The sequence below is a fragment of the Arachis hypogaea genome, chromosome 1 (assembly GCF_003086295.3).
Source record: "Arachis hypogaea cultivar Tifrunner chromosome 1, arahy.Tifrunner.gnm2.J5K5, whole genome shotgun sequence".
In the NCBI taxonomy this organism is placed as follows: Eukaryota; Viridiplantae; Streptophyta; class Magnoliopsida; order Fabales; family Fabaceae; genus Arachis; species Arachis hypogaea.
The window spans coordinates 79,973,883-80,045,971 of record NC_092036.1 but is presented as its reverse complement, the minus strand read 5'-3'; the positions used below and the strand labels follow the sequence as shown (position 1 = coordinate 80,045,971).

Sequence of the window (72,089 nt, the reverse complement as noted above, 5' to 3'; positions counted from 1 at the left end):
CTCTGATATGGTGGAGAAATTCCTGGAAGTCTTCATGGATGACTTCTCAGTATATGGAGGCTCATTCAGCTCCTGTCTTAACCACCTAGCACTTGTCTTGAAAAGGTGCCAAGAGACTAACCTGGTTTTAAACTGGGAGAAATGTCACTTTATGGTGACTGAAGGAATTGTCCTTGGGCACAAAATTTCAAGCAAGGGAATAGAGGTGGATAAGGCAAAGGTAGAGGTAATTGAAAAATTACCACCACCTGCCAATGTTAAGGCAATCAGAAGCTTTCTGGGGCATGCAGGATTCTACAGAAGGTTTATAAAGGATTTTTCGAAAATTGCAAAACCTTTGAGCAACCTGCTAGCTGCTGACACACCATTTGTGTTTGACACACAGTGTCTGCAGGCATTTGAGACCCTGAAAGCCAAGCTGGTCACAGCACCAGTCATCTCTGCACCAGACTGGACATTGCCATTCGAACTAATATGTGATGCCAGTGACCATGCCATTAGTGCAGTGTTGGGATAGAGGCATAACAAGCTTCTGCATGTCATTTATTATGCCAGCCATGTTCTAAATGATGCACAGAAGAATTACACAACCACAGAAAAAGAGTTACTTGCAGTGGTCTATGCCATTGACAAGTTTAGATCCTATCTAGTGGGATCAAAGGTGATTGTGTACACTGACCATGCTGCTCTTAAGTACTTACTCACAAAGCAGGATTCAAAACCCAGGCTCATAAGATGGGTGTTGCTTCTGCAAGAGTTTGATATAGAAATAAGAGACAGAAAAGGGACGGAGAACCAAGTAGCTGATCATCTGTCCCGAATAGAACCAGTAGCTGGGGCGTCCATCCAAGAAATAGTTAGATTAGGAATTTCATTTAAATTGTAATTTGTTTTCAATTTCAATTTCATTTTCATTTTGTAAAGCCTATAAAAAGGCATCAGTTTCATTTCATTAGGAAGGCTGGCTCTGCTAGAGAGCAATAGGAGTAGCAGTAGGATAGAATAGAAAGCTCTTTTTGATACACTTTTTATTTTTCTGCACTTTCTACACTTGAGTTACATTGAATTCAGTTTGTGCAAATTTCAATTTCTACAATCCTCTACTCCAATTTCCTTTTCTGCAATTTTACCTTTTTGTTATGTTCATGATTCAATCTGATTTACTCTTTCTGCAATTTAATTTTCTGCAATTGATCTGAGTTGTAATTTACTGCCTTCATTTAATTTTCCAGCACCCAGCCCTCTTTACATTTGCTGCAATCTACATTTCTTGTTCTTTAATATTCTGTCAATTTACTTCCTGCAAGTTAGATCTTCTGCAATTTACTTTTCTTGTTCTTTAAGTTTCTGTCCAATTTACTTTCGGCACTTTAAATTTCTTGTAATTTACTTTCTGCTGTATCAATTATCACTCAATATTATTAGCTTGACTAAACTAATCACTCACTAAAGTTGCTTGATCCATCAATCCATGTGGGATTGACCTCACTTTTGTGAGTTATTACTATTTGATGCGACCCGGTACACTTGCCGGTGAGTTTGTGTGGAAATCTAATTTTCACCCGTCACATATCATTATACATCATGAATTCATCCATTAATCACAACATATATATAACATCATAGCACTTCCTTATTCATCATCGTCCACTTAACCTCTTTTTTCACCAACAAGTTATCTTCTTCAACAGTCCTAATCATACTATGTTACCCGAAATACACCTATTAGGCTTTAAACAAGAATTACAAAGGTTTTGAAAGTTAAAGGAATGGTTTAAAATGCAAAAATTCATGTTTTAGAAAAACAGGGGGTCTACATACGCAGCCCCTGCTTGCGTACGCAGGAAGCAATTTTGGACACTCTCGCGTACGCGTCACTGCTTCGAGTACAAGAGCTCCTCAAACCGAGTGATATTCCTGTGTCGCGTGCCATATGACCGCGCACGCAACCGTGAAAGATCCCCACTTCCGCGTACGCGTTACATTGCCACGTACGTGGGACCTCTGGACAGTGCCTAAGGAAAAATGACATGTCAGCTAAGTTATAACTATATCAGTTGCACAGACAAACAATGCATACAAGAAAAATCATCTCAGTTATGTCCAGAATTCTTGTTTTGCACACCAAACTTCGGACATGCATAACTTTTTCGTTTTAAAACATTTTTCATTTGTTTTTTGAACGGTGTAAACCTTTCAAACCAAATTTTCATTCTAGATAGATTTGAAATAAAATCTAAGGTTCGGAGGCCAAGTTATGGCTCGTCGAAGTTGGTCAAAAATCAAAGATTTCATTAAAATGTCAAACCTCAACTTTCGAAACATTTAAATCCCAACCCCTTTAAAACTTAGCAAATCTTACCATAATGGCTCCAAACCAACCTCAATTATATCACAACACTTCTCAATATGCTAATTCACTATCTCCATCAAGTTTTCAATCCAATATTTCAAGTTCAAAACAACATTCGAATATACACCATTATCATTATTTATCAATCTCATATACAAGATTAAACATCACAAACATCATAGTATCAACCGCAACCTCAAATTGCCAACCCTTATACATAGCCACCAATCTCAATCATCAACATCATAAATAATTAATCTTATCCTACGGTTAACTAACCTAAGTTTTCACGACACATTATATTTTAATTACAAGAAATTGAAACCATACCTTGGCTGATTCCTCGTTAATGCCTGGAACACCTCACAATTTAGCATTTTTCAAGCTTCCAAGACTCAAAAACCACACAAAATAGCCCTCTAGCCCCCAAAGTTCAATCCAAGCTCCACATTCTTAATCTTGACTCCAACCAACAATAAATGTTCAATCTAACATCACAATTATCACCACAATCAATATAAAGTTCACTAATTTCACATTCCACAAAGGGTTTGAAGGTTTTTACCTGACCCACAGCTTAAGTGAGCTAGACCCGACAATTCTCGCAAGTTAATTCGAATCTAAAACACCAAACCAACAAAATCTCAACATATACTCTCATAATTCCGAAAATTAAGGGCTAGAGCAGCTGGGTCAAAAATGAGGCTTACCTATGAAATTGTTTTGATGGATTCATAGAACCTGACGCAGTGGTCGCGTAGCCGCAAACAATGCAGCGATCGGAGCTCCGGATTGAAAGTTATCTTGATTTGAAATCAAGCTTAGGTTTTGATAATCTCCTTCCTCCTCCCCTTTTCTTTGTGCAACGTGAATAGCTTATGAGGGAGGAAGAGGATGCTGAGTTCATTTTGTTTAATGAAGCTTGGGTTGGGTCATGGGCTCGGTTCGGGCCCAGTTCAATCTATTCAGCGTGTATGGTCTAATTTTAGGCCGAATTCTTTAAAATTAGTATCAAAATTCATGTTTTACTTAATTCTACCACATGAAATTATAAAATTCTATTTTCTAATTTTTTGGATTAATATTAATTTATTGACTAATTATTTGTTAATTATGCGGGGTTTACAACAAGAACACTAAATTTTGTGCCTCTGTCTTTTATGTCTTTTATGTCTTGTTTTTAGTGTCTTTTCTTATCTTGTTTTCATAAATAAACGCAGCATAGAGACGAAGAAGCTAGACCTGGTGAAGAAGATAAACAACGCATCGCGAAGAACGATAGGACGACGGTGGTAAAAATGGTTGCGACAATAAAAGCTAGGATTTGTCACCTCTTTTCTTTCTTTGCAAAAGAGAAGAGCACTTGGTTCTAATTTTTTACGTGAGTAAAGAATTTAAAAAAATTTTTAGAGGAATATTTTTAAATTTTCATTTTTTTAAAAATGCCAAAACAATACCGTTTTGAAATAATTTGTTAGATTTCGATTCGGTTTAAAGAATTCGAACAATTTATTTATTTTTTATTGGTTTTTATAATTGGCAAATCTTTTACCAAATCAAATAAAAAATATCATTGGTTTTTAATTGGACCAGCCTTTTAAAACATTAGTAGATATTATAACAAATTCGAAATAAATTAGTATTTTTTTTAATTTTTAGTATAATTATCACGGATAATTGTCTAATCTATTAATTATGTAACATTTTAAAAATAAATGAAAATAAAAATTAAACAATTTAAATTATTTATTTATTTTTTATTTTTTCTTTCCTCCTCGTACACATATTTTCATTTCCATCGCAGCTAACGCCTAGCGCACTGATAACTCTAAATAATGAAACGAGTAAAAACGAAAAATGTTTATAAAATTATTTTATTTTATTTTATTTTCGTTCGTTGGATATTCTACAAATGGATAATTTGGTAACCTCACGTTTTGTTTGTGGTGCTAATTTGGCATCTTAAGCTTCAATTCAACTCAACAGTGTGAGAGAACACATTAACCATAGTAGCACCAATGCAGTAACGCTGCACAGAAAAACCAAAGTGCGGTGAAGATTCTTATGCTAAGTTTCCAATCATCAATGGCTGCATGTTCAAGCCATCACTCTCACTAGCGTAGCTTAGCTTAGGTTACTTTTGCAACCGAAAGAGAAAGAAGAAGAAAAATAGGGGGGGAATGCAATTGTTAAGCATAAAGAGTTTAGGGGATTTACGGTTATTGAGCTCGACCACGACGAATCGGAAGAGGGAATGGGCGAATTGCAGCATGAGAAGGAGAGTGGCGATCTTGGCGTGTGCTTCGGAGAGAAACGGTTATGGAAGTGGCAGAGAAGACAGCACCACAAGCTCCTTTCAGTCTCGGAGCCACACTTACGCACTCTTAAAGCAGCAGATGGAGGTAGCTGCTAAATCTGAGGTGATGATCTTTTTGGAAATTGCCAAAATGTTTATTGTACCAGCAGGTTTTCTTTGTTTATTTTCTGTTCAGTTTTTTATGATTAATTAAGCTTTTTTTTCCCCCGAAAAATTCATTGGCGTATGTAGGATTACAAAGAAGCCGCTAGGATTCGAGACTCACTCAAGCTGTTTGAGGAGGAGGAGCCTGTTTTGCGTTTAAGGAGATTGCTCAAGGAAGCCATTGCTGATGAGAGATTCAAGGTCTTTATTCTTATTTTTCTTCTTTCAATCATTTCATTTATTGTGCCTAACTAACTTTTCGTACTAAGCTAGTTAACTACTCTTCAAGCTGTACATATATTCACGGTTAGTTGCTGACTGACTAACCACTAGGGAGGAAAATAACTAACTTCCTGTGTGAAGCTAACTAACTGAACTGACAAGAGGTTTTGGGGGCATTTTCTGTTCTGTGATTTCGATAGGTAAAGCTCTCAGGTAACAGTTGGTCTTGGAGTGGAGTACTTGACTGTAGGATCCTTGTTTAGGTTGGTTAAATTTCTGGTTCAACTGGAAAATGTTTAAATAGGAAGCTTGCCCATTTCATAGTTTGAATTAGAGACATTAATGGGATATAACTGCATATCAATGTTTCGACATACATTCTGAGACTGAGACTGAGAGACAGAGATTAGGAGATAGAGACTGAAGGACAAACTAAATTAAGTCTCTGTATTGTGTTTGATATAAAATGTACTGGATTGAGTTATGTCTAACTATCATATTTGGCTTAAGATAAATATAAAGATTGAGGGGTAGATTTAGAATTTGAGAAGTTAAATGAGAGTCTTTTTTTTTTAATATTATTAAAGTTTAGTCTCCAGTTCCAGAAATTTTGGTCCCCTCTGTTCCCCACTTTCTGGAGGTACTAAAGAGACTGAACTTTTGTGTCTGGGACTCAGGTTTTAGTTCAAGTCTCTAACTACCAAATATAATATTGAGTCCCAGTTCCTCAGTTTCATTCCAATCTCTGGAAATAAACACTACCTAATAGTTTCTCGTTGTTTTGGTTTGATTTACTGTTGGTATAATTAGTTGTATACTATTACTGATCATGGGCCGCACATTATTATTAGAATTCAGCTTTTTAAGTAGTATGGTATATGAGTAGGCTTGATAATCTTGCAGAAGAAAGCTTGATTGCATGCATGTATGCTTGAGTTCTGCTTGGTTATTCCATGAATACTGTCTTCAAAATCAGTAACTATTTGTTATAAAGCCAGCCAGTAAGCAAACAAAATTTCGAGCAGTTATGCTTCTATGCTCAAGCTGATAGTAGCTCACTAGCACCATCTGACTTGAAATTTAATTGTCCTATTCTTCTCAAGTTGAATTTTCTTTCAAAGTTTGTTGGACTATAAGATTGGTACCCTTATCCTTCATCTTCTATTGTGAATTGACAAAACTTGGCCTCTTTCAAGTGTTTGTGCTGTTACGCATATTTTCTTAAAAATATGCATTCTGACGGACTCTCCCTTTTTCACAGGATGCAGCCAAATACCGTGATGAACTAAAAAGCATTGCCCCACATTCATTTTTAAAATGTTCAAGTGATGCTACAACATTGGTATGACCGCTACATTCAGTTAAATACTAATCTTCATATTTTAAATTATTCGATCTTGACGTAATCTTATATCTAAACCGAGTTAAATGTGACTTCCCTTTTTAAAACAGTGTTTAGATTTGATAGCCTTGGTTAAACTATTAGTTTAATATAATTTCAAACATGGAAATGTCGATTCAGCTCTTGCAAAAATGTTCCAAATTTCTTTTTCTTTTTCTTTTTCTTTTTCTTCTTCTTTTCTTCTCTTGTAGAAACTGTTAAACTTGTAATTTCTGGGAGTAAATGCCTTTAGCGCTTTATCTAATCTGGGACATCACTTACTAGGACACAAGGGAATTCTGAACACTTGACATATATTTCAACTTGTTCAGGGAATCAGGGTTCAAGTTAGGAGTATATATATAGAGGGAAGAAGTCAACCTTCGAAGGGGCTATACTTCTTTGCATATAGAATAAGAATCTCCAATAACTCAGACCAACCTGTTCAACTTCTTAGAAGGCATTGGATTATAACAGATGGTAATGGGAAAATGGAAAATGTCTGGTGAGCTTATTATCTTTTGCTTTTCTATTTTGTTGTATTATGCTTTCTAGGTGTTTCTTTTTCCTTTTGAATCCATGGTGTTTCCAGTTCAACATAACTTCTATGCTTTGTTTTTTAAATATCACAGGGGGAGTGGTGTTGTAGGTGAACAGCCAACAATACTTCCCGGGACTAGTTTTGAATACTCTTCAGCATGCCCATTGAACACACCAAATGGTAGAATGGTAAGAAATGCTTTTCTTTCAATTTTATTTATTTCATTAGTTTGGGCAATTCTTTGTTCTCTAATGATGCAATAACTAGTAACTACCACTCTTTGGAATATCTATAATTTTATAGAAACACTATCATTTAGAAATTGAGGAAGTAGTAGTAATATAACCACAGTCCACAACGAAGGATAGAAGCATAAAATTTCTTCCCTTTATTTATATATTCCTGGAAAATTATTAATCATTTTGCTTCAATAAAATAAATTGTCTACTCGAAGTATATACATGACATAGTTTTTCTGCTAATTCCCCATTGTTTTAAACTCATTGTTATAGTTGTTTATTTGATTCAAGATTGATTCTGAATTTCAAGCATTTGCATATATGCCTCCGCATCAGTCCCACATAATAAAACCATATTATACCTTAAATCTTGTCATTTTGGATTTTTATAATGCAGGAAGGTGACTTTGAGATGATACACATTGATAAAGTAGGCTCAAGATCGTTTAACGTGGCCATTGCCCCTTTTTCTCTGTCACTCCTTGGAGATGATGAAGGCAATTCTGTTTGAGACAGAATTGCAATACCACTTTCTGAGGTTTTTGTGTCGAATTAGCGCCGAAATGTGATCAAGGATTAAAAGCAGTCAAAATTCATATTTGCATTATTATTTAAGAGTAAATTTTTGCCACTGTTGCGAAACTGACGATCAACAAATATTTTTCCATGCATATGTACATAATGATGTGAAGAATTTGGGGATTTATACTATAGATAGTTCAAAGTTCCAACTCTGCTATTTCCAATCACTATTTCATTTTATCTCAATGTATGCAGAGGGCGGCGAAATTACACTATATTCTGTGTTATTTGTTGACCGAGGTTTGCATTTTTCTTCTCGACAATTATTTGAAGTGGTTGTAATGAAAATGGAGAAAAGCAAACAATGTTATCACCTTTTGAGGGATCATCTCACTATATGGATATGTTTTGGATGTGAGCAACCATGGGCCAATATCTATCCACTTTCAGCATTGTATCTGCGCGCCAGGAGTGGATAATTTCTGATCGATAGTGTGTATGTTGGGAAGGTAATAAGATTTATAGCACAGAGAAATATTGAGTGTGAAAGACTATTTTTTATTTTCAAATGTTCAAATGATTGAATGGTTACATATATATACTACACAGAGGGCACAACTCATCAAATCTTTATAGAGCTTATTTGGAATGTTAGGAATTAGAATTCACTCAAGAGTCGAATTCTTTTTCTTGTTTTAAAAAAATAAAAAATGAATGATTTGAATTCTTTCGAGAATTCCAATTTTCATTTTTTCTTCGTTTATAAATCAGACTAAAAGGGGCTCTATTAATATATTATAGTCATTCCAAATCATGGAATTAAGTTTTAAATAGAAATGAATTCATTTTTTAATAGAAATAGAATTCTTTTTTATGTTAAATGATTTCCAAACAAACTCATAAAGATATTTATAGATCCTAAAAGAATGAAAGTAACTAACAAATTGATGAGTCATCATCTTCTAAAAGCATATTAGTACTAAGGAGAAAGACAAAAATAACAAAATGAAAGATGAATGAGTAATTATATTGATTGGCCTTTTATGTTCTCTCATCTCTAAGTGATGGACTTTTTTTTCATTGTGCTCCAATATGTCCTCGCAAGCTGGAGGATGATATATTTTGAAAATACCTAGCTTGAACAAGTTTTTCCGGAATGACTGAGAAGAGAGAGGTTTAGTGAAAATATCGGTAAGTTGATTAGATGAAGAGACGGGAAGAAGTTTCATGCCATCAGCTTGAGCCTTTTGATGGACTGGGTGACAATCAAATTCATAGTGATTGGTTTGTTCATGGAAAACGAGAATTACAGCAATGTGGAGTGCACTTTGATTGTCACAATATAGCACGGGGTTTGGCCGCATGATACATTCAAAACCTTAAGTAGATTTAAGATCCATTAGAGTTCACAAGTTGTGTTGGCGAGTGCACGATATTCGACATCAGTTGATGAATGAGCTACTGTTGATTGCATTTTAGTTTTTCAGAAAATTAAGAAATCACTCAAAAAAAAAAAAAGAAACTAGTTAATGAGCTTCTTGTGTTTGGGCAACCAGCTCAATTGGAGTCTGATGAGAGAACTTTTGCGTGGTCTAGAATTCAGAATAAATTTCCGTTGCAAGTATAACTTCTAAACCAACAAAAGTCCTTTCATACAAACGTTTTGGTTATCACAAGTAACAAACCCCTAAATAAATTGATAACCGAAGTATTTAAACCTCAGGTCGTCTTCTCAAGGAATTGCAGGGAGGTATGTTCTTATTATTGGTTATGAGTTTGTAATTTGGGGGTTTTGAGAATGAGGAACAAATAAAATAAATGACAAGTAAAATAAATAAATGACTATAAAATAAACTCTTGGCAAGGTGTGAGAAATTGGAAGGCCTATCCTAGTTATCCTTATCAATGATGACGAAAATTGAATCTTGACTCCACTTAGTTAACCTCTGCTGTTGCAAAGGAAGGTCAAGTGGCTAATTAGTTTGATCTTCAAATCCTAGTTAATTCCTAGGAAAAGATTGGGATTATAGAAGTTCAAGCTAATTAGTAAAGATAGCGGTTATCGATCACGTTGAGTTTGATAACTCAAGAGTTACTGATTTCCTAACCAAAGCCAAGAATGTGGAAAGCTGAATTGAAATCATAAATATGAAAACATTTCAATAATGTATAATCCTAACATGAAAAGTTCATAAGCCAATTGGGCAACATAAATCAAATACCAATAAAAGCATTAAAGTATCTGAAAATAAGAGATAAATATAAAGTAAAGGAAATATTGAACCTGATGAAGAGTTGAAATAAATCCAAATTTCTAAAAATCCTAATTTCTAAATCCTAAGAGAGAGGAGAGAGCCTCTCTCTCTAAAAACTACATCTAAACTACCAATGATGAATTATGAAAAGCATGATTATGAATGAATGGATTCCCCACTTTATAGCCTCTAATATGTGTTTTCTGGGCTGCAAACTGGGTCGAAAACAGCCTAGAAATCGCTGGAGAAGAAATCTGCCACGCTGATTTTCATAACTGCGACGCGTCCGCGTGGATGACGCGTTCGCGTCGCCTAGTGTCAGGGCAACTATGGCATATTATATATCAAATCGAAGCCCCGGACGTTAGCTTTCCAACGCAACTAAAACCGCGTCGTTTGGACCTCTGTAGCTCAAGTTATGACCGTTTTAGTGCGAGAGGGTCAGGCTGACAGCTTTGCAGTTCCTTCAATTTCTTGTATTCCTTCCGCTTTTGCATGCTTCCTTTCCATCCTCCAAGCCATTCCTGCCCTATAATCCCTGAAATCACTAAACACACATATCACGGCATCTAATGGCAATAAGAGAGGATTAATATTAGCAAATATAAGACCAAAGAAGCATGTTTCAATCATAGCACAAATTCCGGAAGGAAAACGTAAAACATGCGATTAGTATGAATAAATGGGTAAAGAGTTGATAAAAACCACTCAATTGAGCACAAGATGAACCATGAAATAGTGGTTTATCAACCTCCCCACACTTAAACATTAGCATGTCCTCATGCTAAGCTCAAGAGAACTAAAAGAGTGAAGGGGAATGGTAGAATGTTTGAAATGCAACCTATCTATATGAATGCAACTACATGCAAAAATGATTCTACCTTCTTGGTTAAAAGTAAATAAGTTCTCCAAGACAAAAATAATTCAAATCCCACTAATTCAAATCATATAAAATAAAGACAAGTAAACTTGTAAGAAGATAGCTCATGAAAGCAGGGAACATAGAATTAAGCACTGAACCCTCACTGGTAGTGTATATCACTCTAGTCTCTCTAGTGTATAGGGTAATCACTCTACTCTTCCCTAGTCATGCTTTCTAAATATTGTTCTTCATCTAACCAATCAACAAATAATTAATGTACCAATGCACACATCATGAGGTCTTTTCAAGGTTATAATGGGGCCAAAGCAAGGGTGAGGATATATGTATGGCTAAGTGATCTATAAATTGAATCTTTGAGTAACCTGAGCTATCACCTAACATACATACATTCTATATAACTTCTAAAATCATGCCTAGCTACCCATAATTCCCACTTTTGTATAATTCTCATACTCATGTACCAATTTTTTTTTTTATATTTCTTTACTTTTATCACATGTGCATTGATCTTTATTAAAGCTTAACATTGGGGTAATTTTATCCCCTTATTCACTTACTTATTTATTGAATTTTTTTTTTCTGAAACATAACTTATCAATGCACATGGATTTTCCATTATATATATATATATATATATATATATATATATATATATATATATATATATATATATTTATTTTGGTTTTTCATGAGTAGGTTCCCAAATTCCCAATATTCAAATAAATTAGAAACATGATACATTCCCTTATTAACCCATGTTCTCACAGTTTTCCCACACTTAGTTGATACATAATCTCTATCTTAAGCTAACCAAAGATTCAATTTGGGATTTTTACTTTTGTTTTTCTACTTAAGGCTAGTGATGTGGTTATAGAACAGAAGGGGGTTAAAAGGCTCAAGGTGGCTAACAAGGGTGATGTAAAGGGTAGGCTTATTTGGGATAAGTGAGCTAAAATCAAATAATGGCCTCAATCATATGCAAACATGTAAATACACTAAATATTGGACATATAGAATGGAACAAAGCAGAGATTGCAATTATAGAGAAGAAAACACACAAGAATAAAAATTTATGGTTAAATAATGTAACCATATAAATAAGCTCAAAATCTCACAGGTTGTGTGTTCTTTGGCTCAAAAACTATGTTCCAAATACAACTTCAAACAAGTGTAACAAAAAATTTTATTCAAATTAGTGAAATGCTATAAAAAGTTTCTTGCAAAAGAAATTATTACTTTAACCAAGTGGTAAAATATGCAAAAATCAAACAAATATGCAAATACAACAATGAACTATCAAATAAAATAAAACATTGGTGTTGAAATAGGAAATAACTAACCCATGGAGATCGGTATCGACCTCCCCACACTTAAAGATTGCACCGTCCTCGGTGCATGCTAAGATGTGCAGGTGGACGGGTTGTTCCAACTGATGTTTTTCTCCAAAGATTGTGCAGATGGACTTGTCTTCTCTCCCCATGTAAACGTCTTCCGCTTCCCTTCCGGGTGGCCATCCTGAAAGAAAATAGGGAAGAAAAGTAACCCAGAAATAAAGATAAGAAAATAAATGAAGTATTGTTGGGTTAATGCCAAATGATAAGGGTTTCATTTACATGGAAGCTTCAACATGTACGTGAGAAAACAATAGAAGCCATAGCATGCCAGTGGGACAAAATGTACAACAATGGGGAAGAGAGTGGGTAATGAAAGACAATGTAAGTTTATGCCAATGTAAAAGGAATACAGGTATAAAAGATTGACATCGACAGAAAATGAACATTACCCAACATTGTAAAACAAGTCACTAAGCATCAAAATGACACCAGAAAAGATGTAACAGTTAAATAAGAAAATCAACACCAAAGGAAAAAGAAAAGAAAAATATGCACTAAATTAAAATGCAATGAATGAAATATGCAAATAAATTAAGTAAAATAAAATGAAAGATAAGAAGAATGAGAGGGGAAAGAAGTGAGTAAGAAAGGAGGGAGGGAAAAATTAGGATTGGGAAGAAAGGATAAGATATTTGGCAAATTAGGATAAGCTGTGCGGCGCAAGCGACGCGGACGCGTGGGGCACGCGGTCGCGTGACTTACGCTTTAAGTTAATCGACGCGGTCGCGTCGGTCATGCGGTCGCGTGACACATGTTATGCTTCTGGCGCGAGTGCAGCCTCGCGCCTGCACAACTCTGTTCGAATTATTTTATTTGCCAAATTTGGGGTGACGCGATCGCGTGGGGCATGCGATCGCGTGAGTGGGCTTTAGAAGGGAATGATGCGGACGCGTGAGCCATGCGTCCGCGTAGGTAGAATTGTGCGTTCAGCACCAATCCAGCACCACTCTCGCACAATAATTCGTTGTGCACCCTTTTTACGTCGAAAATCAGGGCATGCGGCCGCGTGGGTCACGCGGTCGCGTGGGAGGCCAATATTCCCATGTGACGCGGAAGCGTCGGCGACGCGGTCGCGTGGGTCGATTTGTGCCACTGGCACGCCTCCAGCCACGGTCCAGCGTGACTTTCTGTTCAATTCTTTTCTTCCTAACGCACTAGTGACGTGGACGCGTCAGCGACGCTGCCACGTTGCGTGCGTGTTTTCCCTTTTTTTATGCAGTATGCAGAGTGCAATGCTTAATATGAATGCTATGCATGATTCCAGGTTCAATAAAAACTCAAAAGCAGACTAAAATTTAACTGAAAAAAGAACGGTCATACCATGGTGGGTTGTCTCCTACCTAGCACTTTTAGTTAAAGTCCTTAAGTTGGACATTTGGTGAGCTCCTTGTCATGGTGGTTTATGCTTGTACTGATCCAGGAATCTCCACCAATGTTTGCAAATCCAATATCCTCCGGGATCCCAAATCTTGTTTCTACACCCGTCTTCAAGTTGATTATCATGATTCCATCCAGGTGGTTCAGCTTTAGAATTCTCACTGAAGCGTCCAAACAACTTCCTAGACCCATTCAATTGAGCTCTATACCAACCTTTGCATTTAAATTTTGAGCTTCCAACCATAATGAACCTTGCAGGACAGATCTTACCACTGACCATCTTTTTCTTACTCTTAATGCCACAAAGAGTTCTAAGTTGGCCATCCGTCTCCAGTAGCCCGTGTTCAAGTGGAATTAGAAAGCTAAGGGATATGAATTTTACCCACTTGAATGTTGTGAAGGATGATGGCAACTTAGGGGGAGGTGTTTCTAATGAACGTGCAAGCTCCACTCCCTTGTGCTCTTCTTCGACATCTTCCACCTCTTTGTAATTTTCAATATCAACCTCTTCCTTTTGGTGAATTTCTTCCAATTTAATCTCTTCTTCATTGTTCACCAAGGGCATGGGAGGTTGTGCCTCTTCTTCTTGAATCTCCATCTCTTGATTAACCTCTTCCAAGTCTTCTATTATGACATGCCTTGGAGGTTGTACACCCTCCTTAATAACAAATTCAAACTCCTTAGAAGAGGGTTCTGTGACTCGAGGTTCCAGTAGAGGTTCTGCAACTCCTAAATCTTCAACCACGTCGTCCTCTGTAACTATTATGGGTTTCTCCACTTGTTCCAGTACAAAGTCATGCTCCTTATTGTCCACTATAGTCTCTAGTGTCTCCTTCATGCTACGTTCTTCATTAGATTCTCCACATGAAGCCATGGGGGTTCCTTGAGTGTTCAAACGTCTGGAAGGTAATTGATTTATTGCTTGCTCCAATTGATGAAGGGTTGCATGAAATTGATCTACTGTTTCCTTGAAATGACCCCTTGACTCTTGTTCCTCTTTGATGATTACCTTTCCATGACAACTCCCTTCAAATACTCCTTCATCTTCAAGGGTCTCTCCTACCTTCACCTTTAGTGCCTCCTCTAGCTCCTTATGAAGTATGGGTTCGCGAAGACGATCTTCTCTCTCTTGTTCCATATCAATAGCATCGTTGGGATCATCTTGCTCTTGGATTGATGGATGTGGGTGCTCTTCCATGGATGGTGGTGATGGAATGGGTGGATCATTATGTGGTTGAAAAGAAAGTGCACTAGAGCTTGAGGGTTGATTGTTGAAGGTATTTGGTGGTCCGATTCGGGCGGTGAGAGCTTGTATAGTAGAGTTTAGATCGGTAAATGCTTTCTCCATGGAGGTTTGGGGTGGATAGGAAGGTTCATTTGTTGGGAGAAGGGGTTCATGGTAGGAAGGTGGTTCATCTTGATAATAATAAGGAGATGGTGTATATTGAGGTGGTGGTTCTGTGTATGGTTCATTTGGCTTATAAGGTTGTTGGTATGGTGGGTACGGGTTAGGATCGTATGAGGGTGTTTGGTGGTAAGGGGCTCGTGAGTATGGTGGTCCAAAGCTATGTTGAGGAGGGGGTTCATAGGCGTATGGAGGTGGTTGTTGCCATGAGGGTTGATTAAATCCTTTTGGCTCTGTCCATCTTTGATTGTTCCAACCTTGATGCCTGTTCTCATTGTAATTTCTTCTTCCTGCAACATAATTGTAACCAGACTCATAGCCAAATGGGTGAGAGTTCATAGTAGTGAGAGAAAATAAAAATAGAAACTAACAAAAAGAAAGTATTTTGAAAAAGATATAATTTTTGAATTTTTTTTTGAAAAAATATTTACAATAACCAATAATAAGGCACACGTTTGCAATTTCCCAACAACGGCGCCATTTTGATGAGAGAACTTTTGCGTGGTCTTGAATTCAGAATAAATTTCCGTTGCAAGTATAGCTTCTAAACCAACAAAAGTCCTTTCATACAAACATTTTGATTGTCACAAGTAACAAACCCCTAAATAAATTGATAACCGAAGTATTTAAACCTCGGGTCATCTTCTCAAGGAATTGCAGGGAGGTATGTTCTTACTATTGGTTATGAGTTTGTAATTTGGGGGTTTTGAGAATGAGGAACAAATAAAATAAATGACAAGTAAAATAAACTCTTGGCAAGGTGTGAGAAATTGGAAGGCCTATCCTAGTTATCCTTATCAATGATGACAAAAATTGAATCTTGACTCCACTTAGTTTACCTCTGCTGTTGCAAAGGAAGGTCAAGTGGCTAATTAGTTTGATCTTCAAATCCTAGTTAATTCCTAGGAAAAGATTGGGATTATAGAAGTTCAAGCTAATTAGTAAAGATAGCGATTATCGATCACGTTGAGTTTGATAACTCAAGAGTTACTGATTTTCTAACCAAAGCCAAGAATGTGGAAAACTGAATTGAAATCATAAATCTGAAAACATCTCAATAATGTATAATCCTAACATGAAAAGTTCATAAGCCAATTGGGCAACATAAATCAAATACCAATAAAAGCATTAAAGTATCTGAAAATAAGAGATAAATATAAAGTAAAGGAAATATTCAACCTGATGAAGAGTTGAAATAAATCCAAATTTCTAAAAATCCTAATTTCTAAATCCTAAGAGAGAGGAGAGAGCCTCCCTCTCTAAAAACTACATCTAAACTACCAATTATGAATTATGAAAAGCATGATTATGAATAAATGGATTCTCCCACTTTATAGCCTCTAATCTGTGTTTTCTGGGCCACAAACTGGGTCGAAAACAGCCCAGAAGTTGCTGGAGAAGAAATCTGCCACGCTGATTTTCGTAACTGCGACGCGTCCGCGTGGATGACGCGTTCGCGTTGGCTAGCGTCAGGGCAACTACGGCATATTATATATTAAATCGAAGCCCCGGACGTTAGCTTTCAAACGCAACTGGAACCGCATCGTTTGGACCTCTGTGGCTCAAGTTATGACCGTTTTAGTGCGAGAGGGTCAGGCTGACAGCTTTGCAGTTCCTTCAATTTCTTGTATTCCTTCCACTTTTGCATGCTTCCTTTCCATCCTCCAAGCCATTCCTATCCTATAATCCCTGAAATCACTGAACACACATATCACGGCATCTAATGGCAATAAGAGAGGATTAATATTAGCAAATATAATACCAAAGAAGCATGTTTTCAATCATAGCACAAATTCCGGAAGGAAAACGTAAAACATGCGATTAATATGAATAAATGGGTAAAGAGTTGATAAAAATCACTCAATTGAGCACAAGATGAACCATGAAATAGTGGTTTATCAGAGTCGCTAAAAACCAGATAACTGTAGAGCAAAAGTTCTAAGAAAGAAAATACAATGTCCTGGGCTGTTCTTTAAGTAACGAAGCACCCTGATGGTAGCACAATAGTGAGTGTGAGTTGGAGAGGCTGTAAAATGACTTAATTGTTGGGTTGCATAAGTGATGTCAAGCCGAGCTGTTGTAAGATAAAGAAGATGACCAACAAGACAACGGTATACAGTAGGATCAGGAAGCAAAGGACCACTATCTTGGGATACTCTGGTGGCATTATCCATGAGTGATGGAGCAGGCTTAGCCCCTAGTAAGCCTCAATCAGTCAATAAATCCAAGCAATAATTGTATTGAGAAAGGGATATCCCTTAGGCAGAATGGGCAACTTATTCCCAAAACATATTTCAAGATGCCCAAGCCTTTAATTTTGAAGTGATTATCCAAAATTCTTTTAATGGAGGGCATATCATAAACAGAGTTACCAGTTAATACAATGTCATCAACATAAACTAGCAAAATCCAAATCTCAGAACCAACTATCTTAACGAACAAGCTATAATAAAAAATTGCCTGTTGATACCCACAAGATGAAAGAAGATTAAACATTGTCATGGTCAAGAAGAAGAGAGACTCGATGGTAAAGCCATATACACGTCTTCGGATAATTCACCGTGCAAAAAGGCGTTGTTCACATCCATTTATTGAATTGGCCAGCTCTGATTGAGGCAAGTGCCGAACTATTCGCATAGTTGCTGGCTTAACCACTGGTGAAAAAGGCTCAAGGAAATTGACACCCTCTATTTGTGTAAAGCCTTTTGCCACCAAATGGGCTTTATACCATTCGACAGATCCGTCATGGCGCCGTTTAATCTGGTAGACACATTTACAACCAATTGAATTTACCTTACGAGGACAGTCCACCGAATTACAGGTTCGATTCAACTGTAATGCTTTAATCTCAGCCCTCATGGCGTTATGCCAATGTGAAAATGTATTAGCCTTTGAAAAGGACTTGGGCTAAAAAGAATGCAAAGACAGAATAAATTTGCGACGGCACTCAGAGAGAGATGAACGGGAAATACAGATTGAAGGGGATACCGACATCGAGAAGTGCTTGATGTGGGTGAAATGAGAGAAACATTGCAAAGGTAATTAGCCAATTGAGTTGGGATCAGATTTGCCGTACAGTGTGACAGGATTTTAAGGAAGAGGAAAATTGGTGGATGATGCGTGAGCATCTTATCTATCTTTTCCTAGTGAATTTGCATCTAAATTGTTGAGTTTAATTTAGAATTAATTATATTTTAGCCACTATGGATGCTATTTTGAGTTTTGTGCAATTTTATTTATTTTAGGCAGCATTCGGAGGGATTTGATGAAGTTTCTGCGGAGAAAAAGAAGAAACCAAAGAGATGACCAGCGAAGACCGACACGGAGGCATGGCTCACGCGACCGCACGGAATGGAGAAATCGCAACAACGCGATCGCGTGCCTGACGCAAACGCGTGGACTGGAATCTGCACAAATGACGCGAACGCATGGACGACGCGGACGCGTCACATGCACAATTTGCAAAAATACAAATGACGCTGGGGTGATTTCTGGGCTATCTTGACCCACTTTCTAGCCCAGAAAACACAGATTAGAAGCTGTAGAATGGACAAAGCAAGTGGTCCCCACCCATCAACTGAAATTCTGTTAATTAATTCGAATTTAAATTCAAATCTTATCTTTTAGGAAAAGATATTATTTTTATTTTTAGATAATTAGATTTTAAATTAATTAGGATTAGTTATAAAAAGTGGAGACTTCTCTTCTATTAGGGAGAGGACATTACATTATTGGGATTCCATTAGGGAATTCTATACAAATTTACATTCTACATTCCATGAGCAACTAAACCTCCACTGTTAAGGTTAGGAGCTCTGTCTATTTGTATGGATTGATTTTATTACTTTTTCTATTTTAATTTATGTTTTGGATTTATATTTAAGAATTGTTTTCGTTCTTTATCTTATGAATTTGGGTGGAATGGAAGTATGACCTTCTTTCTATTTGAGTTCTTCTATAACTTGGAAAAGCTCTATAATTGAACAACAGCTTGAAAACATATTCTCCTAAATTCTAATTAACTGGATTTAACGGGATACGTGACATATAATCCTTTTATTTTTGGGTAATTAGTGTTTTTGTGGCATGAAAACTGAAAATTGATTTTTACCCTCTAATTGGAATTAATTGACCAAGGAATTGGCAGTCGATGAATTTTAGAGGAGACTAGAAAGGTCTAAGGAATTAGGGTCTAGTCACATTTAGTTTGCCATCAATTAAATCCTACCTAATTAAAATAGTTAGTAAGAAAAGTTAATCCGGAAAAATAGATAACTCTAAAGCCTTAACTGTTTATCCATATTTTATTCCCAATTTATTTAATTGTCTATACTTTTGATATTTTGAATTCGAACTTAAACCTTTTGAAGATCTCAAAACCCTTTTCTGCTTGCCCAACTAAGCCAATCAATCAATTATTGTTGCTTGATCCATCAATCCTCGTGGGATCGACCCTTACTCACGTAAGGTATTACTTGGTACGACCCAGTGCACTTGCCGGTTAGTAAGTGTGGGTTACAAAATTCCGCACCAAGTTTTTTGCGCCGTTGCCGGGGATTGATAGTGATTAACAACTATTAATTGTTTGATTGTTTAGATTAGGCATTTAATTTTAAATTTTATTTAAATAGTATTTTTCAAAAAAAAAATTAAAAAGTTTTCCTTGTTTTCCGTTTTTTTCGTTTGAAAACCCCCGCCCCGTTTTATTTAGTTATTTTCTTCTGTTAAATTTTTTTAAAAAACAAAAACCTCGTCAATTTTTTTTATTTTATTTCTCTTTTTATTTTCATTTTTTTTGTTGTTTTGTTTTACCCTATTCGTTTTCTTTCATTTTTTCCTTTTATAATTTAAAACAAAATTTAAATAAATAAATAGCACTAATATTTTTTCTTTTTTTCTTTTTTTTTTTAATTTCTGAAATTAAGTTTGGTGTTTTCTAATTAGTTTTATTTTAAATTTTCTTATTTTAATTTTTAGAATTCTGTTCTTTCTTCTTTGCTTCCATGTTTACCACATGGTGCGTTTAATCTTGTTTGGTGTTTTGTGCTAAGGAAAAATAATAGAGAGAGATCGAATGGATTACTACTCACACCCAAGTAGTGATTCATATTATGGTGGATGGAGGAACTAACAAAATTTTGGTTGGCAAAGCCAAAACCAAAGAAACTTCAGTGCTCCATGTTTCAACTACCAAGAACCATCATCTTTCTACCCATTTCAAGAGCCACCATCAGATATTGAGACTTCTCAGAAAAAGAGTGTTATGGAAGTAGAAACTCTTAATGCTATTTTTGCCCAGAACAAGCTTATGAGTCAGCAATTAAGTTTACTTACTCAACAGATGAGTGGCATGCAAGTCCCAACTATCAACACCCAACACCCAAATTTTGAGTGGGGAGAGCAACCTCAGAGGCCACAAAATTTTAATCATAGTTTTCAGGGTGTTTTTCAACAGAAAAATTCTAATAACCACCAGTTTTAGTCTTCTCAGTCCCAACAGAACAATGATTTGGAAGCAATCTTGAAAAGTTTTATGCAGGAAACCAGAGCCTCAATAAGAAACTTGGAAGTGCAAATGAGCCAAATAAGCAAGCAATTAGAAGAAGAGGAAGATGCACAACCTCCAATGTCCTTGGTAAGTAATGAAGAAGAGATTGCATTAGAAGAAAGCTACCAAGAGGAAGAAGTTGAAATTGAGGAAGCTTGCAAAGAGGTGGAAGAATTCAAAAAAGAACACAAGGGAATGGAGCTTGCAAGACCTCTTCCAAAGCCATCACCATCCAATACAACATTCAAGTGGGTAAAATTCCTACCCTTAACCTTTACTTTCTCACTTGAATATGGGCTACTGGAAATGGATGGTCAACTTAGAGCTCTTTGTGGCATTAAGAGTAAGAGGAAGATGGTTAGTGGTAAGAGTTGTCAAGAAAGGTTCAGTATGGTTGCATGCTCCAAATTAAAGTACAAAGATTGGTGTAGAGCTCACTTAAATGGGTCTAGAAGGTTGTTTGGATGTCTCTGTGAGAATTCAGATTACTTGCCACCAGGTGGAAATAATGGTGATCCACAAGAAGACGGACGTAAAAGCAAGATTTGGGACCCTGGAATTCATTTCCACAATCAACTCTCTTGGGGCCTTGTCACTTGCTTCAATTTGCTCAAAGGCATTATACGCCTGGTTTGGGATCCCGGTAGCCATTGGGATTACAAACATTGGTGAGGATTCTTGGATCAGTACAAGCATAAGCCACCATGATAAAGAAATCACCACATGTCCAACTTAAGGACTTTAACTAAAAGTGCTTGGTGGGAGACAACCCACCGTGGTATGATCATTTCTTTTCATTCTTAGTTGTTTTTCTTAGTAGTAGTTTTCGCATGTATTTTATTTTTATTGAGTTCTTACTAATTTTCTGATCATGCAGCTATTTTAACACAGGAACCGAACCCCTCAAGCCCTAAAAAAAAAGGAAGCGCATACGACGCAGACGCGTCACTGACGCGAACGCGTCGAGCATGTGTGAGTAAAAAATATAAATTTAACAGAGAGTTACGCGGGAGTGGCGCAAGAATGGAGCCTTTCGCATAAACAAGCCCACGCGATCGCATACCCCACGCGTTCGCATCGTTTGTGATTTTCGTCATTCACGCGGACGCGTCACTGACGCGGACGCGTGACCTGCAAATTCGACGTAAAAGAGTGTTTGGATAAAGAGTTGTGCTGGCTTGGGGCAGGAAGTGTGCTAGAAGCACAAATTTGGTCACGCGGACGCGTCCTTGACGCGGCTGCGTCAATCACTCATATGGCCATCCACGCGAGCGCGTGCATGACGCGAACGCGTCGTATGAATAATTGGCTCCCAAGCCATGTGAACAGAGAGTCGCGTGAGCACGCGGCTGGCTTCGCGCGAATCGCTTAAGACCCAGGGCACGCGGACGCGTGCCTGACGCTAACGCGTCATTAAGAACATTTGCGACCCACGCGTACGCGTGCTGCACGCGTCTGCGTCGCTTGCGCCGCCCAGTTTTCTTTCTCTCTCTCTCCCAATCCTAATCTCTCTTATTCTTTTCTCTTCTTATTTTTCTCTCCTCTTAATAATTGTTTCTTCTATTTTCAGTTCTTCTTTGCTTGAGGACAAGCAAACCTTTAAGTTTGGTGTTGATGCTGCGCTTATTGGTTTTCTGGCACAAAAGGGAGGCGAATCATCTTAATTGAGGAACACAACCTGAAGAATAAAGCGACCGCTAGGATAACTAAGGTGGTTGAGTTCCTTTCATTTTTATTCCTCCTTTCTTTTTCTATGTTATGTTTCGGTTTTCTGCTATTTTACTTTGTCTGTTGCATGATCTTTTATTAGTTAGAATCCTAGGATTAGTTTTCTTTTAATTGCTTTAATTCTGAAAAGATGTTTCATGTACCACTCACTGAACTTGAATCTAAAAAGAAAAGAAAAAGAAGTGATGTATTGCATGAGAAATTGAGTTTAATTCTAAGAATAGTCTTATTTACTTAAATGTGGTGGTATTTTCTGTGATTTTTGAATGCATGATATGAACAGTGGATATTTGAATTTGAATCAAGTGATGTTGATGTATAAGGAACAGGAATTTAGAGAATTATTATGACTTCTCTGAAATAAATAAAATTTTAATTCTTGAAGCAAAAGAAACAGCAAAAAAAAATATAAAATAAAATAAAAGCAAGGTCCAAGGCTCTGAGCATCAATGACTAGGGAGGTCGGACATGATTAAAAGCTCAAAGAGTTGTTTCCCTAGTCATATGCTTTTGGTGTGACTGTGTCAAGTAATCCTTGAGACAGAACACTTAGAGTCGAGACCAAGTGCGTTTAACAGAGTATGCCAAAGGCTTTGAGCACCACTGTCTGGGAGTAACTAAAAGAAAAATCAGAACTCAAAGAGAGTTCCCCAGTTAAGTGCTTGTGGTGTTTCTGTGTCAAGTAACTCTTGAGACAAAACATTTAAAGTCACAGCTAGGCTCAAGGTGCAAAGCCCCAAAGAAAAATAAATTAAAGTAAATGTTGCTGTGTTCAAGGATTAAACTGAAATGTAAAGATCAAAGAATTCATAATATCATCCGGATTCTAAATCCGAATGACATTAACATTCTTGATTCAAAGGAGAGTGAGATGCCAAACCTATTCAGGATTACAGTTATAAACCCCACTATAAAAAGAGACATGAGCTTAATCGAACTCTCATTCTCATGCAAATTCACATCATAAGCTTATATTAGTTTTGGTTGCTTGAGGACAAGCAACAGTTTAAGTTTGGTGTTGTGATGCGTGAGTATCTTATCTATCTTTTCCTAGTGAATTTGCATCTAAATTGTTGAGTTTAATTTAGAATTAATTATATTTTAGCCACTATGGATGCTATTTTGAGTTTTGTGCAATTTTATTTATTTTAGGTAGCATTCGGAGGGATTTGATGAAGTTTCTGCAGAGAAAAAGAAGAAACCAAAGAGATGACCAGCGAAGACCGACGCGGACACATGGCTCACGCGACCGCACGGAATGGAGAAATCGTAATGACGCGATTGCGTGCCTGACACGAACGCGTGGACTGGAATCTGCACAAATGACACGAACGCGTGGACGACGCGGACGCGTCACATGCGCAATTTGCAAAAATACAAATGACGCTGGGGGTGATTTCTGGGCTATCTTGACCCACTTTCTAGCCCAGAAAACACAGATTAGAAGCTGTAGAATGGACAAAGCAAGTGGTCCCCACCCATCAACTGAAATTCTGTTAATTAATTCAAATTTAAATTCAAATCTTATCTTTTAGGAAAAGATATTATTTTTATTTTTAGATAATTAGATTTTAAATTAATTAGGATTAGTTATAAAAAGTGGAGACTTCTCTTCTATTAGGGAAAGGACATTACATTAGGGGGATTCCATTAGGGAATTCTATACAAATTTACATTCTACATTCCATGAGCAACTAAACCTCCACTGTTAACGTTAGGAGCTCTGTCTATTTGTATGGATTGATTTTATTACTTTTTCTATTTTAATTTATGTTTTGGATTTATATTTAAGAATTGTTTTCGTTCTTTATCTTATGAATTTGGGTGGAATGGAAGTATGACCCTCTTTCTATTTGAGTTCTTGTATAACTTGGAAAAGCTCTTTACTTGAACAACATCTTGAAAACATATTCTCCTAAATTCTAATTAACTGGATTTAACGGGATACGTGACATATAATCCTTTTATTTTTGGGTAATTAGAGTTTTTGTGGCATGAAAACTGAAAATTAATTTTTACCCTCTAATTGGAATTAATTGACCAAGGAATTGGTAGTTGATGAATTTTAGAAGAGACTAGAAAGGTCTAAGGAATTAGGGTCTAGTCACATTTAGTTTGCCATCAATTAAATCCTACCTAATTAAAATAGTTAGTAAGAAAAGTTAATCCGGAAAAATAGATAACTCTAAAGCCTTAACTGTTTATCCATATTTTATTCCCAATTTATTTAATTGTCTATACTTTTGATATTTTGAATTCGAACTTAAACCTTTTGAACATCTCAAAACCCTTTTCTGCTTGCCCAACTAAGCCAATCAATCAATTATTGTTGCTTGATCCATCAATCCTCATGGGATCGAACCTTACTCACGTTACTTGGTACGACCCAGTTCACTTGGCGGTTAGTAAGTGTGGGTTACAAAATTCCGCACCAGTGGAGTTTGGGGGAAATGGTGGTAACGTCAAAAGGTGGTGATGATGGATCTGATGGTATTGAAGGTGAAGATTGGGGAGAAGAAAGATTGATATGGATGGTTTAGGAAGGTCAAATATTAGTAGAGGGAGAAGAAATTGAAATAGGCTTAGTAGACGCACGAATGGAATGGACTGGAGTTGAGTTTGGATAATTAGGGATTAGTATCTGATGAGAGGTGTGAAGTGTGGGATTAGTGGATGGGTCAATAATTTTTTTTGTGGTCAAGTGGATTGGACATCCTCTAGTCCTAGACTTTACACTCATACACCACATATCCACATAACACACTCACACACACTATAAGAGTACACATTATGGTTTTTAGACAAAATCCAGCCTTAGCTGGGACTTGAACTTGGGTGTAGCTTGCAAGAGGTATATAGATATGTCATCTGTGCTAGGCCTCTGCTGTGATGGGTCAATGGGTTTGGGGTGAGGCTCAATAGGGAGAGGTACATGGAAAGTGGACTGAATTATGTAAAAAAGGTGGATGATTTGGTGGATCAATTTGTGAAGTATTGGGCTTATGAAGAACGGGTTAGAGGTCATGGTTAGAATTAAATAGGCTTGGACTAGATGAAGATGGATGACAATGATTGAATTTGGGAGGAATTGGATTTGTGCTAAGGGAAAGGGGGTGGGAGTAATTTTTATAAAAGGAAAAGTGTAACTCATGAAAGGTGACATGTCTGGACATTTTGTTTGTCGTCAAGAGAGTAGACAATGTATCCTTTGTAACTAAGTTGGAAACCAAGAAAAATCCCTTTGTATGCTCTTTTATCAAATGTTGAATGTTAGGTAGTGAATGTGGAAATGTATCAAAGACAACCAAAAACTTTGAGATTGTCAAAATTTGGTAGTTTGTTGAAGAGAATTTTATATGGTGTTTTAAATTTGACACCAGAAAAAGGGACTCTATTAATGAGATAAACGACATGGTTTAGAAATAGAGGATGTAAGTTTAGAAATAGAAATTAGATTGAAATGAAATTGTGATAAATAAAGAATATTTGTAAGGATTAAAGATTTTAAAAATTTCACAATTTCAATAAATTGAGCTATGGCTTGGGAACCATTTGGCATATGAACCAAGATGGGATTAATTGGACAATAGAAAACAAATTGAGAAGAATCAAAAGTGATGTGGTCGATTGCTCTAGAATAAAAAATATAAGCATTAGAAAATTTGTTGTGTGAAGAAACATTATACAAAATGGAATAAGTATAAGAAAAGCAAAAAAAATGGGTATCCAAACTTGGGCTTGGGAGAAGCCCAATTTGAATTTGGTTGGTATGTGCATTGTTATTTTTGCATTCATGAGTTTGGGCTTCTATACGTTTTAGAAGTGCTAATCGAGCATTATGTTGGGCTGAAATGAAACCCAAAGGATGAGGTTGTTGTGCTGGCCTAGAAGATGAATCTGCTATGCTGTCTCGAGGTGGTCATCAAGAGAAATCCAATCAGCCTTGGTGCCATTTTGAAATTATGTATATAAAATCATATCAAAGGTGATGGTGGCTAGGCTTCGAGACATCTTAGAGAAGATTGTATCTCCTATCCAGAGTGCATTCGTGAGTGGAAGAATGATCCAAGATAATATTATCATTATTTAAGAGGCTTTCCACAAGATTACCAACAAAGGGAATCATGCATCACAAGACCTAGCTATCAAGTTGGACATGAATAAAGCTTATGACAGAATGGAATGGAATTTCATGGAAGAAGTGCTCAAGGCTTTTGGATTCCATCAGAAGTGGGTAAAGCTTATTATGGAGTGCATTAGGAGCGTGACATACAAGTTCAAAATAAATAGAACTCTTACCAAAGAGATTACGCCTCAGAGAGGGTTAAGACAGGGAGATCCACTTTCACCCTACCTTTTTATTATTGCATCGGAAGTGTTTTCTATTCTAATGTATAATGCACTAAATAAAAATCTTATTACTAGGGTTAAGTTAGCTCCTTCAGCACCAGTGATTACCCACTTGTTATATGCTGACGACTGTATTATTTTTTCAGGAGCAAAGGAAGAAGAAATATACCAACTTGTTCAAATTCTAAACCAGTACACCTCAGCATCTGGCCAAGTTATCAATCTAGAGAAATCCGAGATAATTTATGATAACCACATTCCAATCCAAGTTAGAGTCAACATAGAGGAAATCCTTAACATTCCGGCTTGGGACAAACCGGGGAAATACTTAGGCTTACCAGCGCAATGGGGTAGATCAAAGAGTAGATCATTAGACTGGATAATGGAAAAGGTGGATGGCAAGATAGAAGGGTGGAAGGAAAGTCTGTTAAATCAAGTAGGAGAAGAGGTCCTCATCAAATCAATCATTCAAGCAATTCCAGCTTATGCCATAAGTATCTTAAAATTTCCTAAGTCCTTTTGCAACAAGTTAAGCGCAAAAGTGGCCAAATTTTGGTGGAAGGCTCAGCGAAAGGAACGGGGTATCCATTGGAAGGCCTGGACAAAGCTTTGCACAAGCAAAAAAGAAGGAGGACTATGATTCAAGAAGTTTCACTACCAAAACACTGTGCATCTAGCAAAGCAAGCCTGGAGGATCATTAAGCATCCTAATGCTATATGGTTCAGATACTTAAAGCTCTATATTTTCTGAATTGTGACTTTCGGGATGCAAAAAAAAAATCGAGGTGGATCTTAGATTTGGGGTAGTATATTACAAGGGAGGGAGCTTTTGAAGAACAAACCAAAAAGGATCATAGGTCAAGGAAGGAACGTCAGTGTATGGGAGGACAACTGGATACATGGCATCAACCACCCACTAAATAAGATATTAATGAAGACCAAAGAGTGGAAGAGTTGATCCTACCATCAAGAGAGTGGGACAAACCTAAGATAGAAACAGTTTTTCCTCCGGTCTTAGCAGAAAAGATCATCCGAACACCAATCAGCAAAATAGTGGAGCAGGACGAACTGATTTGGCCATATAGACAGGATGGAAACTACACAGTCAAGACCAGGTATCACGTTGCAAAGAAAGAAGAAGAGGGAAAAAGCACAACAGACAACCTATCAACATGCTCCTCATTAGAAGATATTTGGATAGGAATATAGAACATGAAAACTCCCAAAAAAATCAAGATATTTATGTGGAGAGCTACTCATAATATTTTGCCGGGTAAAGCCAATTTAATAAAAAAGAAGATAACTAATTGTAATCTATGTCCTGTTTGTTTGCAGGAGGAAGAGACAATTGAGCATGCATTATTATTATGCGACTGGACGAGAGCTATGTGGTTTGGCTCACAAATACAGTGCACACCAAATAAAGAGAACGTCAAATCAATAGGATTATGGTTACAAGAGATGCTCAGAAAATGCAATCAAGGAAACAAATCAGAAGCAATCCAGAATTGGAGCAAAATAGGCATCATATTGTGGGTAATTTGGAAAGTAAGGAACGAGAAAGTCTATCAAAACCCAGAATCAAATCCAGAGTCAACCATCAACTACGCTAGAGTTCTTGAACTAGAATACCTCAAGTCAGTAGAAGAGAGCAACAATGAACCTAAAGAACAAATCAGGAAAAGCTCAGTACCTGTCAAATAGAGAGCACCTCCTACTAACTGGCTCAAATTAAACACGTATGCAACCTTCCTTAAATCAAATTCTGCAGCTATAGCAACGGTCATCAGGGACTGTAATGGATCTCTCAGGAAAGGGACTACAGCTGAGATCCATACAAACTCTAGTCTCACTGCAGAAGCAATTGCAATTAGAGAAGTAATCATTCTGGCAGAAAATCTCAATATTGAAAATGCAATAATTGAATCAGACTGCTGCCAGTTAGTTCAACTTCTCAAATCAGAAAAAAATTTGTGGGAAGTGGATCCAATTATTCAAGATATAAGAACAATTCAAAAGAGGCTCCCGAACTGTGGATTTACCTGGATTCCTCGACAGGGGAATGAGCTAGCTCACAATTTCGCCATCCTAAAGTCAAAGAACCAGCTAGGCAGCAATTGGCCAACATGCCCACCCAGCCAAATTGCACAAATTATCAAAAAAGAAAAATTGGGCATACCGCTCCATCTTTACAATTAGCTACAGTGGTTCTGTCGAAAGCCAAAATCGCATCCTTCACTGGCGGCATATCCGTCTTCGTCCTATCTGCCATCGCCAAGAAAGGAAGGGTCTGGCTTCAACTTGCAGCGTCATCAGCCCGGTGGAGCAGCAGTTCCTTTCATAGTCCGAGTTTAGCTACCGGAAAAACTCCTTCCAAGAGTTTTCCCTAACTCATATTCCCATTAACTCTTCACTTGTCCTTGTGCTATAGTGTTAATAGGTTTTAATTTAAATTGGCAGTTACAGGGAGGGAACACGCTTTGGGGTAGTCATATTGGGTAGCAATAGGAATTGGTGTATTAGTGTCGGGTTGGGTATTGGTTCGGGTGGTTCTAGGCCCGAACCCCATCCAAAAAAAAGTGAAGGAGGAGAGAGTAGCAACGGGTGTAAGACCCGAATTTTAAAAAGTTATTAATAAATTATTTATGATCAATTATATTTATTTAATATTATATTTTTAGAAAATTTTATATATAAGTTGAGTAAATTCCTATTTATTATTTAGTATTCTTATACTTGAAAAATAGTGAATATTTTATATACCTTAATTTTAAATATTTAGATTTTTAACCTTATTTTATAAATAAAGGAGAATTAATTTACTTATCTCCAATTTTTATAAAATTAGCATTTGAATGAAAATAATTTACAAATTGTAATTAAAAGGTATTTTTAAGATGGATACTCTATATTTAATTTGGTTTTTAATTATTATTCTATTTTTAATTATTTTATTAAAAATTACCCTATTGCCCCTATTTTTAAAAAAATACCTAAACTAACCCACATCACCCTAAATCCTAACAATATACTCATCTCACTCACACTCACACTCACCCTCACCAACACACACACACGGTTTAGAAAGAAAGAAATAACAGAAAAAAGAAAGGAAAGAAGAAAATGAAAGAAAGAAGGAAAGGCGAGGAAGGAAAGGGGGGATCCGAGAAAGAGGAAGAGAGCACCGGGGAGGAGGAGCTATCGCACCACCGCCGCATTGCTCTAGACTGCTGCCTCACCACAGCCACGTTGTTGTCTTTCGTGCGTGTAGGGGAGAAGCCGCCACTGACCTCGCGTTCGTCACCCACGACCACGAGCCAATGAGAGAGGAAGACGTCGCCACCATTCATGCAAGCTTCTGTCGCCATGGAGTGCATCACCGGGAAGGGGAGTCTAACGTGAGAAGAGCAGCGTGTAAAGGAGGTAGAAAGAGAGGTCCGAGACTGAGCTAGTTCCTCTCACCACTGATCTGCCTAGTTGCCGTCGCATTCTCCGCCGCCGCCGTTGTTGATGGATGGCCGAGCCTTCACCGCCGAGAAATGCCGTCGCCGTCACCAACGACCATTGCCGGTAAGGTTTTGAGTATTGGGTTTCATTTCTTTTGAGTGTCTGGAAAAGTCACAATCCCTGCATGTTGGTTTCAGTTCCCGTTGCCAGAGTCTGGTTGCTGCTGCCGCCAAACTAGTTCAGAGACCACCGTTGCTTCATTTTGTTACTATAATAAGTATTTCTATTTCGGATACCCTGCATTAGTGTTCTATTACGTGTATTAAAGTCTTTGCGATATTAGTGGTGTTAGGAGTTAGTAAATGAGGTTGCATGTTATGTTTTAAAGTTGTTACGCTATGGTGAAAGTGCACTGGGTCGTCCAAGTAATACCTTACTTGAGTAAGGGTCGATCCCACGGAAATTGTTGGTATGAAGCAAGCTATGGTCATCTTGTAAATCTCAGTTAGGTGGATAGTAAATGTTATGGAATTTTTGAATAATAAATAAAACAGAAAATAAAGATAGAGTTACTCATGTAATTCAATGGTAGGAATTTCAGATAAGTATGTGGAGGTGCTTGTCCCTGTTGGATCTCTGCTTTCCTACTGTCTTCCTTCAATCCTTCTTATTCCTTTCCATGGCAAGCTGTATGTAGGGCATCACCATTGTCAATGACTACATCCCATCCTCTCAGTGAAAAAGGTCCAAATGCTCTATCACGGCACGACTAATCATCTGTCGGTTCTCGATCATGTTGGAATAGAATCCCTTGATTCTTTTGCGTTTGTCATCACACCCAACAATCGCGAGTATGAAGCTCGTCACAGTCATTCAATCCCTGAATCCTACTCGAAATACCACAGACAAGGTTTAGACTTTCCGGATTCTCATGAATGCCGGCTTCAATCTAACTTATACCACGAATATTCTGATTAAGGAATCCAAGAGATATGCACCCGGTCTAAGGTAGAATGGAAGTGGTTGTCAGTCACGCGTTCATAGGTGAGAACGATGATGAGTGTCATGGATCATCACATTCATCATGTTGAAGTGCAACAAATATCTTAGAATAAGAACAAGCGGAATTGAATAGAAAATAGTAGTAATTGCATTGAAACTCGAGGTACAGCAGAGCTCCACACCCTTAATCTATGGTGTGTAGAAACTCCACCGTTGAAAATACATAACTGATGAAGGTTCAGGCATGGCCGAATGGCCAGCCCCCAAACGTGATCAAAAGATCAAAAAATACAATCAAAGACCAATCCAAAGACCTCTAATACACTAGTAAAAAGTTCTATTTATACTAAACTAGCTATTAGGGTTTACAGAAGTAAGTAATTGATGCATAAATCCACTTCCGAGGCCCACTTGGTGTATGTTTGGGCTGAACTTGATCTTTACATGAGCTGAGGCTTCTATTGGAGTTGAACGCCAAGTTGTAACGTGTTTTTGGTGTTCAACTCTGGTTCGTGACGTGTTTCTGGCATTTGGCTCCATAATGCAGCATGGAACTGGCGTTGAGCGCCAGTTTACGTCATTTAATCACGAATAAAGTATGAACTATTATATATTGATAGAAAGCTCTGGATGCCTACTTTCCAATGCTGTTAAGAGCGCGCCATTTGGAGTTCTTTAGCTCCAGAAAATCCATTTCGAGTGCAGGGAGGTCAGAATCCAACAGCATCAGCAGTCCTTTGTCAGCCTTTTATCAGATTTTGCTCAGGTCCCTCAATTTCAGCCAGAAATTAACTGAAATCACAAAAAAATACACAAACTCATAGTAAAGTCCAGAAATGTGAATTTATCATAAAAACTAATGAAAACATCTCAAAAAGTAGCTAGATCCTACTAAAAACTACCTAAAAACAATGCTAAAAAGCGTATAAATTATCCGCTCATCACAACACCAAACTTAAATTGTTTCTTGTCCCCAAGCAACTGAAAATCAATTAGGATAAAAAGAAGAGAATATACTGTAAATTCCAGAATATCAATGAATATTAGTCCTAATTAGATGAGCGGGACTTGTAGCTTTTTGCCTCTGAACAGTTTTGGCATCTCACTTTTTTCCTTTGAAGTTTAGAATGATTGGCATCTATAGGAACTTAGAATTTCAGATAGTGTTATTGATTCTCTTAGTTAAGTATGTTGATTCTTGAACACAGCTACTTTTATGAGTGTTGGCCGTGGCCCTAAGCACTTTGTTTTCCAGTATTACCACCGGATACATAAATGACACAGACACATAACTGGGTAAACCTTTTCAAATTGTGACTCAGCTTTGCTAGAGTCCCTAGTTAGAGGTGTCCAGAGCTCTTAAGCACACTCTTTTTGCTTTGGATCACGACTTTAACCACTTAGTCTCAAGCTTTTCACTTGGACCTGCATGCCACAAGCACATGGTTAGGGACAGCTTGATTTAGCCGCTTAGGCCTGGATTTTATTTCCTTGGGCCCTCCTATCCATTGATGCTCAAAGCCTTAGATCCTTTTTACCCTTTCCTTTTGGTTTTAAGGACTATTGGCTTTTTCTGCTTGCTTTTTCTTTTTCTTTCTATTTTTATTTTTTTCGCAAGCTTTTGCTTTTTCACTGCTTTTTCTTGCTTAAAGGATCAATTTTTGTGATTTTTCAGATTGTCAATAACATTCTCTTTGTTCATCATTCTTTTAAGAGCCAGCAATTTTAACATTCATAAACAACAAGATCAAAATTATGCACTGTTCAAGCATTCATTCAGAAGACAAAAAGTATTGTCACCACATCAATATAATTAAACTAAATTCAAGGATAATTTTGAAATTCATCTACTTCTTGTTCTTTTGATTTTAGAAACATTTTTCATTTAAGAGAGGTGAAGGATTCATGGAATTATTTATAGCCTTAAGACATAGTTACTAAATACTAATGATCATGTAACAGAGACACAAATATAGATGACATAATAAGCATAAAAACCGGAAAAAAAACAGAAAAATAAGAACAAGGAATGAATCCACCTTAGTGATGGTGGCGCTTTCTTCTTGAAGAACCAATGATGTCCTTGAGTTCTTCTATGTCTCTTCCTTGCCTTTGTTGCTCCTCCCTCATTGCTCTTTGATCTTCTCTAATTTCATGGAGAATGATGGAGTGCTCTTGATGTTCCACCCTTAATTGATCCATATTGTAACTCAAATCTTCAAGAGAAGTGTTGAGTTGTTCCCAATAGTTGTTGGGAGGAAAGTGCATCCCTTGAGGCATCTCCGGGATTTCTTGGTGATGAGCTTCCTCATGCGTCTCTTGGGTTCCATGAGTGGGCTCTCTTGTTTGCTCCATCCTTTTCTTAGTGATGGGCTTGTCCTCCTCGATGGGGATGTCTCCTTCTATGATGACTCCAGCTGAGTAACATAGATGGCAAATAAGATGAAGAAAAGCTAGCCTTGCCAAAGTAGAGGGCTTATCGGCTATTTTGTAAAATTCAAGGGAGATAACTTCATGAATTTCTACTTCCTCTCCAATCATGATGCTATGGATCATGATGGCCCGATCCACAGTAACTTCATATCAGTTGCTAGTGGGGATGATGGAGTGTTGGATGAACTCCAACCATCCTCTAGCCACAGGCTTGAGGTCCAGTCTTCTTAATTGAGCAGGCTTGCCTTTGGAGTCTCTTTTCCATTTAGCTCCTTCAACACATATATCCCTAAGGACTTGGTCCAACCTTTGATCAAAGTTGACCCTTCTTTTGTAGGGGTGTGCATCTCCTTGCATCATGGGCAAGTTGAATGCCAACCTCACATTTTTCGGACTAAAATCTAAGTATTTCCCCCGAACCATTGTAAGATAGTTCTTTGGATTCGAGTTCATACTTTGATCATGGTTCCTAGTGATCCATGCATTGGCATAGAACTCTTGAACCATCAAGATTCTGACTTGTTGAATGGGGTTGGTCAGAACTTCCCAATTTCTTCTTTGAATCTCATGTCGGATCTCCGGAAACTCATTTTTCTTGAGCTTGAAAGGGACCTCAGGGATCACCTTCTTCTTAGCCACAACATCATAGAAGTGGTCTTGATGGGCTTTGGAGATGAATCTCTCCATCTCCCATGAGTCGGAGGTGGAAGCTTTTGTCTTCCCTTTCCCTTTTCTAGAGGTTTCTCCGGCCTTAGGTGCCATCAATGGTAATGGAAAAACACAAAGCTTATGCTTTTACCACACCAAACTTAGAATATTGCTCGCCCTCGAGCAATAGAAGAAAGAAAAGAAAAGAAGAAGAGAAAATATGGAGGAGAGTGGAGAAAGGTGTATTCGGCCAAGGTATAGGAGAGGGATTTATGTTGTGTGAAAATTAAAGGAGAATAGAGGGGTTTATATAGTGAAGGGAGAGGGAGTAGGTTCAACTATTTAGGGTGGGTTTGGGTGGGAAAGAAATTTTGAATTTTGAAGGTAGGTGGGGTTTATGGGAAAGAGTGGATGGATGTGAGTGGTGAAGGGGGTAATTGGGAAGAGAGATTGAGGTGATTGGTGAAGGGTTTTGGGGAAGAGTATTTATTGGAAAGAGAGGATGAATGTTGAGAAGAGGGGAGAATATGGTAGGTGGGGATCCTGTGGGGTCCACAGATCCTGAGATGATCCTGTGGGGTCCACAGATCTTGAGGTGTCAAGGATTTACATCCCTACACCAATTAGGCATGTAAAATGCCTTTGCATGCAATTCTGGCATTTAAACACCGAGGTGATGCATGTTTTGGGCATTCAACGCCCAACTGCAGCATGTTTTTGGCGTTGAACGCCAGTTCCATATTTGTTTCTGGCGTTCAGCGCTAGCTCTCCTCAGGGTGCATTCATGGCGTTTAAACGCTAGGATGTTGCTTGTTTCTGGTGTTCAATGCCAGATCCATGCTCTGTTCTGGCGTTGAACGCCAGCCAGATGCTCCTTATTGGCGTTTAAATGCCAGTAAGTCCTTCCTCTAGGGTGTGATCTTTCTTCTGCTGTTTTTGATTTTGTTTTTAATTTTAATATTTTTTCGTGACTTCACATGATCATGTACCTAATAAAACATAAAAGAACGATAAAATAAAATTAGATAAATAAAAATTGGGTTGCCTCCCGAATAAGCGCTTCTTTAATGTCAATAGCTTGACAGTGTGCTCTCATGGAGCCTCACAGGTGATCAGGTCAATGGTGTATAGTCCCAACACCAAACTTAGAGTTTGGTTGTGGGGATTCAACACCAAACTTAGAGTTTGGTTGTGGCCTCCCAACACACAACTTAGAGTTTAACTGTGGTGGCTCTGTTTGACTCTGTACTGAGAGAAGCTCTGCATGCTTACTCTCCCTTGTTACATAGGGATAGCCATGTGCCTTAAACACAAGATAGTCCCCATTCAATTGAAGGACTAATTCTCCTCTGTTGACATCTATCACAGCTTCTGCTGTGGATAGGAAAGGTCTTCCAAGGATAATGCATTCATCCTCCTCCTTCCTAGTGTCTAAGATTATGAAATCAGCAGGAATGTAAAGGCCTTTAACCTTTACTAACACGTCCTCTACTAATCCATAAGCTTGTCTTACTGACTTGTCTGCCAATTGTAATGAGAATAAGGCAGGCTGTACCTCAATGATCCCCAGTTTCTCCATTACAGAGAGTGGCATAAGATTTATGCCTGACCTTAGGTCACACAAAGCGTTGTCAAAGGTCATGGTGCCTATGGTACAGGGTATTAAGAATTTGCCAGGATCTTGTCTCTTTTGAGGTAAAGTTTGCTGAACCCATGTATCTAGTTCACTAATGAGCAAGGGAGGTTCACCTTCCCAAGTCTCATTACCAAACAACTTGGCATTCAGCTTCATGATGGCTCCTAGATTTTGAGCAACTTGCTCTCCAGTTACATCTTCATCCTCTTCAGAGGAAGAATAGTCTTCAGAGCTCATGAATGGCAGAAAGAGGTTTAATGGGATCTCTATGGTCTCTATATGAGCCTCAGATTCCTTTAGGTCCTCAATAGGGAACTCCTTCTTGCTTGAGAGACGTCCCTTCCTCATTGGGATTCACGTCCTCTCCCTCCTTCTTGCATTCGGCCATGTTGAGTATATCAATGGCCTTGCACTCTCTCTTTGGATTCTCTTTTGTATTGCTTGGAAGAGTACTAGGAGGGGTTTCAGTAACTTTCTTACTCAGCTGGCCCACTTGTGCCTCCAAATTTCTAATGGAGGATCATGTTTCACTCATGAAACTTAAAGTGGCCTTAGACAGATCAGAGACTAGATTAGCTAAATTAGAAGTACTTTGCTCAGGATTCTCTGTCTGTTGCTGAGAAGATGATGGAAAAGGCTTGCTATTGCTGAGCCTAGTTCGTCCACCATTATTAAAGCCTTGTTGAGGCTTTTGTTGATCCTTCCATGAGAAATTTGGATGATTTCTCCATAATGAATTGTAGGTGTTTCCATAAGGTTCACCTAAGTAATTTACCTCTGCTATTGCAGGGTTATCAGGATCATAAGCTTCTTCTTCAGAAGATGCCTCTTTAGTACTGTTGGATGCATTTTGCCATCCATTCAGACTTTGGGAAATCATGTTGACTTGCTGAGTCAACATTTTGTTCTGATCCAATATGGCATTCAAAGCATCAATTTCAAGAATTCCCTTCCTCTGAGGCATCCCATTATTCACGGAATTCCTCTCAGAAGTGTACATGAACTGGTTATTTGCAACCATGTCAATAAGTTCTTGAGCTTCTGCAGGCGTTTCTTTAGGTGAATGGATCCACCTGCAAAATGGTCCAGTGACATCTTAGAGAACTCAGACAGACCATAATAGAATATATCCAGAATGATCCATTCTGAAAGCATGTCAGAAGGACACCTTTTGGTCATCTGCTTGTATCTTTCCCAAGCTTCATAGAGGGATTCACCATCTTTTTGTTTGAATGTCTGAACATCCAATCTAAGCTTGCTCAGCTTTTGAGGAGGAAAGAATTTAGCCAAGAAGGCCGTGACCAGCTTATCCCAGGAGTCCAGGCTATCCTTAGGTTGTGAATCCAACCATGTTCTAGCTTTGTCTCTTACAGCAAAAGGGAAAAGCATGAGCCTGTAGACTTCAGGATCTACTCCATTCGTCTTTACAGTCTCGCAGATCTGCAAGAACTCAGTTAAAAACTGACAGGAATCTTCTGATGGAAGTCCATGAAACTTGTAGTTTTATTGCATTAGAGCAACTAGTTGAGGTTTCAGCTCAAAATTGTTTGCCCCAATGGTAGGGATTGAGATGCTTCTTTCATCAAACTTGGAAGTAGGTGTAGTGTAATCACCAAGCATCCTCCTTGCATTATTGTTGTCAGGTTCGGCTGCCATCTCCTTCTATTGTTTGAAAATTTCAGTAAGGTTGTCTCTGGATTGTTGTAATTTAGCTTCTCTTAGTTTCCTCTTCAGAGTCCTTTCAGGTTCTGGATCAGCTTCAACAAGAATGTCTTTCTCCTTGTTCCTACTCATATGAAAAAGAAGAGAACAGAAAAAGGAGGAGGAATCCTCTATGTCACAGTAAAGAGGTTCCTTATTATTAGTAGAAGAAGAAAGGGAATAAAAAGAATGGAGAATCCAAACACAAGGGTAAGGATAGAGGTAGTGATTTGAGATGAAGAGAAGTGTTAGTGAATAAATAAATAAATAGAGGAAGATGAGAGAGAGAGAGAACTCGAAAATTAATTTTGAAAAGCAGTTAATGATTTTCGAAAATTAAACGTGAGATAGAATTAAAATTAAAATTTAAAACAATTAGTTAATTAAAAAGAATTTTGAAAAAGGGATGAGATATTTTCGAAAAGTAGAGAGGAAAAAGTAGTTAGGTGGTTTTGAAAAAGATAAGAAACAAACAAAAAGTTAATTAGTTAGTTGAAAAAGATATTAAAATCAAATTTCAAAAAGATAAGAAGATAAGAAGTTAGAAAAGATATTTTAAAATCAAATTTTTGAAAATAAGATAAAACTTGAAAAAGATATGATAAAAAGATATGATTAAAAAGATATGGTTCGAAAATTTTTAATTTTTAAAATTAAAATTAATTACTTAACTAACAAGAAACTAAAAGATAAGATTCTAGAATTTAAAGATTGAACCTTTCTTAACAAGAAAGTAACAAACTTCAAATTTTTGAATCAATCATATTAATTGTTAGCATAATTTTTGAAAATAAAGATAAAATTAAGAAAAAGATTTTTGAAAAATATTTTAAAGAATTTTCGAAAATTAATAAGAAAAATGAAAAAGATTTAATTTTTGAAAAAATTTTGAAAAGATAAGATTTTTAAAATTGAAATTTTGACTTGACTAACAAGTAAACAACTTATTTTAAAAATTTTTGACCAAGTCAACCCAAAATTTCGAATTTTTTGAGAGAAATAAGGAAAAGATATATTTTTTTATTTTTGAATTTTTAATGATGAGAGAGAAAAACATAAATATGACCCAAAACATGAAAATTTTGGATCAAAACCAATGATGCATGCAAGAACACTATGAATGTCAAGATGAACACCAAGAACACTTTGAAGATCATGATGAACATCAAGAACATATTTTTTGAAAAATTTTTGATGCAAAGAAAACATGCAAGACACCAAACTTATAACTTGACTCAAGACTCAAACAAGAAACACAAAATATTTTTGGTTTTTATGATTTTATGAATTTTTTGTATTTTCTTTTATATTTTTTTTAGAAAAACATATAAAAAAAGAAAATAAGAAATCCAAAATTTTTTTAGTAAGAATTCCAGGAACTTTCAATACTAGCCTAAAGCTCCAATCCAAGGATTGGGCATGGCTTAATAGCCAGCCAGGTTTAGAAGATATAAATCAGGCATGTAACAACTGATATTCCAATTAACTTGCCTCTATGCCGATAGTTTTGAAGCCTCAATCCAATTGAGTTAGACATGGCTTTACAGCCAGCCAAGCTTCAACATACTTTATGAAACACTAGAATTCATTCTTAAAAATTTTGAATAATTTTTCAAAAACAAAGAAAAATTTTGAAAAATATTTTTGAAAACTTTTTGAAAAGAAAAATAAAAAGAAAATTACCTAATCTGAGCAACAAGACGAACCGTCAGTTGTCCATACTCGAACAATCCTCGGCAACGGCGCCAAAAACTTGGTGCACGAAATTGTGATCATCAACAATGGCGCCAAAAACTTGGTAGCGCTCTCAAATGTGAATCACACTTAGTCACAACTCCACACAACTAACCAACAAGTGCACTGGGTCGTCCAAGTAATACCTTACGTGAGTAAGGGTCGATCCCACGGAGATTGTTGGTATGAAGCAAGCTATGGTCATCTTGTAAATCTCAGTTAGGCAGATAGTAAATGTTATGGAGTTTTCGAATAATAAATAAAATAGAAAATAAAGATAGAGTTACTCATGTAATTCAATGGTGGGAATTTCAGATAAGTGTGTGGAGGTGCTTGTCCCTGTTGGATCTCTGCTTTCCTACTGTCTTCCTTCAATCCTTCTTATTCCTTTCCATGGCAAGCTGTATGTAGGGCATCACCGTTGTCAATGGCTACATCCCATCCTCTCAGTGAAAAAGGTCCAAATGCTCTATCACGGCACGGCTAATCATCTGTCGGTTCTCGATCATGTTGGAATAGAATCCCTTGATTCTTTTGCGTTTGTCATCACGCCCAACAATCGCGAGTGTGAAGCTCGTCACAGTCATTCAATCCCTGAATCCTACTCGAAATACCACATACAAGGTTTAGACTTTCCGGATTCTCATGAATGCCGCCATCAATCTAGCTTATACCACGAAGATTCTGATTAAGGAATCCAATAGATATGCGCCCGGTCTAAGGTAGAACGGAAGTGGTTGTCAGTCACGCGTTCATAGGTGAGAACGATGATGAGTGTCACAGATCATCACACTCATCATGTTGAAGTGCAACAAATATCTTAGAATAAGAACAAGCGGAATTGAATAGAAAATAGTAGTAATTGCATTGAAACTCGAGGTACAGCAGAGCTCCACGCTCTTAATCTATGATGTGTAGAAACTCCACCGTTGAAAATACATAAGTGATGAAGGTTCAGGCATGGCCGAATGGCCAGCCTCCAAACGTGATCAAAAGATCAAAAAATACAATCAAAGACCAATCCAAAGACCTCTAATACACTAGTAAAAAGTACTATTTATACTAAACTAGCTACTAGGGTTTACAGAAATAAGTAATTGATGCATAAATCCACTTCCGGGGCCCACTTGGTGCATGTTTGGGCTGAGATTGATCTTTACACGAGCTGAGGCTTCTATTGGAGTTGACCGCCAAGTTGTAACGTGTTTTTGGCGTTCAACTCTGGTTCGTGACGTGTTTCTGGCGTTTGACTCCAGAATACAGCATGGAACTGGCGTAGAGCGCCAGTTTACATCGTCTAATCACGAATAAAGTATGGACTATTATATATTGCTGGAAAGCTCTGGATGTCTACTTTCCAAAGCCGTTGAGAGAGCGCCATTTGAAGTTCTGTAGCTCCAGAAAATTCATTTCGAGTGCAGGGAGGTCAGAATTCAACAGCATCAGCAGTCCTTTGTCAGCCTTTTATCAGAGTTTTGCTCAGGTCCCTCAATTTCAGCCAGAAATTACCTGAAATCACAGAAAAATACACAAACTCATAATAAAGTCCAGAAATATTAATTTAGCATAAAAACTAATGAAAACATCCCAAAAAGTAGCTTGATCCTACTAAAAACTACCTAAAAACAATGCTAAAAAGCGTATAAATTATCTGCTCATCACGGTCCCAACTTATCGAGGTAGGGGCTATTTCAAAGAAATTAATTTTATAATTTCTAATTGTTATAAATGGATATTAATGTGATGAATGTACCTTTAGTGATTGTATAAGTCTTATGTATCGTCGGACTATTTTAAGATGAATATGATTGTTGTTTGATTGGATTGTGGTTTGATTTTGTTAAATGGATGATTGCTACATTATTTCTTTGAAGTTTTGGAAACGAGTTTGGTTCATTGAAAATGAATTGAGTTTGAATGTGTTTTCTTGAAATATGGGAATGATATGAATTTTCGGAATTTGTCTGATTTTGAACTGATTTGATTTTGAACCCGTGGAAGGGGTTGCGAAATGGTTTGGTTGGGACTCGAAAAGGGTGGAAAAGTCCAAGTTTTAAGGGAGATGCTGCTAAATATTTATGAGATTTAAGATTCTATTTTAAAATGTGATTTAGAAAGGGATTGGATTTGAAAGGTCCTATTATTTGGTTCTTGATTTATTAAGAAATATGTGTTTCGAGTTTAATCTGTTTAAGAAAATTTTATGTTTTAAGATTGATTTAAATATGAAAAGATCTATGTTTTGAAGTTTGATTAAAGAAGTACCTTTGGAGGCATTTTAGTTGATTTTAAAAGAAAATGAACTTTGATTAATTAAATTCGTTTTGCTTTTGAAGTATTCTTTAAATTTTGACTTAGCAAGACTAAACAATTCCGAGCCTTTAGGAAGGTTTCCGACTTAAGAATGAAATGAAATTGGTTTTTGGGCTTAAATAATTTTGGTTTTGAAATTAGTTTGGAAATTTTTCCTTACATACCTTGGTTTGGGTTTTAAATCATTATTTTAATCAATTTCAATTCAAGTAGCTATAATTTTGAAGATTTCAAAAGAATTTAAGAAATGAGGTAGGTTATTCTTCCCTATAGTCTTGAGTCTTTGCCAAGGTTGTTATTTGATAACTCTTATTTAAAATAGTTAAACGGATGATTTAAAAGTAAAGGATTTGACTCTTTTCAAAGAGAAATGATTTTGAGAAAAAAGTGGATTATGAGCTTGAAATACTTTGAGATATGAGGATTTTGAATTTTGAGACAAAGATGAATTTGATTTTTGGTTTTAAAGTAAAGAAATTTTGAGCAAAAAAGGATATATGGCATGAATAATGATTTGACTTGGTATGGATTGTTAATGAAGTGCGAAAATGATGATGAATGAATAATTATGAATGAATATGTGGCTTATGCACTTCTTTTATCTGAGATACGAGTTTTCTTAGGTAAAGTACTGTGGCTTGCCACCACGTGTTCCAAGTCGAGACTCGATACTCTGTTTACCCTATGTCGTAAGGGTGACCGGGCAGTTATAAATTCCCAAGAAGGTACCCCAATTGAGCAAATTTTATATATGAGAAAAAGCTATGCATGGACTCTTGGGGATGCGCGACGAAGGATAGCCCAGGGTTTAGCAGCCGGACTTGTCGGGTTGGCTTGATAACCGACATATGAGACTCATCGGCCATAGGACAGGCATTCATCATATGCATCTATGTGACATTGTTTGGGTGTGCATATTGTAATTGGTTTTGCTTATGTGAATAATTATGTTTAATTGCTAATTGTTCTACTTGATATAACTGCTTAATTGTGTTTGAACCTTCTTACTTGTGTTTGTGACTGAAAATTGGTTAGATTGTGGTGGATTGACTGTTGATTGAGTTGCTTGCGCCTAGGGCCATGGTTGATTATGAGATGGGTCGAAGGCCGTGTTTGGTTTGTGTTTTGGTTTAGAAAAGTATGAAAAACTAAACTGGTTCAGCGTAGACTTAATGAACTTATGCTTGGAACAACTTGGTCATTCATGTTGTCTAAGAAAAACTTTTAAAAAGGTTTAGGATTTTTGAATAATTAACGCTTTCTCTTTTAAAAAGGATTTCGGATTTTGAATATTAAATCTTTGGTTTTTAAAAGATACAAAAGGCGGCTATTAATCACGGTACTTTAGAAACAGCTTTATTTTCACGTATCCTATTGGTGCACGAAATTGCAATCACACTTTTGCAATCCGCACAACTAACAAGTGCACTGGGTCGTCCAAGTAATACCTTACGTGAGTAAGGGTCGAATCCCACGGAGATTGCTGGCTTGAAGCAAGCTATGGTTATCTTATTATTCTTAGTCAGGATATAATATCAATAATAATTTTTAGTTTTAATTGTAAAAAGTAAAAGAGCATGAAATAAATACTTATTATGCAGTAATGGAGAATATGTTGGAGTCTTGGAGATGCTTTGTCCTCTGAATTCCTGCAACATAATGCTTTCTCACTTTCATAAATGCAAGGCTCCTTCCATGGCAAGCTGTATGTATGGCATCACCGTTGTCAATGGCTACTTCCCATCCCCTCAGTGAAAATGGTCCAAATGCTCTATCACAGCACGGCTAATCATCTGTCGGTTCTCGATCATGTCGGAATAAGATCCATTGATCCTTTTGCGTCTGTCACTACGCCCAACACTCGTGAGTTTTAAGCTTGTCACAGTCATCCAATCCCAGAATCCTACTCGGAATACCATAGACAAGGTTTAGACTTTTCGGAATCTCTAGGATGCTGCCAATGGATTCTAGCTTATACCACAAAGAATCTGATTAAGGAATCTAAGAGATACTCATTCAATCTAATGTAGAATGGAGGTGGTTGTCAGGCACACGTTCATGGATTGAGGAAGGTGATGAGTGTCACGGATCATCACCTTCTTCATAGTGAAGCGCGAATGAACATCTTAGATAGAAACAAGCGTGTTTGAATGGAAAACAGAAATCATTGCATTAATTCATCGAGACGCTGCAGAGCTCCTCACCCCCAACAATGGAGTTTAGAGACTCATGCCGTCAAAAAGTACAAAATTCAGATCTAAAATGTCATGAGATACAAAATAAGTCTCTAAAAGTTGTTTAAATACTAAGCTAGTAACCTAGGTTTACAGAAATGAGTAAACTAAGATGGATAATGCAGAAATCCACTTCTGGGGTCCACTTGGTGTGTGCTGGGACTGAGACATAAGCTTCTCACATGCTTGAGCTGTTTCTGGAGTTGAACGCCAGGTTGTAACCTGTTTTTGGCGTTGAACTCTAACTTGCAACCTGTTTCTGGCACTGAACGCCAGACTGCCGCATGGAACTGACGTTAAACGCCAGTTTACGTCATCTATCTTCGTGCAAAGTATAAATTATTATATATTTTTGGAAAGCCCTGGATGTCTACTTTCTAACCCAATTGAGAGCGCGTCAATTGGACTCCTGTAGATCCAAAAAATCCATTCCGAGTGCAGGGAGGTCAGAATCCAACAGCATCAGCAGTCCTTTTTCAGCCTAAATCAGATTTTTGTTCAGTTCCCTCAATTTCAGCCAGAAAATACCTGAAATTATAGAAAAATACACAAAATCACAGTAAAGTCCAGAAATATGAATTTTTCCTAGAAACTAATAAAATTATACTAAAAACTAACTAAAACATACTAAAATCTACATGAAATTACCCCCAAAAAGCGTATAAAATATCTACTCATCACAACACCAAACTTAAACTGTTGCTTGTCCCCAAGCAACTAGATAAATAAAATAGGATAAAAAGAAATTAAGAAGAAATAATATCTCAAAGTTTTAAGTGAAGCTCAGATTCCAATTAGATGAGCGGGACTAGTAGCTTTTTGCTTCTGAACAGTTTTGGCATCTCACTTTATCCTTTGAAATTCAGAATGATTGGCATCCATAGGAACTCAGAGTTCAGATAGTATTATTGATTCTCCTAGTTTAGTATGTTGATTCATGAACACAGTTACTTTATGAGTTTTGGCCGTGGCCCTAAGCACTTTGTTTTTCCGTATTACCATAGGATACATAAATGCCACAGACACATAACTGGGTGAACCTTTTCAGATTGTGACTTAGCTTTGCTAGAGTCCCCAATTAGAGGTGTCCAGAGTTCTCAAGCACAATCTTTTGCTTTGGATCACGACTTTAACCACTCAGTCTCAAGCCTTTCACTTGGACCTGCATGATACAAGCACATGGTTAGGGGCAGCTTGATTTAGCCGCTTAGGCCTGGATTTATTTCCTTGGGCCCTCCTATCCATTGATGCTCAAAGCCTTGGATCCTTTTCACCCTTGCCTTTTGGTTTAAAGGGCTATTGGCTTTTTCTACCTCTTTTGCTTTTTTTATTATAATTTTTTTCTCTCTTTTTTTTCTACTGTTTTTTCTTGCTTCAAGAATCAATTTTATGATTTTTCAGATCAGCAATAATATTTCTCTTGTTCATCATTATTTAAGGAGCCAACAATTTTAACATTCATAAAATTCAATATAAAAAATATGCACTGTTCAAGTATTCATTCAGAAGACAAAAAGTATTGCCACCACATATAAATAATTAGAATTTTTCTTATTAAGAACTCGTAAAAAAATGTTGCCTCTTTATTCTAAAAATCTACTATTTTATTCATGTTTGATGATGATGAGAAAAATAACTTATAGCTTAATTGGAAATAAAATCAAAATAGATATACTAGATACTACTACTCCTATATAACTTCTAAGGTAAATTCCTATAAGAACAACTATCACAAAAGTAAAGCTAAGATTAGGACTCAACAACCTTTATTTTGGGAAGTGGATGTTCCTCTAGTCTGTGGGGTGCTTGGTCCTTCAAGAGATAATTTCTGACGCTTCAGTTCCTTCAAGTCATGCCTTTGCTCTTCTTGTTCCCCAAGCAATTTGCAAAGCATACTATTTTGATTATTCTGTTCTTCCTTTATTTGGTCCATATCTTCTTGCAACTTGGTAACAGATGCTTCAAGATGCTCCCAGTATTCAATTTGAGGGATTTTTGGGAGGAATTCCTGTGCTCTTCTCTTGATGGGGTCATCCTGCACTTGTTGTTTTTCCATTGATATTTTGGTAATTGGTCGCTCAACTGAGATATACTCAGTGATTCCCATCTTCACTCCAGCATCTTTACATAGCATAGATATTAAGCTAGGATAAGCCAATTTGACATCTTTGGAGTTCTTGTTTGCAATTATGTAAAGTTCACACGAAATTAGCTGATGAACTTCCACTTCTCTTCCCAACATAATGCAGTGGATCATCACTGCTCTTTTAATGGTGACTTCAGAGCGGTTGCTAGCGGGCAGTATAGAACGCCAATGAAGTCCAGCCAGCCTCTGGCGACTGGTTTGAGATCTTCTCTCTTGAGTTGATTTGGGACGCCCTTGGTGCTGGTGGTCCACCTGGTTCCAGGGATGCATATGTCCTCTAGAATCTTGTCCAGGCCCTTATTTGTTCTCATCATTCTCCTATTAAAGGAGTCTGGGTTATCTTTTAGCTGAGATAGCTTAAAGATCTCCCTGATTTTGTCAGGGTGGATGTGAATAATCTTTCCTCTGACCAAGGTTCGATAGTCATAGAGGGCAGTTCCAGATATTCTCTGCATGTCTGTTTGTCACAGATTAGCGTAAAATTCCTGAACCATGTTTCTTTCCACCTTTGTTTCAGGATTAGCTAGGATTTCCCAGCTCCTGTTTTGAATTTGCTCTTGGATCTCCGGATATTCATCTTCTTTCAGATCGAATTTGACTTCCGGGATCGCTGAACTTAGACCCATTATTTTGTAGTAATGGTCTGAATGTTCTTTGGTTAAGAACTTCCCTTGATTCCAAAGTGGTTTTGGAATACTCTCTTTCTTGCCTCTTGGAGTGGGTTGTTTTCCTTTAGGAGCCATGATCTTAGTGGGTATGGTTTAGTGATCACGGATAAACACACCAAACTTAGAGGTTTGCTTGTCCTCAAGCAAAAGAAGAGAAAGGAGAGGGATAGAAGGAGAGCTAGTTTTCGAATTGTGGAGGAGAGGAGAGAGGCCGAATGTGGATTTAAAGGGAGGGGGTGGGTTTTCAAAAATTTTGAAGAAAAATAAGATAGAAGATATAATTTGTAAAAGATAAATATGATAGGAAAAAGATATATTTAAAAATTGAAAAGATATAGAAGATATTTGAAAAAGATAAATCTGAATTTTAGAAAAAAAGATTTGGGATTAATTTGAAAGGATAATTGAGTTTTGAAAAAAAATTGAAAAGAAGTTGGATGGGGTTTGAAAAAGGATTTGTGTTTATGAATTAAGATACATTTGATATTTTTGAAAAAGGGATTTTAGAAATTAAGATTAAAATTTTTGGAATTGAAGGATGAGGGTTTGTAGCATGTTTATGCAAGAAATCATGAACTGAAATATGAAAATTGAAAAAAATGTAAAGAAAAAATGAATTTACCTCCTCCCCATAATCCTGGCGTTAAACGCCCAAACGCTGCATGTTTTGGGCGTTTAACGCCCATTTGCAGCTTCTCTTGGGCGTTCAACGCCCAACTGTTACTTCTAGCTGGCGTTGAACGCCAGGAACTCCTTTGTCATTGGGCATTTTTCTGAACGCCCAGGACGCCGTAAATCTGGCGTTAAACGCCCAGAAGGTGCTTCTTTCTGGCATTCAACGCCCAGAAGATGCTTCTTTCTGGCGTTTAACGCCCAGATGGCTATCCTTACTGGCGTTGAACGCCCAGTAGATGCTTCTTTTGGGCGTTCATGATCTTTACCCACTTATTCATATAATTAGCATGCATTTATATTTCCTTCCTAAAATTATTACATGATTGAAAACTTACTTCCTAGAGACTTTTAATTAGGTATTTTAATTCTCCTTTATTCCATTCGATGCCGTGATCTGTGTGTTAAGTGTTTCAGGATTTAATGAGTTGGAGATTGGAAAGGAAGCTTGCAAAAATGGAAGGAACACAAGAAATTGAGGAGATGACCAGCGAGAAGTGGCGCGGCCGCATGGCTCACGCGACCGCGCGAAAGAGAGGAAATCGCAGTGACGCGGCCGCATGGCTTACGCAACCGCGCGGATTGGAAAAGCATAAGTGACGCGGAGGCATGGACGACGCGCCCGCATGGAAAAGCAAAACCTGGAATGACGCGTCTACATGAATGACGCGATCGCATGACGTACGCGATCTGCAGAATTTCAGAAGTCGTTGGCAGAGTTTCTGGGCCGGATTTTAACCCAGTTTTCGGCCCAGAAACACAGATTAGAGCCAGAGAACATGCAGAAACAGAGAACATTCATTCTATACAGTTTTTTTGTTTTTAGATCTAGTTTTTACTCCTCCTCTAGGTTTTCTCTCTACACATTCATAGTTCTTAGGATTTTATTTCTATTGCTTTTTTGCATTGGGATATTGAGAAGAGTTATTACCTCACCAAGACTTCGTCATTCTAGTTCGTTTTCTTTACTTGGCTTTACTCTTCCATGCCCTTTAATTTAATTAAGTTTATTATTGGATTATTTTAGAATTTATTAATATAAGAATTACCTTTATTTTTAATTGATTCCTTTGAGTTTTATTTATCATGTCTTTCTTTAATTCCTTTTCCTATGTTATGAGTTTTACATTCACAATGAGCGAGTAGTTCCCTAACTTGATGGGGAGTTGATTGAAAGGAACCCTTGAGTTGGGATGCTTAAAGGAAAAATTGTAATTGGGTTCATTGTTGGAATGCCCTCTAATCACTGACACTAATCCTTTTCAAATGAGCGGATTGGAACTTGTGAATAGAAACCGCATTCCAACTTGTTTGACTCTCCCTTACCTAGTAAGGGATAACTAAACAGAACAACCTTCAATTAACAATTAATCTTGAGAGTACTTCAACAAGAATTGGGCTTCCAACTAATCTACTCCCAGTCAAGGCTTTTATTTAAATTACTTAATTTCTCCAATTTAATTTCCTGTTTATTCAACTCAACTCCTTTGAAAACATCTGATTAATAAAATAGCACACCTTTCTGCAACTCGTTAGGAGACGACCTGGGATTCATACTCCCAGTATTTTAATTTTAATCTTTGTGACAACCCTTTTAAATTGATTAGCGGATTTCTGGTTGGTTAAGAACTATACTTGCAACGCATATCTTATAACAATTCTTAATTCGCCAATTTTCGCCACGTCAATTTTTGGCGCCATTGCCGGGGAGTTGCAACAGTGTGCTAATTTATTGATTGGCATTTATTTAATTGCAATTTTTCTTTTTATTTTGTCACTATGAGCTATACGTTTCTTTCGTTAAATGACGCGTTCACTTCCTGATCCAAGCTTGCCAGTATTTGACCTTGAGATTGAAAGAACTCTTTCACGTATAAGGAAAGCTCGGCGTCGGTGAGTCCTCTCTGAGGACGAACCTGAAATGTCATTTAAGGAAGAGGAAAGCTCCCTCTCTACTGATCCAGTTGATTTACGTGCAGGCGACATGGCAGCACCCAAGAGAGTCACTATCCAGGAGGAAGGAGCCCCTGATTTTACAATACAACCATTCCAGGCACACCACCTAACAGTGGCTGTGGATTTCGAAATAAAGTCTTCACTACTCAACTTGATGCCCAAGTTTCATGGCTTACCTGCTCAAGAGCCTATCAAGCACCTTAGGAATTTTCAAACTGCCTATTCTACTGTTAAGCATGATGGCACTGATGAAATCTCCATTCTGTTAAAAGCCTTTTCATTCTCTCTTGAGGGAAAGGCAAGAGAGTGGTACTACACTCAACCCGGAACAACTGTTTCCAACTGGGATGTGCTTGGAAGAAAATTTTTGGAGAAATTCTTCCCAGCTGAGGTTGCCGATAAACTGTGGAAAGACATGTCCATGATCGTTCAGGATGAATCTGAAACTCTCTATGAATACTTGGAACGCTTTAATAATCTTCTAGAAGCATGTCCCCACCACATGATTGACAAGATAATATTGCTCGGCTACTTTACACAGGGCATGAAATCTCAAGATAGGACCACATTGGAAGGTGCTAGCAATGGGTCTATGAAAAAGTACAAGACTACAGAAGAAGCATGGCAATTGATTAGCGACTTAGCTAAATCTACCAGGAATCACAGGCAAAAACAAGGTCGGTCAAGAGCTGTTGTAGAGGTATCCACTAGCAAAGAGACCGCTGCTATAGCTCAGAGCTTATGTGAAATGACTAACTTGCTGAAGCAGATGCAGCAAAGTCAACAACAGCCTCAGCAAGTTCAGCCTTCTCCACCACAGCATAGCCAGTAGTTGGTTCCATAAAGAGTATGTGGAATCTGTGCGGATTACAATCATTACATTGATGAGTGTCCGCAACTTCAACCAGAAGACCACATTGTAGCAGCCACTCATAACTTCTATGACCGCCCCAATCAAAGGTACAATCAAGGTGGCAGCTATAACCATGGATGGCAGGATAATTCTAACCAAGGTTGGAGGCACAATCATAACAGAGGAGGCAGAGATAACAATGGAAATCAGAGGTGGAATAACAATAACAACTTCAGGCAACAGAATCAGAATCAGGCCTACAGAGCACCTTATTTAAGACAGCCTCAAGCATCTTAGCAGACCTCTCAGATCACTTATCCCTCTTCATCTCCTAACGATGAGTTACTACAATTTATTGATTGGAGACAACAGGCAATGGAAAACAACCTCACTTCTACTCTGAATGGTCTGAATCCTACTTTTCAAGCCCTTGTCTCACAGATTGGATCACTGAACAACTCCAACAACCAGTCCTCAAGCTCTGGTGGACTCCCCTCTCAACCATTACCCAATCCAAAGGGTAGCATTAATGCCATCATCCTAAGGTCCGGAACCACATTGCAAGAGAGAAATCAAGAAAAGCCAAACCCACCAAAACACACCTCAGCTGAAGAGGTAGTGGAAATAGAAGATGTTGAGGAAGAAACAGGTATACAGGACATGGCTGAGGAAGAAAATGCTAGATCACAGGAAGAAGCACCAAAGGACGCAGACACTGTAGAAAACGCCATTCCTATTCCATTTTCACAACTTGCAAGGAAGCCTAGGAAGCAGCTGGAACCTGATCCCAAAATGGTAGAAATATTCAAAAAGGTTGAGGTAACTGTTCCGCTTTATTATGTTATTCAACAGGTACCTAAATACGCAAAGTTTCTAAAAGATTTATGCATACATAAAGACAAAATTAATGAATTAGAAACTATTCCTTTAGGTAGTTCTATATCTTCCTTAATGGGAAATATACCTGAAAAATGTAGTGACCAGGCCCATGCATGGTTAACTGTACCATTGGAGGTGTGATATTTTCTGACTGCATGTGTGATTTAGGAGCATGTGTGAGTATAATGCCTTTGTCTATATATGATATTTTGAGGCTCCCTCCCTTAAAAAGGTCGGCAGCTCGTTTTATGTTAGCAGATAAAAGTATTATTACAGTGGCTGGAGTTGCTGAAGATGTATTAGTGGGAATTAAAGGTCTCACTTTTCCCATTGATTTTTATATCCTGTAGATGCCCCAAACTGACTCAGAGAAGCCATCATCAATCCTACTCGGAAGACCTTTCTTGAAGACCTCGAAGTTCAAATTAGATGCTTTTTCAGGAACATATTCTTTTGAAATAGACGGCCGAGTAGTAAGCTTCAATCTGAATGGAGTTATGAAGCACCCTCCAGAAGATCATTCTATCCTCCAGTGTGACATCATAGATGAAACCGTGGCTGAAGTTCACCAGGAGGAGTTTGAAGAGAAATACATAGGACAAGGTCCGAGTGTGGGGAATTCTGAGGATAATGAAAGTACTCTACCACTGCCACCAGCTCCAGACAATCCAGAGCCTAACCATGAACAGACGTCAGACTTAAAACCCCTCCCTCCGCACTTCAAATATGCTTACCTCGAGGACAAGCAAAAGTTTCCAGTTATCATTGCATGGGACCTCACTTCTCAACAGGAAGAGCAATTACTTAGTGTGCTGAAAAAGCACAAGAAAGCAATTGGGTGGAGTTTGGCAGACATAGTAGGCATCGACCCTCAAGTTTGTGAGCACAGAATCTTTTTAGAAGAAGGAGCAAGACCCGTTCGTCAACCCCAAAGAAGACTGAACCCCACTATCTTAGACGTTGTCAAGAAGGAAGTGACCAGACTATTAGAGGCAGATATCATCTATCCCATTTCAGACAGCGAATGGGTGAGTCTAGTACAAGTGGTGCCCAAGAAGTCTGGAGTCACTACAGTGAAGAATGAGCATGGAGAGCTCATAGCAACCAGAGTACAGAACGCTTAGAGGGTCTGCATCGATTACAGGTGTCTCAACCAAGCTACTCGTAAGGATCACTATCCTCTTCCATTCATTGATCAAATGCTGGATCGCCTGTCAGGTAAATCACATTATTGCTTTTTAGATGGTTATACAGGATATTTCCAGATTCATATAGCTCCTGAGGATCAGGAAAAGACTACTTTTACATGTCCTTTTGGGACTTATGCTTACAAGAGAATGCCCTTTGGCTTGTGCAATGCACCAGCTACTTTCCAAAGGTGCATGATGAGTCTTTTCTCTGATTTTATTGAGGACTGTATGGAAGTTTTTATGGACGATTTTAGCGTTTATGGTGATTCTTTTAGCCTTTGCTTGGATAGTCTATCTAGAGTATTAGATAGATGTGTCAGTACAAACCTTGTATTAAATTTTGAAAAATGTCATTTTATGGTTAAACAAGGTATTGTGCTAGGACATGTTGGGTTTAATACTGATATTTCTATAGATCCAGCAAAGGTGGATGTTATTTCTAATTTACCTTACCCCTCCTCTGTGAGGAAAGTCCGCTCGTTCCTTGGACATGCAGGTTTTTACAGGAGATTCATTAAGGACTTCAGTAAGGTTGCACTTCTCTTATCCAGACTACTGCAGAAGGATATTGAGTTCGAGTTCAGTGAGGATTGCAAACAAGCGTTTGATAAGCTGAAAATCGCCCTGACTCAAGCTCCAATTGTGAGAGGACCAGATTGGAGCCAGCCATTTGAAATAATGTGCGACGCCTCCAACCATGCAGTAGGAGCAGTGCTGGCTCAACGAGAAGGTAAAGATCCTTTTGTTATTGCTTATGCGTCTAAAACTTTAGACGCCGCTCAGTCCAATTACACTACCACTGAGAAAGAGCTTCTTGCTATTGTTTTTGATCTGGATAAATTCCGAGCCTATTTACTTGGTACGAAGGTAGTAGTGTACTCAGACCACGCAGCTCTAAAGTATTTATTAGCTAAAAAGGAATCAAAACCAAGGCTGATACGTTAGATACTGCTATTACAAGAATTTGGTTTGGAAATTAAGGATAGGAGTAGTAACCAGAATCTAGTGGCAGACCACTTGAGTCACCTTGAGCACACTAAGGATGATTCTACTCCTATAGATGATAATTTTCCATTTGATAACCTGCACGCAGTATCTGAGGTACTCCCTTGGTATGCACCTGTAGCTAATTATCTCGTTAGCCGCACCTTTCCTCCAAACTTTTCTAAGCATCAAAGAGACAAGCTGAAAAGCGAGTCTAAATATTATATATGGGATGACCCATATTTATGGAGATGTGGCGCTGACCAGGTAATTAGACGATGTGTGCCTCAATCAGAATTCCAGTCCATCTTAGAGGCCTGTCACTCATCTGAGAGTGGAGGACATTTTGGCCCTCAAAGAACAGCTAGAAAAATCTTAGACTGTGGATTCTGGTGGCCTACTCTTTTTAAAGACGCTACTAAATTTTGTAAATCTTGTTTCCCATGCCAAAAATGTGGTAATATATCCAAAAGGGACGAGATGCCTCAACAAATTATGCTTTTCTGTGAAGTTTTTGATGTTTGGGGCATTGACTTCATAGGTCCATTTCCAAATTCTAATGGCCACCTTTATATACTGTTAACTGTAGATTACGTTTCCAAATGGGTGGAAGCAATTCCTACCCGCACTGATGATGCTAACACTGTTGTTTCCTTTGTGAGAAACCACATTATTTGTCGCTTTGGATCACCACGAGCAATCATGAGCGATCAAGGCACCCATTTTTGTAACAGGAGACTAACAGGATTACTGAAGAAGCATGGGATCATTCATAACGTAGCAACAGCCTACTATCCTCAGACTAATGGGCAAGCCAAGGTGTCTAATAGAGAGATAAAGTGCATATTGCAGAAGATAGTCAAACCTCACAGAAGAGACTGGAGCACCAGGCTACAAGATGCACTCTGGGCATATAGAACAGCATACAAGACACCCATTGGGATGAGTTCTTTCCGCTTAGTTTATGGAAAAGCTTGTCATCCCCCTGTTGAAGTAGAGCACAAAGCCTTTTGGGCAGTAAAGGAGTGCAACATGGGAATTGAGAAAGCCGGAGCTGAAAGGAAGTTGAAACTGCAAGAACTGGAAAGCCTTCGCCTAGAAGCTTATGAGAACTCAAGACTATACAAGGAGAAGATGAAGGCTGTACATGATCAGCACATCAAGAGAAAAGAATTCCAACCTGGAGATTTAGTCCTCCTTTACAAATCTCGGCTGAGGCTCATGTCAGGCAAGCTGTGATCAAGATGGGAAGGTCCATACAGAGTAGAGAAGGCCAAACCATACGGAGTTTATCACCTAAGCCATCTGATGAGCGGATAATTTGTACGCTTTTTGGCATTGTTTTTAGTATGTTTTTAGTATGATCTAGTTAGTTTTTAGTATATTTTTATTAGTTTTTAGTTAAAATTCACTTTTTTGGACTTTACTATGAGTTTGTGTGTTTTTATGTGATTTCAGGTATTTTCTGGCTGAATTTGAGGGACCTGAGCAAAAATATGATTCAGAGACTAAAAAGGACTGCAGATGCTGTTGGATTCTGACCTCCCTGCACTCGAAGCGGATTTTCTGGAGCTACCGAAGCCCAATTGGCGCGCTCTCAATGGCGTTGGAAAGTAGACATCCTGGGCTTTCCAGCAATATATGATAGTCCATACTTTTCTCAAGATTTGATGGCCCAAACCGGCGTTCAAAGTCACCCTCAGAATTCCCAGCGTTAAACGCCGGAACTGGCACAAGAATGGGAGTTAAACGCCCAAACTGGCACCAAAGCTGGCGTTTAACTCCAAGAGGAGTCTCTACACGAAAATGCTTCAATGCTCAGCCCAAGCACACACCAAGTGGGCCCGGAAGTGGATTTTTATGTCATTTACTCATCTCTGTACACCCTAGGCTACTAGTTCTCTATATATAGGACCTTTTACTATTGTATTTTCATCTTTGGATCTTTGGATTATTTTTAGATCCTTTGATCATCTTTGGACATCTAGTTCTTAGATCATTGGGAGGCTGGCCATTCAGCCATGCCTAGACCTTGTTCTTATGTATTTTCAACGGTGGAGTTTCTACACACCATAGATTAAGGTGTGGAGCTCTGCTGTACCTCGAGTATTAATGCAATTACTATTGTTCTTCTATTCAATTCCGCTTGTTCTTGTTCTAAGATATCACTTGTTCTTCAACTTGATGAATGTGATGATCCGTGACACTCATCATCATTCTCACCTATGAACGTGTGACTGACAACCACCTCCGTTCTACCTTCGATTGGGTGAATATCTCTTGGATTCCTGATACACGATGCATGGTTGATCGCCTGACAAACGAGCGCTCGCCTGACAACCGAGCCAGCCATTCCGTGAGATCAGAGTCTTCGTGGTATAGGCTAGAACTGATGGCGGCATTCAAGAGAATCCGGAAGGTCTAACCTTGTCTGTGGTATTCTGAGTAGGATTCAATGACTGAATGACTGTGACGTGCTTCAAACTCCTGAGGGCGGGGCGTTAGTGACAGACGCAAAAGAATCACTGGATTCTATTCCGGCCTGATCGAGAACCGACAGATGGATAGCCGTGCCGTGACAGGGTGCGTTGAACATTTCCACTGAGAGGATGGGAGGTAGCCACTGACAACGGTGAAACCCTTGCTTAAGCTTGCCATGGAAAGGAGTAGGAAGGATTGGATGAAGACAGTAGGAAAGCAGAGAGACGGAAGGGACAAGCATCTTCATACGCTTATCTGAAATTCCTACCAATGAATTACATAAGTATCTCTATCTTTATCTTTATGTTTTATTCGTATATCACCATACCCATTTGAGTTTGCCTGACTGAGATTTACAAGGTGACCAAAGCTTGCTTCATACCAACAATCTCTGTGGGATCGACCCTTACTCGCGTAAGGTTTATTACTTGGACGACCCAGTACACTTGCTGGTTAGTTGTGTGAAGTTGTAGTGATCACAATTTCGTCCACCAAGTTTTTGGCGCCGTTGCCGGGGATTGTTGAGTTTGGACAACTGACGGTTCATCTTGTTGCTTAGATTAGGTATTTTTTTTCTTCAGAGTTCTTAAGAATGAATTCTAGAGTTTCATGATGATTTGTTGAAGTCTGGCTGGCTGTGAAGCCATGTCTAATTTCATTGGACCGAGGTTTCAACTTATCATCACAAGAGCTTGTTGATTTCTATCAATCTTGCTGTTGGAGCAGTGATCTGCTAAGGCTTGGCTGGCCATTGGCCATGTCTAGTGTTTTGGACCGAAGCTTTCTTTGAAAGCTTGGCTGGCTGTGAAGCCATGTCTAATTCCTGGACCGGAGTCTTAGACTAGCATTGCACTGATTCCTGGAATTCTCATTAAGAACTTTGATATCTTTTTCCACTTAATTTTCGAAAAAGCACAAAAAAATTTACAAAATCATAAAAAAAAATATTCTATGTTTCTTGTTGAGACACTAGTCTCATTTTAAGTTGGTGTCAATTGCATGCATTCATTCATGTGTCTTAAGGATCTTCAAGTGCTTATTGATGATTTCTTACTCTGATCTTCAAGTGCTTATTGATGATTTGGTGTCCTGCATGCATTGATATTTGATTTTAGTTGCATTTTGATTTTTCCTTATTATTAAAAATCCAAAAATATTTTTAATTTGTGTCTTCTCAAGTCAATAATACAGAGAATTGAAGACTCAGAACATACAGCAGAGGAATTACACAGAAAAAGCTGGGCGTTCAAAACGCCCAGTGAAGAAGGACAGACTGGCGTTTAAACGCCAGCCAGGGTACCTGGTTGAGCGTTTAACGCCCAAAAGGGTATAGTTTTGGGCGTTAAATGCCAGAATGTGCACCATTCTGGGCGTTTAACGCCAGGATGGCACAAGAGGGAAGATTTTGTTTTTAATGCAGATTTTTTTTTTCAGTTTTCAAACTTTTTCAAAATCAAATCTTTTTCAAATCATATCTTTTCAATCATATGTTTTCAAAATCAATTTCTTTCTATTTTTAAAAATACTTGCTATCAATCAATGATTTGATTCAACATTTCAAGGATGTTGCCTTTTCTGTTGAGAAAGGTTTAATGTTTGAATCATATCTTTTCTTGTTAGCCAAGTCATTAATTTTCAAAATCAAATCTTTTTAAAAATGTTTTTCAAATCATATCTTCTCAATCACACCTTTTTAAAACTAATCATATCTTCTTAACCACATCTTTTTTCAAAATAGTTTTCAATCAAATCTTTTTGATTTCTAATTTCAAAATCTTTTTCAAAAATTACTTGATTTCTTTTCCACTTTTATTTTCGAAAATCAATTAGTGTTTTTCAAAATATTTTCAAAATCTTTTACTTGATTTTCGAAAATTACTTCCCTTCTTCTCACATCCTTCTATTTATGGACTAACACTATTCCTTAATGCAAAATTTGAACTTCATCTTCTTTGATAAGTTCGAATTTTCTACTTCTGCCTTCTATTTTTCTTTTCCTCTGACACCTTAAGGAATCTCTATACTGTGACATAGAGGATTCCACATTTTCTTGTTCTCTTCTCTTTCTTATGAGCAGGAGCAAGGACAAAAGCATTCTTGTTGAGGCTGATCCTGAACCTGAAAGGACCTTGAAGCGAAAGCTAAGAGAAGCTAAGGCACAATTCTCTGTAGAGGACCTAACAGAAATCTTCAAAGAAGAAGAACACATGGCAGCCGAAAACAACAACAATGCCAACAATGCAAGGAAGGTGCTGGGTGACTTTACTGCACCTACTCCCAACCTCTATTGGAGAAGCATCTCTATCCCTGCCATTGGAGCAAACAACTTTGAGCTTAAGCCTCAATTAGTTTCTCTAATGCAACAGAATTGCAAGTTCCATGGACTTCCATTGGAAGATCCTCATCAGTTCTTAGCTGAATTCTTGCAAATCTGTGACACTGTCAAGACTAATGGGGTTGACCCTGAGGTCTACAGACTTATGCTATTCCCTTTTGCTGTAAGAGACAGAGCTAGGACATGGTTGGACTCTCAACCTAAAGAAAGCCTGGACTCTTGGGAAAAGCTAGTCAATGCCTTCTTGGCAAAGTTCTTTCCACCTCAAAAATTGAGTAAGCTTAGAGTGGAAGTCCAAACCTTCAGACAGAAGGAAGGAGAATCCCTCTATGAAGCTTGGGAAAGATACAAACAATTAATCAGAAAGTGTCCCACTGATATGCTTTCTGAATGGAGCATCATTGGAATTTTCTATGATGGTCTCTCTGAACTATCCAAGATGTCTTTGGATAGCTCTGCTGGAGGATCTCTTCATCTAAAGAAGACGCCTACAGAAGCTCAAGAGCTGATTGAAATGGTTGCAAATAACCAATTCATGTACACTTCTGAAAAGAATCCTGTGAACAATGGGACCAATCAGAAGAAAGGAGTTTTTGAGATTGACACTCTGAATGCCATACTGGCTCAGAATAAAATATTGACTCAACAAGTCAATATGATTTCTCAAAGTCTGTCTGGAATGCAAAATGCACCAAGCAGTACTAAGGAAGCTTCATCTGAGGAAGAAGCTTATGATCTTGAGAACCCTTCAATGGAAGAGGTGAATTACATGGGAGAACCCTATGGAAACACCTATAATCCTTCATGGAGAAATCATCCAAATTTCTCATGGAAGGATCAACAGAGACCTCAACAAGGTTTCAACAATAATAATGGTGGAAGAAACAGGTTTGGCAATAGCAAGCCTTTTCCATCATCTTCTCAGCAACAGACAGAGAGTTCTAAGCAGAATAACTCTGACTTAGCAACCATGGTCTCTGATTTGATCAAAACCACTCAAAGTTTCATGACTGAAACAAGGTCTTCCATTAGAAATTTGGAGGCACAAGTGGGTCAGCTGAGCAAGAAAATTACTGAACTCCCTCCTAGTACTCTCCCAAGCAATACAGAAGAAAATCCAAAAGGAGAGTGCAAGGCCATCAACATGGCCGAATTTGGAGAGGAGGATGAAGCAGTGAACGCCACTGAGGAAGACCTCAATGGATGTCCACTGACCTCCAATGAGTTCCCCAATGAGGAACTATGGGAATCTGAGGCTCAAAATGAGACCATAGAGATTCCATTGGACTTACTTCTGCCATTCATGAGCTCTGATGAGTATTCTTCCTCTAAAGAGGATGAGTATGTCACTGAAGAGCAAGTTGCTAAATACCTTGGAGCAATCATGAAGCTAAATGACAAGTTATTTGGAAATGAGACTTGGGAGGATGAACCCCCTTTGCTCACCAAAGAACTGGATGACTTGTCTAGGCAGAAACTACCTCAAAAGAGACAGGATCCTGGGAAGTTTTCAATACCTTGTACCATACGCACCATGACCTTCAAAAAGGCCTTGTGTGACTTAGGGTCAAGTGTAAACCTCATGTCTCTCTCTGTAATGGAGAAGCTAGGGATCTTTGAGGTGCAAGCTGCAAAAATCTCACTAGAGATGGCAGACAACTCAAGAAAACAAGCTTATGGACTTGTAGAGGATGTTCTGGTAAAAGTTGAAGACCATTACATCCCTACTGATTTCATAGTCCTAGAGACTGGGAAGTGCATGGATGAATCCATCATCCTTGGCAGACCCTTCCTAGCCACAGCAAGGGCTGTGATTGATGTTGATAGAGGAGAATTGATCATTCAAGTGAATGAAGAATCCTTTGTGTTTAAGGCTCAAGGATATCCCTCTGTCATCATGAAGAGGAAGCATGAAGAGTTTCTCTCAAAACAGAGCCAAACAGAACCCCCACAGTCAAACTCTAAGTTTGGTGTTGGGAGGCCACAACCAAACTCTAAGTTTGGTGTTGAACCCCCACATTCAAACTCTAAGTTTGGTGTTGGGAGGTTCCAACATTGCTCTGAGTATTTCTGAGGCTCCATGAGAGTCCTCTGTCAAGCTACTGACATTAAAGAAGCGCTTGTTGGGAGGCAACCCAATGTTATATTTTATCTATTTTCCTTTGTTATTTTATGTTCTTTTGTAGGTTGATGATCATGAGAAGTCACAAAATCAATGAAAAAAGCAAAAACAGAATGAAAAGCAGAAAAAAAAATAGCACACCCTGGAGGAGAGCGTGCTGGCGTTTAAACGCCAGTAAGGCTAGCCGTTGGGCGTTTAACGCCCAGTTTGGCACCATTCTGGGCGTTTAACGCCAGAAAGGAGCACCAGACTGGCGTTAAACGCCAGAAAAGGGCAAGAAGCTAGCGTTAAATGCCAGAAATGGGCACCAGCCCGGCGTTTAACGCCAGAAATGGCTAAAAACGCATTTTTGCATGCCATTTGGTGCAGGGATGACTTTTCCTTGACACCTCAGGATCTGTGGACCCCACAGGATCCCCACCTACCCCACCACTCTCTCTCTTCTTCACCCATTCACCAATCACCTCAGCACCTCTTCCCCAAAAACCCTTCACCTATCAAATCCCATCTTTCTCTTCACCACTCACATCCATCCTTCATAAAATCCTACCTACCTCACTATTCAAATTTAAACCACTTTCCCACCCAAACCCACCCTCAATTGACCGAACCCTACCCTTCCCCCTCTCCTATATAAACCCATCTTCACTCCTTCATTTTCACACAACCTAAACACTACTTCTTCCCCTTTGGCCGAATCCAAAGCCATTCCCTTCTTCCTCATTTCTTCTTCTTCTATTCTCTTCTTTTTTCTTTTGCTCGAGGACGAGCAAACATTTTAAGTTTGGTGTGGTAAAAGCATTGCTTTTTGTTTTTCCATAACCATTTATGGCATCCAAGGCCGGAGAAACCTCTAGAAAGAGGAAAGGGAAGGCAAAAGCTTCCACCTCCGAGTCATGGGAGATGGAGAGATTCATCTCAAGGGTGCATCAAGACCACTTCTATGAAGTTGTGGCCTTGAAGAAGGTGATCCCCGAGGTCCCTTTTTCACTCAAAAAGAGTGAATATCCGGAGATCCGACATGAGATCCGAAGAAGAGGTTGGGAAGTTCTTACCAACCCCATTCAACAAGTCGGAATCTTAATGGTTCAAGAGTTCTATGCCAATGCATGGATCACCAAGAACCATGATCAAAGTGTGAACCCAGATCCAAAGAATTGGCTTACTATGGTTCGGGGGAAATACTTGGATTTTAGTCCGGAAAGTGTAAGGTTGGCATTCAATTTGCCCATGATGCAAGGAGATGAACATTCTTACACTAGAAGGGTCAACTTTGATCAAAGGTTGGACCAAGTCCTCACAGTTATTTGTGAAGAGGGCGCCCAATGGAAGAGAGATTCAAGAGGGAAGCCGGTTCAATTGAGAAGGCATGACCTCAAACCTGTGGCTAGGGGATGGTTGGAGTTCATTCAACGCTCAATCATTCCCACTAGCAACCGGTCTGAAGTTACCATAGACCGGGCTATCATGATTCATAGCATCATGATTGGAGAAGAAATAGAAGTTCATGAGGTTATAGCTCAAGAGCTTTATAAGGTGGCGGACAAGTCCTCTACCTTGGCAAGGTTAGCCTTCCCTCATCTCATTTGTCACCTCTGTTATTCAGTTGGAGTTGACATAGAGGGAGACATCCCTATTGATGAGGACAAGCCCATCACTAAGAAGAGGATGGAGCACACAAGAGACCCCACTCATCATGAGATCCCTGAGATGCCTCAAGGGATGCACTTTCCTCCACAAAACTATTGGGAGCAACTAAACACCTCCCTAGGAGAATTAAGTTCCAACATGGGACAGCTAAGGGTGGAGCATCAAGAACACTCCATCATCCTCCATGAAATTAGAGAAGATCAAAGAATCATGAGAGAGGAGCAACAAAGACAAGGAAGAGACATTGAGGAGCTCAAGCACTCCATAGGATCTTCAAGAGGAAGAAAGAGCCGCCATCCCTAAGGTGGACCCGTTCTTTAATTTCCTTGTTCTTTATTTTCCTGTTTTTCGAATTTTAGTGCTTATGTTTGTCTATGTTTGTGTCTTGTGATCATTAGTGTCTATGCCTTGAAGTTATGAATGTCCTATGAATCCATCACCTTTCTTAAATGAAAAATGTTCTTAATTGAAAAAGAAAAGAATTGCATGAATTTTGAATTTTATAACAGTTTAATTATTTTGATGTGGTGGCAACACTTTTGTTTTCTGAATGTATGCTTAAACAGTGCATATGTCTTTTGAATTTGTGGTTCATGAATGTTGGCTCTTGAAAGAATGATGAAAAAGGAGACATGTTACTGAGGATCTGAAAAATCATAAAAATGATTCTTGAAGCAAGAAAAAGCAGTGAATACAAAAAAAAATTTCGAAAAAAAAAGGAGAAAAAGAAAAAGAAAAGAAAGAAAAAGAAAGAAATAAAGTTGTGATCCAAGGCAAAAAGAGTGTGCTTAAGAACCCTGGACACCTCTAATTGGGGACTCTAGCAAAGCTGAGTCACAATCTGAAAAGGTTCACCCAATTATGTGTCTGTGGTATGTATGTATCCGGTGGTAATACTGGAAGACAGAGTGCTTTGGGCCACGGCCAAGACTCAATAAGTAGCTATGTTCAAGAATCATCATACTTAACTAGGAGAATCAATGACACTATCTGGATTCTGAGTTCCTAAAGAAGCCAATCATTCTGAATTTCAAAGGATAGAGTGAGATGCCAAAACTGTTCAGAAGCAAAAAGCTAAAAGCCCCGCTCATCTAATTAATACTGATCTTCATAGATGTTTTTGGAATTCATTGCATATTCTCTTCTTTTTATCTTGTTTGATTTTCAGTTGCTTGAGGACAAGCAACAATTTAAGTTTGGTGTTGTGATGAGCGGATAATTTGTACGCTTTTTGGCATTGTTTTTAGTATGTTTTTAGTATGATCTAGTTAGTTTTTAGTATATTTTTATTAGTTTTTAGTTAAAATTCACTTTTCTGGACTTTACTATGAGTTTGTGTGTTTTTCTGTGATTTCAGGTATTTTCTGGCTGAAATTGAGGGACCTGAGCAAAAATCTGATTCAGAGACTAAAAAGGACTGCAGATGCTATTGGATTCTGACCTCCCTGCACTCGAAGTAGATTTTCTGGAGCTACAGAAGCCCAATTAGCGCGCACTCAACGGTGTTGGAAAGTAGACATCCTGGGCTTTCCAGCAATATATGATAGTCCATACTTTTCCCAAGATTTGATGGCCCAAACCGGCGTTCAAAGTCACCCTCAGAATTCCCAACGTTAAACGCCGGAACTGGCACAAGAATGGGAGTTAAACGCCCAAACTGGCACCAAAGCTGGCGTTTAACTCCAAGAGGAGTCTCTACACGAAAATGCTTCAATGCTCAGCCCAAGCACACACCAAGTGGGCCCGGAAGTGGATTTTTATGTCATTTACTCATCTCTGTACACCCTAGGCTACTAGTTCTCTATATATAGGACCTTTTACTATTGTATTTTCATCTTTGGATCTTTGGATTATTTTTAGATCCTTTGATCATCTTTGGACATCTAGTTCTTAGATCATTGGGAGGCTGGCCATTCGGCCATGCCTAGACCTTGTTCTTATGTATTTTCAACGGTGGAGTTTCTACACACCATAGATTAAGGTGTGGAGCTCTGCTGTACCTCGAGTATTAATGCAATTACTATTGTTCTTCTATTCAATTCCGCTTGTTCTTGTTCTAAGATATCACTTGTTCTTCAACTTGATGAATGTGATGATCCGTGACACTCATCATCATTCTCACCTATGAACGTGTGACTGACAACCACCTCCGTTCTACCTTCGATTGGGTGAATATCTCTTGGATTCCTGATACACGATGCATGGTTGATCGCCTGACAAACGAGCGCTCGCCTGACAACCGAGCCAGCCATTCCGTGAGATCAGAGTCTTCGTGGTATAGGCTAGAACTGATGGCGGCATTCAAGAGAATCTGGAAGGTCTAACCTTGTCTGTGGTATTCTGAGTAGGATTCAATGACTGAATGACTGTGACGTGCTTCAAACTCCTGAGGGTGGGGCGTTAGTGACAGACGCAAAAGAATCATTGGATTCTATTCCGGCCTGATCGAGAACCGACAGATGGATAGCCGTGCCGTGACAGGGTGCGTTGAACATTTCCACTGAGAGGATAGGAGGTAGCCACTGACAACGGTGAAACCCTTGCTTAAGCTTGCCATGGAAAGGAGTAGGAAGGATTGGATGAAGACAGTAGGAAAGCAGAGAGACGGAAGGGACAAGCATCTTCATACGCTTATCTGAAATTCCTACCAATGAATTACATAAGTATCTCTATCTTTATCTTTATGTTTTATTCGTATATCACCATACCCATTTGAGTTTGCCTAACTGAGATTTACAAGGTGACCATAGCTTGCTTCATACCAACAATCTCTGTGGGATCGACCCTTACTCGCGTAAGGTTTATTACTTGGACGACCCAGTACACTTGCTGGTTAGTTGTGCGAAGTTGTAGTGATCACAATTTCGTCCACCACCATCCTTCCAGAGCAAAACTTATCAAGGTTAATGGACATCGTTTAAAGCTGTACCATGGCGAGAAGATGAAGAAAAACAAGGAGCTCGAGATCTTCCTCTTGGAAGATCCCCACATAGCCGAAGACTGAGCTGGTGGAGCGTCCAACTTACGGACGTTAAAGCAAAGTGCTAGGTGAGAGACAACCTACCATGGTATGATTGTTCTTTTCTTTGTTTTTTTATTTTCATATTCAATAACTCTTCTCTTTATTAGTACATTTCATGCATCTGCATTTACATGCTTTTGAAAAAAAAATTATTTACCCGACGCGACCGCATCACTGACGCGTCCGCGTCGCAGGTGGATCAGAAAGTTTAAGAAACAAACAGAGAGTCATGCAGGAGCGTGGCTGGAGGCGTGCCAGTTGCACAAATCACCCCACGCGACCGCATCACTCACGCGGCCGCGTGCCCTGGAATTCGACGTAAAAAGGGTGCACGACCGAAAGTTGTGCTAGAGTGGTGCTGGATTGGCGCTGAACGCCCAATTCTTCCCATGCGGACGCGTGATGGCACTGAATGCCCAATTCTTCCCACGCGGACGCATGGCTCACGCGTCCACATCATAGCCTTCTAATAGCCACCCACGCGATCGCATGACCCATGCGATCGCGTGACCCAAGACTTGGCAAAAAAATAAAATCTCGAACAGAGAGTTGTGCAAGTGCGAGGCTGCCCTCGCGCCAGTAGCATAAAACTAATCTTGTGACCGCGTGAACGACGTGACCGTGTCAATTAGTATAAGCGCAATTCGCGCGACCACGTTCCCCACGCGGCCGCGTCGCTTGCGCCGCACAGCGTCCCTAATTTGCCAATTATCTTATCTTTCTTTTCTCCAAATCCTATTTTCTCTTCTTCCTTCTTCCTTCTTCCTTCTTTCTCACTTTCTACTCTCTCTCTCACCCCCATTAACAAGGTTTTCTTTTCTTCTCCCCCCTTACTTTTCTATTATTCTTCTTATTTTTCTATGTTATCTTCTCTTCTTTTCTTTTCCTTTTACTTTCACTATCCATATTTTCTTCTTCTTTCTTTCTTCCTTTTTACTTGGTGTTGGAAATTTATTTGAGTCATTATTTCTCATTATATGCTTGTGGATTGTTGTAAAATTGTTTGGCAATTATATATTACCTTTTCAAAGGGGTGCTTGCTTGTTTACTTTAATACTTTCTATACCTTATTTACCATGCATGCTATGTGTTTGTGAAAACGCCTGTATGGCATCATGCACTTTTCTACATTATTCTATTCTACTATTCAATACTTGCTTTTCACAAATTCCCTTTACTATTGTATTAATTGAATTTAATTGTCAATACAAATGTGATGGTTTGTTACGAAGTGATGCTTGATCTATGCTACTCATGCCTTTGTCAGCATGCCGATAAACATCTTGCATCTACTTACCCTATCATGCACTTGCTTTATTCCCTTTGATGAACTTTTCACATGTTGTCATGACCATGTGTTCACTTCATTCCTCTTTACCGTGCATTGATTATCACTCATACAATCCTCTTCCTTGCTCTATCTCTTTAAATTGAATTTACTTTCTCTTCCCTTTTTCAGAATGGCCACCAAGAAGGGCAAAGAGAAAGCTACTCCCAAATCAACAGCAAGGAGAGGAACAAAGAGAGCACTAGTGGTAGAGCCTTCCTCAACTTCAGTCAAGCCCTCAACAAAAAAGATTAAGAGGATTATAAAGGTTGATGACAAGGAGAGAGCCTTCCCAGCAAAGGACACTACGCGATTTCACAATCACTACTGTGAGCAGATGTTCCCTATCCTGGCAGAACGGAGCTACAACAATGAATACCTTTTTATCCTCCCGCCCAATATTGCTACTTTTGTTGAGTCACAAATTGAACGAAGACAATGGGGTTTCCTACAGAGACAGATGAGGTAGGTCAATCTTTCTTGGGTAGTTGAGTTCTACTCCAATTTCCACCTACCAACCCTGCAGTCTGTCTTTGTCTGTCAGAAGTAAGTCCCCATTACAGAAGAGGCCATTCAGCGCACCTTAGATCTTCCCCCTGCTCCAGAAGGATTGGACGCTTTTCAAAAAGCCGCACTCAAGTGCCAGGCGTACAACTTTGACTGGGATGCTGTTCTCAGAGTTATCGCTCAACTTGGCAGCAAATGGATCTTCGGATACCATCGTTCCCATCCTAAGGGAATCTCGGCTTCCGCTCTTACCTTAGAGGCTCACGTATGGGTACAGATTATGTCCCATTACGTCTTCCCGAGCACTCATGAGTCCTCCTGCACCGCAGACATGGCCGTTCTACTATGGTGCATTCTCACAAACCAGCCTCTAAATTTACCGAGACATATCCGGAATGCTATGGGACACGTGCAAATTGTGGGCAACCTACCTTTCCCCGCCTTGGTCTCTAATCTTGTCTCAGCAGCCGGAGTCTTCTACAGAGCTAGAGACACCAAAGCCATACTTCCACGGGATGATCAGTACGTCCCTAACGGGAGATATCTCAGGCCACCACTTGCCACTACCAGCCAGTCCATAGAGGATGCTGCATCAAATACTGAAGAGGTTTGACCAACAAGAAAAGAAAGCAAAGCTCCGAGAGCGCTGCTACCACCGCCGTTTCAAATACCTCAAGGAGATACTCACAAGCAACCACAGACCTGACGAGGACCCAGGCACTCCGGACTCCACTTCCTTCACCAGCACAGGGAGCCATGACGGTCCCAACTGTGGAGATACTGCCACCAGCCCACCATTGTTCCTGACAGATGGCACCGAGGACGGTGCAAATCTTTAAGTGTGGGGAGGTCGGTCAGTACCTGACTTTCGGAGGTAATTTCTCTTCCCTATACACCAATAAATTAGGATATTTAGTTAGTTTTTCTTTTGTAGAATAGGATAAATTGCATAGTAATAGACTAGTTGCATGCATGTTCTACTTGATTGAAAAGACAATAAGTTTCTTCTAAGATTCTATTTTTGGAACAAAAATTTCACTAATTTTAATTAAAACTTTTATGTTAAATTTGCTTGAAGTTGTATTTGGAACATGATTTTTAAGCCAAAGAACACACAACCTATGAGATTTGAGCCTTTATGCATGGTTACATCATTTAACCATAATTGTTTTATTCTTGTATGTTTACTTCTCTATGATTGTAATCTATATTTTGTTCCATCCTATATGTCCAATGTTTAATATATTTATATGCTGCATATGATTGAGGCCATTAATTGTTAGCTCACTTATCCAAATTAAGCCTACCCTTTCAATTACCTTTGTTAGCCACTTTGAGCCTTTAAATCTCATTTGTTCTGTAATTTACCACATTACTAGCCTTAAGCGGAAAAACAATTATATATCCCAATTTGAATCTTTGGTTAGCTTAAGATAGAACTGTGTGTGCTAATTAAGTATGGGAAATTGTGAGAACAAAAGATAACAAGGGAATGTGTCATGATAATATAATGGGAATTTGGACACCTACTCAGGTAAAACTATAAGAATCAAAAATCTATGTGCATTGATATTCTATGTTTGTTTTTATGTTTATGTTAAAAAAAACAAAAAATATTCAATAAATAAATAAGGGGACAAAATTACCCCAATGCTGAGTTAAGAATTCAAAGATCAATGCATGTATGATAAAATTAAAATAAAAAGTTGATACATGAGTATGGAATGTGAAAGAAAATTTTGGGTAGCTAGGTACAAACTCCAAAGTTATATAAAATATATATATAACTTAACCATATATGTATCCTTACCTTTACCTTGGCCCCATTACAACCTTGAAAAGAACTCATGATGTTGCATTAGTATATTAAATGTTGTTGATTGTTAGGAGAAGAACAAAAATTAGGGCGCATGATTAGAGAAGGATAGAGTGATTACCCTATACACTAGAGAGACTAGAGTATACATACATCATCAGTGAGGGTTCAATGCTTAAAATTCTATGTTCCCTGCTTTCATGAGCTACCTTCTTGCATTTTTATCTGTTCTTACTGTATGAGAATTGAATTGGTGGAACTTGATTTGTAATTGTTTTGAAGAGCTTATTTATTCTTGATCAAGTGGACAAGAATCATATAGTTGCATTCACATATATAGGTTGCATTGCATTGCATGAGTTTTTACATGTTCATACTCATTTATTTTATCTCCTCCAACTAAGCATGAGGACATGATAATGTTTAAGTGTGGGGAGGTTGATAAACCACTACTTTATGGTTTACAATGTGTTTAATTGTGTGGTTTTATCATGATCTTTATCCACTTATTCATATAATAAGCATGCATTTATATTTCCTTCCTAAAATTATTACATGATTGAAAACTTACTTCCTAGAGACTTTTAATTAGGTATTTTAATTCTCCTTTATTCCATTCAATGCCGTGATCTGTGTGTTAAGTGTTTCAGGCTTTATAGGGCATGAATGAGTTGGAGATTGGAAAGGAAGCTTGCAAAAATGGAAGGAACACAAGAAATTGAGGAGATGACCAGCGAGAAGTGGCGCGGCTGCATGGCTCACGCGACCACGCGAAAGAGAGGAAATCGCAGTAACGCGGCCGCAGGGCTTACACAACCGCGCGGATTGGAAAAGCATAAGTGACGCGGAGGCATGGACGACGCGCCAGCATGGAAAAGCAAAACCCGGAATGACGCGTCCGCATGAATGACGCGATCGCGTGACGTGCGCGATCTACAGAATTTCAGAAGTCACTGGCAGAGTTTCTGGGCCGGATTTCAACCCAGTTTTCGATCCAGAGACACAGATTAGAGTCAGGGAACATGCAGAAACAGAGAACATTCATTCTATACAGTTTTTTTGTTTTTAGATCTAGTTTTTACTCCTCCTCTAGGTTTTCTCTCTACACATTCATAGTTCTTAGGATTTTATTTCTATTGCTTTTTTGCATTGGGATATTGAGAAGAGTTATTATCTCACCAAGACTTCATAATTCTAGTTCGTTTTCTTTACTTGGCTTTACTCTTCCATGTCCTCTAATTTAAGTAATTTTATTATTGGATTATTTTAGAATTAATTAATACAAGAATTACCTTTATTTATAATTGATTCCTTTGAGTTTTATTTATCATATCTTTCTTTAATTCCTTTTCCTATGTTATGAGTTTTACATTCACAATGAGCGAGTAGTTCCCTAACTTGATGGGGAGTTGATTGAAAGGAACCCTTGAGTTGGGATGCTTAAAGGAAAAATTGTAATTGGGTTCATTGTTGGAATGTCCTCTAATCACTGACACTAATCCTTTTCAAATGAGCGGATTGGAACTTGTGAATAGAAACCGCATTCCAACTTGTTTATTAGCAATTAATCTTGAGAGTACTTCAACAAGAATAGGGCTTCCAACTAATCTACTCCCAGTCAAGGCTTTTATTTAAATTACTTAATTTCTCCAATTTAATTTCCTGTTTATTCAACTCAACTCCTTTGAAAACATCTGATTAATAAAATAGCACACCTTTCTGCAACTCGTTGGGAGACGACCTGGGATTCATACTCCCAGTATTTTAATTTTAATCTTTGTGACAACCTTTTTAAATTGATAAGCAGATTTCTGGTTGGTTAAGAACTATACTTGCAACGCATATCATATAACAATTCTTAATTCACCAATTTCCGCCACGTCAGCGTTCAACGCCCAAAACAGATCTTACTGGCTTTTTCGCACCAGTGAGCTTTCTTTTTGCTCTTTTATCCTACGAATCCTTCTGTAACTTTGTGAACTCAAGCAATTGCTATTTTACCTTGAAGATAATTGACATAAACCTGTAAAAATCAATTAATTAACAAATAAGCTTTGTAAATGGTTGGGTTGCCTCCCAGCAACCGCTTCTTTATTGTCTTTAGTTGGACTATTACTGAGCTTTAATCAAGTCTCAGTTTTGAGCATTCTTGCTCAAAATTGCTCTCAAGATAATATTTAACACTCTGTCCATTAACAATGAACTTTTTGTTAGAATCATTATCCTGAAGCTCCACATATCCATATGGTGATACACTTGTAATCACATATGGACCTCTCCACCGGGATTTCAATTTTCCTGGGAATAATCTAAGCCTAGAATTAAACAGCAGAACTTTCTGCCCTAGCTCAAAGACTCTAGATGACAGTTTCTTATCATGCCATCTTTTTGCTTTCTCTTTGTAAATTTTTGCATTCTCGAAAGCATTGAGTCTGAACTCCTCTAGCTCATTTAACTAGAGCAATCGTTTTTCTCCAGCTAAATTGGCATCAAGGTTTAGGAATCTGGTTGCCCAGTAGGCCTTATGTTCCAGTTCCACTAGCAATTGACAGGCTTTTCCATACACAAGCTGGTATGGAGAGGTCCCTATAGGAGTCTTAAATGCTGTTCTGTATGCCCACAGAGCATCATCCAAGCTTCTTGCCCAATCCCTTCTACAGTTAATCACAGTCCGTTCCAGGATTCTTTTAAGTTCTCTATTAGAGACTTCAGCTTGCCCTTTTGTCTGTGGATGATATAGAGTGGCCACCCTATGGCTAACTCCATATCGAACCAAAGCAGAGTAAAGTTGTTTATTACAGAAATGAGTGCCCCATCACTGATTAGTACTCTAGGGATACCAAATCTGCTGAAGATGTGTTTTTGGAGGAATTTCAGCACTGTCTTAGTATCATTAGTGGGTGTTACAATAGCTTTCACCCATTTGGATACATAATCCACTGCCACCAGAATATAAGTGTTTGAGTATGATGGTGGGAAAGGCCCCATAAAGTCAATGCCCCATACATTAAACAATTCAATCTCCAAGATCCCTTGTTGAGGCATGGCATAACTGTGAGGCAGATTGCCAGATCTTTGGCAACTGTCACAATTAAGTACAAACACTTGGGAGTCTTTATAAAGAGTAAGCCAGTAGAAGCCACATTGGAGGACTCTCGTGGCTGTTCGCTCACTTCCAAAATGTCCTCCATACTGTGATTCATAGCAGTGCCAGAGGTTCTTCTGTGCTTCTTCTTTAGGAACACATCTATAGATTACTCCGTCTGCACATCTCTTGAAGAGATATGGTTCATCCCAAAGATAGTACTTTACATCCGTGATCAATTTCTTGGATTGCTGCCTACTGTACCCTTTGGGAATGAATCTCACTGCCTTGTAGTTTGCAATGTCTGCAAACCATGGCACTTCCTGGATGGCAAAGAGTTGCTCATCCGGAAAGTTTTCAGAGATCTCAGTAAGAGGGAGGGACGCCCCTTCTACTGGTTCTATTTGGGACAGGTGATCTGCTACTTGGTTCTCTCTCCCTTTTATGTCTCTTATTTCTATATCAAATTCCTGCAGAAGCAACACCCATCTGATGAGTCTGGGTTTTGAATCCTGCTTTATGAGTAGATATTTAAGAGCAGCATGGTCAGTGTACACAATCACTTTTGATCATACTAAATAAGATCTGA

General features: G+C 38.4%; 1 protein-coding gene and 2 non-coding genes across 3 annotated transcripts; 2 read left to right on the top strand and 1 right to left on the bottom strand.

Annotated features, from left to right (window-relative positions):
* Window positions 1–4,132: 4,132 nt before the first annotated feature.
* LOC112695328 (uncharacterized) lies at window positions 4,133–7,928 on the top strand. The gene is made up of 6 exons (XM_025747634.3): window positions 4,133–4,773; window positions 4,902–5,015; window positions 6,298–6,378; window positions 6,750–6,922; window positions 7,050–7,146; window positions 7,595–7,928. Exons 1-6 carry the CDS (start codon window positions 4,534–4,536, stop codon window positions 7,706–7,708), a joined length of 819 nt encoding a protein of 272 aa, XP_025603419.1. The 5' UTR covers window positions 4,133–4,533; the 3' UTR covers window positions 7,709–7,928.
* A 29,046-nt stretch (window positions 7,929–36,974) lies between these two features.
* LOC112711424 (small nucleolar RNA R71) lies at window positions 36,975–37,082 on the top strand. Its single transcript, XR_003157482.1, has one exon. It is a non-coding gene; the product is annotated as a small nucleolar RNA R71 (small nucleolar RNA).
* A 21,166-nt stretch (window positions 37,083–58,248) lies between these two features.
* Window positions 58,249–58,356, bottom strand: LOC112713656 (small nucleolar RNA R71). Its single transcript, XR_003158631.1, has one exon. It is a non-coding gene; the product is annotated as a small nucleolar RNA R71 (small nucleolar RNA).
* Between the last annotated feature and the right edge of the window lie 13,733 nt (window positions 58,357–72,089).

Excerpts from the sequence above, each read along its gene's own strand:
- LOC112695328 (XM_025747634.3), top strand. The coding sequence starts at position 4,534 with ATGCAATTGTTAAGCATAAAGAGTTTAGGGGATTTACGGTTATTGAGC. Across the intron at positions 4,774-4,901 it reads AGGTAGCTGCTAAATCTGAG|GATTACAAAGAAGCCGCTAG; the intron begins GTGATGATCTTT and ends TGGCGTATGTAG. Across the intron at positions 6,379-6,749 it reads CAAGTGATGCTACAACATTG|GGAATCAGGGTTCAAGTTAG; the intron begins GTATGACCGCTA and ends CAACTTGTTCAG.